This window comes from Apium graveolens, chromosome 5, assembly GCF_009905375.1.
Source record: "Apium graveolens cultivar Ventura chromosome 5, ASM990537v1, whole genome shotgun sequence".
NCBI classification, from domain to species: domain Eukaryota; kingdom Viridiplantae; phylum Streptophyta; class Magnoliopsida; order Apiales; family Apiaceae; genus Apium; species Apium graveolens.
In genome coordinates this window covers 86,618,660-86,690,748 of record NC_133651.1, presented here as the reverse complement: position 1 = coordinate 86,690,748, position 72,089 = coordinate 86,618,660, and the positions used below count along the sequence as shown (strand labels likewise).

The 72,089-nt window shown below is 34.5% G+C and overlaps 1 long non-coding RNA gene across 2 annotated transcripts; it reads right to left on the bottom strand.

Annotated features, from left to right (window-relative positions):
* Positions 1-14,553: 14,553 nt before the first annotated feature.
* On the bottom strand, positions 14,554-51,578 carry LOC141724233 (uncharacterized). Of its 2 annotated transcripts, XR_012576562.1 has the most exons (3): positions 51,324-51,575; positions 50,208-50,397; positions 14,554-14,676 (listed from the first exon to the last, which is right to left on the bottom strand). It is a non-coding gene; the product is annotated as an uncharacterized LOC141724233 (long non-coding RNA). The 2 variants fall into 2 exon arrangements; XR_012576561.1 differs by lacking the exon at positions 14,554-14,676 and having other exon boundaries at positions 50,146-50,397; positions 51,324-51,578.
* Positions 51,579-72,089: the final 20,511 nt, after the last annotated feature.

Sequence of the window (72,089 nt, the reverse complement as noted above, 5' to 3'; positions counted from 1 at the left end):
GCCATTGACTGTGGCTATGACATCTGTATCAATAACCCAACAGATGCCTACCCAAGCCATAAAATCCAAACCTTCAAAATCCAAATCAAAGAAATCACACTCTGGTGTCTCTCAAAAGATGCTAGTTTCAAAATCTACCAAAAACAAAGAGGGGAGTGTGAAGGGAGTGAGATTGGTGAGGGACAGAGTGAACATCAAAGAAACCCTAAGAATAAGGATGGTGAGGTAAGTGTACCCAAACCTAGCCACACCACAGTTTCCCAATAAACTGTGGTGCTTAATAAGGAAATTAGCACATCTCTAGTTTCATCCTCCAAAAAGGATGCTACTGTTGAAACAAGCTCCCAACTAGGAGCACAGGCCAAAACGGTTAGGGACACAAACTCACCCCAGACTTATACAAGAAAGAAGAAGTCTAGAAAACTTGGGGATGCACAGGGATCACACACAGTGCAAAATGTAGCTGAAGACTCAATCACTGCACCTTCTCAAACTCAGTTTGATGTGACTCCAATTAATGTGGAGTCACAGCCAAAATCTCTAACAATAAATATCTTACACACACTAGATACACAAAACTCTCCCACTAATTCTTTGGATGTGGATATTATTCAGGCAACAATTCCTGATTCTCCTTCTTTAACTCTGTTGGAGAAGCCAAAATTTAGTGCAAATGAGCATCATCTTCTAGATGATTTGTTAGCTCACTTGCCAATTCTTTCAGGAACTATTGACACTTCTATGCCTAAATTATCATCAATCTGCACAGAGTCCGTAACAGTTTCTACTCCAAACTCTATCATTTCCTCTATTCTGATGGATATTGTTCATCCATCGGCTAGTGATTGTATCCCGATGGATGTGCCTAACAGAGTCATCCGTCGGCTATACTAACTAATACCCCGATGGATGTTCCTCATCCATCGGTACTCACTACATAAGCTGAATTTTCAACAATTGTTACAAGTGTAGATGAGCTAGTAGTTGTGCAATCACTCCTAGGTTTGAAAGAAGGGAGTGAACAGAGTGAGAGGCTCAGTTGTTCTCAGGAAAAAGGAGAGGAAACGAGAGAAATTATGTAGGCTATTTTTTCCAGTTTGGTAAAAGTGAGTAAGGGGAGTTCCACCTTAGTAGGTGAAGGTGAGGGTGTGAGGGTGGTGAGCCAATGGGAGCCCTTGATGTAAGAATATAGAGAAAATGAGAGAAATGCAGGTACTGGAGTTTTGAAAGAGCCTATTGTTAGTGAGTTAATGGATGTCAATGAAGCTGACAAGAAACGACTATTTCAGCAAGATTATCAAGTTGTTTTAGATTCTATTTCTTTTGATGCTGAGGCATTTACTCATCCTGTTCCAGCTTATCAAATTCTAGCTGAACAGGACATTGAGGCAGCTGAGAGAACCTTGAATCTGGTGCACACAACTGCTTCTATGTAAATGGCCAAGGATACAGTCAATGCCTTGCCTACTACAACTGGTGTAGATTCTGATTCTCTCAGTGGTGAATTTGGAGACAGTGGTGGAGATGATGAAGAGGAGGAGCCCATGAATTTAGGGGGAGAAGCTAGTTCAAGCAGGAATGCAAACACTCCATCATGGATGTTTAGGAAAGAATACAGTGAGCATCATTTCAAGTCCACCCTGATCTCTCTCATCAAACAGACCAATATAGCTCTGTTAGGTCACACAACACTGTAGAAGGGGGTTGAATACAGTGTTTATACGATCAAATTGATTTAACACAAGTATGTAACAAAGATCAAGTATATTAAATAAACTCTGTTACAATCTGAACTGTTATTCTCTCTCAGTGATTAACAAATATCACTAAGAGCTGCTAGGTTACAATGTATAATCTTCTCGATAATGATAACACATATAGTGTAAACCCTAAGTCTGTGTTTATATAGTATACAGTTACAAGATAACTTCTAATTGATATGGAATATAATTTTGTCTCCTAAAATATATCAATCTAATATATTCTACAAGTCTTCTAGACTTCTAACTCTTTCCATGCATATCTTCTTTTATTTTAGTCTCGATCATCTACTATAAATCAACTTCCTTCATTATATGAAAGTCTTCCCGCACTTAAGTTCTGATATGACCTTAAGTTTTGATATTAAGTTCTGACTTCCAGTAAGTCCTGATTTCAGTAAGTCCTAATAAGTCCTAATATGTCTTGTTTGTTAAGATCTGAAAACTAAACATGAATCATATTAGACATTACATCTCAAATATATCTAACAATCTCCCCCAACTTGTAAATTAAGCAAAATATACAAGTTAATAGATTTGATGATGTCAAAAACATTTAAGTACAAATGCAATAAGAGTTTAACTAGATAACTAACTACAACTTACAGTCCTTGTAGCTTTTACCAATCTCACTGAGTCAATCTGAATCCAAAATGATTCTTGACAAAGCTTGATATCAGCTTTTCTTCTTTAATCCTCAGGACTTGAGAGAGTGTAGTTTTGACTTGCTTCATCTCTCTATTCTGACTTCCAATCTGGTAGATTGCAGTCCTTAAAGCAGAGATATGGTTTCTTTCTAAACCATCATTCAGTCTTATTACCCTAGGATGAGAAGAATCTCCATTGTAGCATAGACATTTCTCATTCAGTAACACTTCAAGCTTAGCAGAATTCTTCTTCATTGGAGTTTCACTTCCATCATTTTCAATAATATTAGGAATGAATTATGTAATCCTTGAACCAAAAATTCTTGCTTTATCTTTGATGGTCTTCAATATGAAGTTTGACCATCTCCTGGTAATATCAGACTTTACCTCTAAAAGGTAATGAAAGAATTGAAGTTCTTTCAATGATTTGTTCAGCACATCTGATTCTGACATCTGATATGTCCTTCCATCTTCAAGAAATAGAATCAGATTTTCCTTAACATTGTGCTTGTCATGAGCATCCAGTACCACTTGAACAGAGATAACCTTATCAAGATGTTTCTTTGTAACATCTTCAAGCGGTCTGTCAGTCAATAGAAATGGATCTCTAGTAGCAACTTCAACTCCTGTTTTAATTTGAGCTTCATCATAACCTAGTTCAGCCCTGTCTCTTGGTTCTCTAGTATTTAACCCAATAGTCATGAAAGTAGACAACAATTGGCTTTTCTTCGGATCTGATGGTTTGACATTTTTCCAGAGAAGTTACTTTTTATCAGCTACTTCCATCATGTCTAAATCAACTTGAGCACTGTTAGAGGTTGACTTGATGACTTTATCAGAACTTGCTATTTCCGTTGTAACTTGTTGTTCTTCACTCTGAACAACTTGAGCCTTGTTAGAGGTTATCTTTGATTCTTCAGAAATCTTCTTCCTTTTCAGAGTTTGAACATCTTCATCTTCAGCAAGATTATCATCAGTAACTTGACCATTTTGCACACAGGTTTTATCAGGATTTGAGAAATTTTCATCTCATATGGCTTGATTGGTTCATCAACTTTTCCTTTCCCTTTGTCTTTGGGATCAATCTCAAATTGTGATCTTGTTTTGGGCTTTGATGCCTCAGTATTTGACTTCTCCTTGTTCACAATGCTTTTTACCTTAGGCCTTGGAGGTTTCTTTGTAACAGAGGCTTTTGGGTTTAGATTTTTCTTTTCAGCTTTAAATCTAGCTTCTTTCTCCTTGAGATTTTCTAAATCCATTCCTGGATTATGCTTCAGAAACAATCTTCTAGCAATTTCCTCATCAAGTGTCTGAATCTTGGGATCATTGTAGTAGACAGTAGTCTGCTTTCCCTTGAGCTTCAGAGTTTGCATGAACTTTTGAGAATCTTGACTTCCACCTTATATCAGAACATCAGGCTTTGTCATCAGATTTTGCTCATCAGAACTTGATATCGGATTTTGAGTTTCAGTACTTGCTATCAGATTTTGAGTTTTAGCAGCTTCAGAACTTGTCTTCTTTTGAATAGAAGATTTGCTTGCTTCAGTAATTAGTTTCCTTGAAGAAACCTTGCTGCTCTTCCCTTTACTTTGAACTTGACCTCTACCCTTGCTCGGGTTTCCCTGGTCATCAACTTCATCATCTTTCTTCTTCAGTATTTGATCATTAGAGCATTTGGACTTAACTATCTTCTCCCCCTTTTTGGCATCATCTGATAGTAGGAGTGAGAGAAGAAGTTCCACCGAAGATTGAATATCATTCAATTGAGCATATTGAAAAGCTTGATTTGCCAGGACCTCAGAGATTTGGGCCTGTTGCTTCTCTTGAGCTTTCTCAATTGCTTCTACCTTTTCAAGTGTAACTCAGGATATGTCGATTCAAATTCAACATTTGTTTGTCAAATCAGCACAAATTATTAGTAACCACAATTTTAATCAAAATATTCATCAAGAAATACAGTTCAAGTAGATGAAGTAAAGATTAACAGGCTTCAATGAGAACAATTATATGCATATAATACGAGATAAACAAAGACTAAATCTTGCAATCAAAAGAAATTTCATTAAAATATCAAAAGAGTACATTTTATGAAATTTGTAGATTACATGCAAAAGATTATAAGATAATCCTCGTCTAAGATGGTGAACATTAATAGCCTTGGTCTAATAAGGAAAGCTACCAATTAGTTCCTCTTGCTGCTGACAAATAGCACTGCAAGACGGATGATCCGTTCTTGCTGAAGAAGAGCCTCTCTCCGTTGTTCTTCCAAGCGATCAAGATGGAGTTGATAGTCCATCTGAAAGAACAAGATATTTGTCCAAACCTCTTGTGGAACCAAGTTCCATATCTCATCAGGAATGGCAGTGAAGTGCCATTCATGTTCCCAGTCACCACAACTGAACTCGACGTTGAAGTTTTCATAGTTCATAAACATGTTTACAAGAACCATTTTTATGAAGGAAGAAAATGGTGAGAATTAAAAGAGAGAGAATGGTTTTGAGTGAGAATAGAAGATGATTTATCTGAGATGAAATATCAGTTAAATAGCCAATGGAATACCAAGGGACTAGAGGACTGATTAATGATTAAGTGTAGAGTGAACTTAATGAGCGTCTCCCTAGACCGATGTGTAATAATTAAGGCAATATGTGAACAGTCAATAGTTAAAGCAGGAGTTAATGGGCACGTGAAATAAGTAATAAATACTGTGCACATGCAGTTATTCAAGAAAAACACGTTTACCACTAACCCAAACGATTATGACTGTTTTTATCTCACCTAATTATATTCTGATTAAATATGACCGTTTCAGTATTTACCACAAATAAGTCAAGTAAAGAATAATGCCACGTAAGCATCAGAGTTTCCATCAGAATTTAATATCAGAACTTGACTATTATCAGATTTTAACAGTCATCAGAACATGGCTTCTGTACTCCAAAAGTGAATGTTTTTATCTGTGATTCTTCATACAAATACTGACTGGTTTCTTCAGAGTTTAATCATCAGAAGTTCCATCAGAACTTGTCGTCAGAATTTATGCAAATGACACTTAACTATTTTTTAAAAACAACTTAATCACCACAGTAATTTTCATCATTCATATGGAGTGAAAGTGTGTGTATTCAGCAAAATATCAGATAAAGATTAAAGTCTGATAAACTTCAGTACATCTAAGAAATAAGGCATAACTCAGAAAAGAGCTTAAAATCTGTCATCAATCATGAAGTCTACTATAGAACAAATTTATGCATGAGTCCACCTCAACTGTCTGTGCTCATTTTATGCATCTTTTGAAATTCCTTTTTACAGTGGCTTCTCAGTGTAAGTGAGTCACGACTGCTTATCAGAATTTATGCTGTTGTCAGAGTATTTCTCCAGTAATCAGAGATTGTAAAAAGTCACCAAAATTTGCTTTTCTAATACATATAACTTAATACCAGTAATGCACTTGGGTCTTCCCTTCCACATATTTACTCTAGATCTCAAAGGAGTACCTGACTTATATATATATATATATATTTCTTTTGATAAGTGAGGCTTATCAGCATATGGTTCATCCTTAAGATTTACTGACATCAGAATCTAACAGATAAGAAGCAATAATCTAGTTTGTGACTTAGTAATAAGATACACAAAGTAAACTTCACTAAGCTCAAAATCAGAATTTTCTTGTGTTAATGAGTTTCCATATAAACAACTAATTCAAACATCGGATTTCCTATATATTAAAGACTACTAGGTCAGCATCTAGCACAGTTATCCTCATTGGATTGAATAGTCACAGAACATTCAAAACACTTATCAGAGTATAAAGATCCACATCATATAACAATCAGCATTTAATGAATTTTCAACTTTTAAGCACAGATTACATAGAGATAATATAATCTGTAAACATTGATCATAAAGTCTGATGCATGAGAACAAAAACTAAGCAGATTTAGAGAAAGAACCTGAAACCATTCCAAGTTCATTTACCAATCTTATAAAAGTAGCTTCACATAGTGGTTTTGTGAAGATATCTGCTGGATGTTGATCTTTTGGAACAAAATGCAATTCTACTGTACCTTCTTCCACATGTTCCCTTATAAAATGGTACCTAATGCTGATGTGCTTCGTCATTGAGTGTTGAACTGGATTACCTGTCATGGCAATAGCACTTTGATTATCACAGTAAATAGGTATTTTAGAAAATTCTAACCCATAATCCAGTAACTGATTCTTCATCCAAAGAATCTGTGCACAACAGCTTCCTGCAGCAATATATTCTGCTTCTACAGTTGATGTGGAAATTGATTTCTGCTTCTTGCTAAACCAAGAAACTAATCTGCCTCCAAAAAATTGGCAGCTTCCACTTGTGCTTTTCCTGTCTATTTTGCATCCTCTGTAGTTAGTAATATCTACTGATGAACCCGTATCTTTATCTAACTTTGTTGCAGTGGCCATGGGAGTGGATGCTGTTGAAATGTCTTGCATTCCAAATTTCTTCAGTAAACTTCTGGTGTACTTGGATTGATTGATAAAAGTACCTTCTTCATTTTGCTTGACTTGAAGTCCCAGAAAAAAGCTAAGTTCTCCCATCATACTCATTTGATATCTTGACTGCATTAGCTTTGCAAATCTTTTACAGAGCTTGGCATTTGTAGAACCAAATATGATATCATCACCATATATTTGTAACAAAAGTAAGTCCTTTCCATGGTTGAGGTAGAACCGTTTTTTATCAATTGTACCTCTGTGAAATCCACTTTCCAGAAGGAATTGAGCTAAAGTCTCATACCATGCTCTTGGAGCTTGCTTAAGGCCATAAAGTGCTTTGTCTAATTTGTAGACATGATTTGGAAATTTTGGATTTTCAAATCCTGGAGGTTGTTCGACATATACCTCTTCTTCCAATTCTCCATTGAGAAAAGCACTTTTCACATCCATTTTAAAGACTTTAAACTTTTTATGAGCAGCATAAGCCAAAAAGATTCTTATGGCTTCCAATCTGGCAACTGGTGCAAATGTTTCATCATAATCAATACCCTCATGTTGAGAGTAGCCTTTAGCAACCAGCCTTGCTTTGTTCCTTGTAATTATGCCACACTATCAGTTTTATTTCTGAACACCCATTTTGTGCCAATAATAGATCTGTTCTTTGGTCTTGGCACTAGGGTCCAGACTTTATTCTTTCAAATTCATTTAACTCTTCCTGCATTGCTTGAACCCAATCAGCATCTTGAAGAGCTTCTTCCACTTTCTTTAGTTCATTCTGAGATAGAAAAGAATGATAGAGACATTCATTTGATGTTATAGTTCTATTTCTGACACCTGCTTCAGGATCTCCAATTATCAAGTCAGGTGTATGTGATTTTGTCCACTTCCTTGCAGATGGAAGTTGTTCTCTAGAACTTGATCCTCCCCCATGATCCATGTTATCTCCATCAGTATTTTCTGATGCTCCCCCTGTAGTAATGCTCTCTGAAACTTCAGAATTTGAGTTAAATTCTTCAGGATTTGAAGAATCTGAGTTTCCAGAATTATCAGAATTTGGCTCATCAGAACTTGATGAATCAGAATTTGAAGAGCCAGTGACAGAATCTGATGCTTCTTGAGAGTCTTGAGTTATGGTAGGATCTTCAGCTTGCTCCCCCTGGCCAGGTGCATTTTCCTTTGGAGTTGTTACCACAGTTTCAATGACATCAGAACTTAACCTGTCAGAACTTACATGATCAGAGTTTAAGTCATCAGAATTTAAATCTTCATTTTCAAATCTCAGTTGATCATGATCATTGAAATCTTCAAGTCTAGTAATCTTCTTATCGTCAAAAGATACATTGATAGATTCTATGACAACCCTTGTTCTTAAATTGTAGACTCTGAAGGCTTTTATGGAAAGTGGATATCCAATAAAAATTCCTTCATCAGCTTTTAGATCAAATTTTGACAGATGTTCAGGATGAGTCTTAAGAACAAAACACTTACATCCAAATACATGAAAGTATTTCATATTTGGCTTCTTTTTCTTCACCATCTCATATGGTGTTTTTCCATGTTTGTTTATGAGTGTAGCATTCTGTGTAAAACAAGCAGTCTGCACAGCTTCAGCCCAAAAGTAGGTTGGTAGCTTTGCTTCATCAAACATTGTTTGTGCAGCTTCAATGAGAGTCATGTTCTTTCTTTCTACAACTCCATTTTGCTGTGGAGTTCCAGGTGCAGAAAATTCCCGTTTGATTCCATGCTCTTTGTAGAACTCTTCCATAATTGAATTCTTGAACTCAGTGTCATTATCACTTCTTATAATCTTAACAGAATATTTGACCAATTTATCCAGATGTCTGACATGATCAGTTAGAGTAGATGCAGTTTCATTCTTCTTGTGCAAGAAGTACACCCAAGTGTACCCTGTGAACTCATCCACTATAACCATAGCATATTTCTTCTTTGCAATTGACATAACATTGACTAGACCAAATAGATCAACATGCAGTAGGTGATAAGGCTCAAGAATTGAAGATTCAGTTTTGCTCTTGAAAGAAGATTTTCTTTATTTTGCCTTTTGACATGAATCACAAAGGCCATCAGATACTGATTTTGGTAGTCCTCTCATAAGATCTTTCTTTACAAGCTCATTTATGTTGTTGATATTTAAATGAGAGAGTCTTTTGTGCCAATTCCAGTTTTCTTCAATTGATGCTCTACTCAACAGACAGATTGCAGAACCATCAGAACTTATTGAAAGCCTGGCTTCATAAATATTACCATGCCTGTAACCTTTCAGAACCACTTTGCCTGTAGAATTGCTTACAAATTTACAGTGTTTTTCAAAGAAATCCACATGATAACCTCTGTCACAGATTTGACTCACACTTAGCAGATTGTGTTTAAGTCCTGAGACAAGAGCTACTGATTCAACGATGACATTCCCAATATTTATATTGCCATATCCCAGAGTTTTTCCCATGTTGCCATCTCCATAAGAAACTCTTGGGCCAGCTTTCTCCACAAAGTCTGATAGCAGGGTTTTATTTCCAGTCATATGTCCTGAACATCCACTGTCAAGAACTAGGATGTTTTTCCTGTTGCCCTGCAATCACAAAGACCACTAATGGTTAGTTTTAACGACCCATACTTGCTTGGATCATTTGGCCTTTTTAAGTTTATTAGCATTTGCAGCGGATTTAATTTCAGAGTTTATGCTAACATGCTTTGTATCAGAATTTATATTAGACTTTGCGTCAGACTTTACACTAGAAGGAATAATACTAACTTTCTTCAAAGAAGGTTTTATTTGATAATAATCATAGTACAAACTATGATATTCCTTACAAGTATAAATGGAATGCCATAAACTACCACAATGAAAACAGGGATTTTGTGGTTTAAACCTAACATACTGATTCTTAACTCCTGTTCTAGGAGGTAAAGAGTTTATATCTTTATTCTTCTTGTAAAAAGAAGCAAGATGGTTAGAGTTTCCACAGTTATAACATTTCTTCCTAGGAGCATTAGGAACAGGCATATAATTATTGCTTTTATTCACACCTTCCTTTCCATTCCTATTTTTCCTAGCTTTCTTTACCTTGTTGACATTCCTAATCTCTTTCAGCTTATGCTTAAGCTGCTTCTTTATCATTAAGCCTATTTTGACTTCAGCTGGTTTACCCTATTTTAATTTGTCAGAAGTTGACTTATCATTAACTTCTGTCACAGACCCTTTCATCTTTTCAGAATCAGACTTTACAGTTTTTGCTACAAACTTAACAGGATTTACCTTTGGCTTAGTAGTCTGTTTAACAACAATTGGCTCAATTTGTTCAGTTCCTTTTTCACTTTTATCATCTCCATAACCTAAGCCCTCTTTCCAGTTTCCACTACTTAATAGATTGTGAGTTGTTCTGCCAGAGTTAGTCCAAGTTCTGATAATCTCTCTTTCTTTTTCTAAGTCAGCTTTTAGAGATTCATTCAATTTTAACACTTCATCTCAAACATATAAAGCATCATCTTTTTCTTTCTTATTTTGATGAAGAAAAACTAACCCCTTTTCTAAATAATCATTTCTCTTTTTATAAGCAACATTTTCAGATGTTAATCTTTCACATGTTAAAGTCTGATCTCTATAACTAATAAACATGGTTTTAAGATATAATCTCAAATCAGTAATATCATCAGTATGAAAGGCATAAGTTATTTGAGGTACCTTTAATTCAGCAGTTTCAGGACTGCCATCAGCATTTGCCATCAGGGCATAGTTCACCTCATGTTCAGAATCTGAAGTGTATGTCCAGCTTTTCTTCTTTATGATAAGTGTCTTGCCTTTGTCACTTTTTCCTTTCTTGCAGTCAGGAGATATGTGGCCTCTTTCACCACAGTTGTAGCATTTGACATTTGAGTTGTCTCCTCTGTCAGACTTTCCTTTACCTTCAGACTTTCGGAACCCTTTCTTATCAGAACTTCCACTTTTCCTGGAAAACTTCTTGCCTTTTCTGAATTTCCTTTAAGCTATCTTTGTGATACCCTTTACCATAAGAGCACACAATTTCATTATCTCTTCATCTGCATCTATTTCAGGTAAACTTTCAGTTTCTGAATCATCATCATCAGAATATGATGACTCTGAATCAGACTTTATGATGAGAGCCTTTCCTTTGCCCCTTTTTGAGGCAGCCAATATAGGAGATTCCTCCTCGGCCTTAAGAGCAAATGTCCTTGACTTTCTTCCATGCCTCTTGCTCCGTTGACCCATCTCAAGTTCATAAGTCTTGAGCATACCATAAATTTCATCAAGAGTACTTTCAGTAAGGTCATAGTTGTCTCTTATGGTAGTAGACTTCAAATCCCAATTTTCAGTAAGAGCTAAAAGGAATTTTAGATTTGAATCTTCAAGATCATATTCCTTATCCACCAGTGACAGATCATTCAAGAGTTTGACAAACCTGTCATATAAGTCAGTTGAAGACTCATCAGCTTTTGAGTCAAAGTGCTTATACTCTTGAGTGAGTATAGTCCTCTTTTTCTTCTTTATTGCATCAGTTCCCTGGCATCTTGTCTCTAAAGCATCCCATATCTCCTTTGCAGTCTTGCAATGAATTACCCTGTTTGACATGACATTATCAATGGCACTATGCAGCAAATACCTTACCCTTGCATCCATGGCAATAGATGAGATGTCTCCAGCTGTATACTCACCTTTCTCCTTTAGTATGGTCTTTGCTGGTTGATCATCAACTACAACAGAGAGCTTGGTAGGCTTATGTGGTCCTTCATTAATTCTGTCAAGGTATTCTGGATCTGTAGCTTCCAGAAACATAGCCATCTTCACTTTCCATATGGGATACTCAGAAGGTCTCAGTATGGGAACCCTAATAGTCTCATATCGACTGTGGGTTTGAGTCTATAAGTTTCTTCAGTTTTGGTGGGCTTGGTTGGAGTTTGTATTTTTTCAGACATAATTGTTTGGATATTTACTGTATGTGTGTTAACAAATAAGCTTTGATACCAATTGTTAGGTCACACAACACTATAGAAGGGGGTTGAATACAGTGTTTATACAATCAAATTGATTTAACACAAGTATGTAAGAAAGATCAAGTATATTGAATAAACTTTGTTACAATCTGAACTATTTTTCTCTCTCAGTGATGAACAAATATCACTAAGAGCTGCTAGGTTACAATGTATAATCTTCTCGATAATGATAACACATATAGTGTAAACCCTAAGTCTGTGTTTATATAGTACACATTTACAAGATAACTTCTAATTGATATGGAATATAATTCTGTCTCCTAAAATATATCAATCAGACATCTTCTACAAGTCTTCCAGTCTTCTAACTCTTTCCATGCATATCTTCTTTTGTTTTAGTCTCGATCTTCTACTATAAAGCAGCTTCCTTCATTATATGAAAGTCTTTCCGCACTTAAGTTCTGATATGACCTTAAGTTCTGATATTAAGTTCTGACTTCCAGTAAGTCCTGATTTCAGTAAATCCTGATATGTCCTGTTTGTTAAGATCTGAAAACTAAACATGAATTATATTAGACATGACATCTCAAATATATCTAACAAGCTCTTCAAGCCTCCACAGATGCTAAATCAAAAGTCTGCTACAAGCTCATCTTAACTCCCTTCAATTACATTAAATGTCAAATCTCAAACAGACTCAGGAGGTAGATGCACTCAAAGCCTCCATAGCTGATATCAAGAGTGATGTATCTGACAGACTGGAGTTTAAGCTTCCTGAAGCTACAATGAGAGATCTATATCAAAGACTTAGGAACGAGTCTGAAACAAACTCCAAAATTGATGTTGTTAGCAGAAGGGTGATTAACCTAGAGAGTGAGCTCATTAAAATCAGACTCAATCGAGCTCATTAAAATCAGACTCAATCAAGCTCATCAAACTATGCTTCTTCAACAGCTGGTGGCTGCACATACAAACCTAAAACTTCTCAACTTGATGCTAACAAAAAGGGGGAGAAAGGCTCAATTACCTCTATTAGTCAAGGTGCTGCAAGTGAGGGGGAGACAGTGCTCAAGATAAATGTCAGCAAGGTAATTGTTCCAGAAATCACCTTCACTAAGCCACCAGTGATGGACAGTATTAATTTGATCAATCTCAAGCCAGCTGAACTGAATGAAAAGTGGGAGGAATTTGACAAGAAGATTGAGCAAAAATTTAGTCAAATAGAGAAACCAGACAAGATCTTTCATCACTTCTCTCAAGTCAAGCAAATCTCAGTGAATGAAATGAGTCTGGGTAATATGGAAAAGGGACAACCTTCATGTATAAAGTCTCCAAAAGCTAAATTGGTTTTGAAACCCAAAAGAAATTATCCAAAGTCATCTGACAAGAACCCTTTGGATCTCATGTTTGAGACTCCAAGGCTAGATGAAAAGAAGCTGTTGGCAAGGTCCATTGCATTCTTCAAGGATCCAACTGACTCTGTACTAAAGAGAAGAATTGCTAAGATCTACAGGAATGGGAAAGAAATCTGTGTGATGGATGGACACCCTTAGTTTGCAGAAGCTAAAAAGGAAGAAAAAGAGAGAATCAAACAAGAAAAGAAGCAAGCTTCTTTAGATGTTAAGAAGCTCAAACAGAAGAAAAAGCAAGCTGCTATAGTAGCCAAGCTCCAAGCTGTAAAAATTGCAACTGAGATTTATGAGAAGCAACCTGTAATAGCTGAAGCTCAGGATCAGAAAATGCACAAGGAACCCCAACAGACAAAGAAGCCAAGATACAAAGTCAGGGTCAAAAGAAGATTGGACTTCAGTGATGATGAGATGGAAGATTACATTCCCAACCAGCCTACATCTACAACTCAAACATCCAAACCCTCAGTGGTGCAGGAGGAATTTAAGGTGGAACCTATAAGGAATTATCATGGTGAGCCAATAGTTCCCAAAGATGAGCTAGTAGACTGGGATAGCTTGCCTCTTCCTGAGCTCAATTTACAAATCTTCAACAAGTTAAAGAAGAAAAAGATAAGAGCAATCAAGAAGGTCAAGCCTGTGAGACTCAAAACCAAAACCTTAACCAAAACATAACCAATTATCAACAAGGGAGATCTTCTTTATATTAGTGACATCAAGGAATTTTCAGATATAAACCTATACATGGATGAGCTAGAAGAAGTCAGAGCAATTGATGCTCAAAGAAATCTCGCTGAAAGACTGGTGTTCAAATACAAGGGTGGGAAAGAGATCATATGGCCCCTTCATAGGATTCTTCAAGAGAGTTGTTCTATTTTGTTAAAGATCTTCTCATCTTTCAAGAAATATTTTGGGTTTAATGTGACTGCCAAGAGAATGATTCTAAAGAAGATAGAAGAACTATGGAGCAGAAAAGCCTCAGATGCACTCCCAAGGACTCTATCAATTCCTTTCACAGAAAACAGAGTGCACTTGAGGCCTTACTGGCTGATGGAATTCATGGATGAAAAAGGTGTTAGGAGATTCTTCAGACTAGATGACTGTGACGGCCTCAACCCCGGGGTCAGGAGTTGACGTCACCAACGATAATAATAATAAACATATTATAATCCAAATAATTAATAATATATATAACCACGACCCCTTTACCAAGACCTTTTCCAAGTTTAAGTATGACTTAGGTTACAACTATTACAAAACTGACTTACAGCAAACCATCCTGGCGCAACTAACTTAATACAACAACTCAATAGACCATCTTTGGTCTAACACAACTACCTCAGAGGAGCCCGAACCGAAAGAAACTGGAACTCTGCCTTAACTATCACGGAAGAATCCCCTAGGCATCTGCAATACATATATAAAATATTCTGCAAGGGTGAGCAATCAATTGCTCAGTAGTACCACTATATGAATAACAAGTAAAAATGATTTAAAGTAAAGTAGCTATAGGAACAGAATTCATAACTTGTTAGAAACATGTAAAATAAGTATAAACTGGATATCAAAACTAGCATGCTCTGTAAAATAAAATCAACAGTCGTGTGATGTGCATAAATACCAGAGTTCAATGTTAGCATGCTATTTTCATTTTCAAACCTTCCGTTCCATTACAGGAACCATAAAACCATTTGTCCCGTTACGGGGACCCAAAACATTTATTCCGTTACTGGAACCTCAATCACTTGTTCCATTACTGGAACCACAAAATCATATGTTCCGTTACGGGAACCACTAAATCACAATCAGATATGTATTGGATATTATCTAGGGACGGCGGATCAGGCCTCCACACAAATTATCTAGGATAGTTGGTCGGGCTATCACACAAAATATCTAGGAAAGCTAATCTAGCTTTCACACAAAATAACTGGATCCACAGAGACTAGCTAGGTCTCTGATTATCTATGCTGGACTAATCGGTTATGTAATGCGCGCAACCGAATTAGCCACTTACGCAATGTTATCCAATATCTGATTCATTTTATCTAGTTTTCAAATCCACTTTTACCTATCTCTTTTCAAAACAATTTTATCACAGCACACTATTCAAAACTTACTTTCATTTTAATCACATTTTAGAGCTAGGTACTTTCAAAAAGTTACTTTTCCCCAAAACACATATTTACAACATTTCAAACACAGGGGATACGTAACTTAAAACGTTTCTGTTCCTGTTTGAAAGTAAAACAACATTTCATTCATATATATTGAACTATAAAAGAATGGTCAGGGGTACTTGCCTTGCAAAGCTTTACAACTATTACTGATTGACTCTGAGCCGACTCGGATGCTCAGACTTTATCGTCTAACCACTTATTCACCTTGGATTCGACTTCAACACTCAGGTTCTTCCGTTAAAACCCTACTGAGCTCGTCGACAGTCCACTAGGTTATCCTTTGACTTCAATTCTTGAGTCCTTCGACTAGAACCTACAGAGTCGATTTACCCTAAGTTAGACGACCAATTAGGCTTGACAGTTCCTCACAACAGTTCTACCCAACGATAACAAAAACCGACTCGTAAATATATGTGTTATTATAGCTCACATAAAAATTAGGATTTATACATTCACAACTCGGTTTTATAACATTTGTCAGGAAATACATATATTCGTTGTTTTGTAAAGTAGGGTTGCTAACCATTTATAGAATATTTTATCACGACACACCAGGACATTTCGTAAAATATTTATAATTATAATTATACACGTCTAACTGGTAGTCCCGATAATCACAGGGTATATCCCGCATTTTTGAATTTAATTTCCAAAAATTCGGGCAGCACCTCCTCTGTTTATCGGCCTACCCGTCGTACAAATCGACGTCAAATCACAATCACAACCAATCAATCACACAATCCAAAATTCTACAAATTCCAACCGCCGACTTATATCAACTAATTACTATTATTCATATTTTAAATTTTTAAATCGTAGGACACGGAACAACGTCATCACCGTCCACCGTCGGCTCGTCGAGGCTCATCGCCGACGGCGGCAAAATTTATTGGTGCCCGAAAATATTCGGGTTTTCGAATAAATTTCGCCGATTAATTATGATTATTCTCCGCACAAAAATATAATTTATATCACGAACGTTATTCAATTATTTCCTACAGCAAAGAAATTAAATTAACCAATCCAAGCATAAACACGCACGAGAATGAGGGACATGCAGCATTTTATGCATTAAAAATTAAACACGTAGCCTTATCATCGATTGCAAATTCAAATTTGGTTCGAAATTTGCATTTTAACGAGCCAAGGTACGAATAAAAGTAATCCGTAAAATTATTGAAATAATTTTAAAATTTTATAAAAATTCTGAAACTAATAAAATAAAATTTTCATAATTTTTAAAGCATTTTTGAAATGCTACTGGTACCCGCATTTCACAATTAACGAACCGAGCTGCATTTAAAATAAATTCATAAAATCACAAAAATAGTCTCAAAATGTTACAAATATCCTGAAGTTTATAAAAACATAAATTTTTTAATTTTAAAATAATTTCTGAAACACAATTTATACCCGCTTTTATCAATTAAACGAATCAACGCGCGTGTGAAATTAATCCCGAAAATTTCCAAAATAATTTTAAAATTCTCAGAATATTCCAAACTTAAATAAATATGAGTTTCATAATTTTTGAAGAATTCTGAAATTAATTACAGATTTTACAAATAAATGCAATCAGAAAATCAAACAAAGCTAAATAATTGATGAAATACTGATTTCTAAACTTTATAAAATCCCAAAAATAATTATTGTAATTATAAAACCACAAAAAACAATTTTAGAGATATTCCAAATATTTATGAAAATAAATTTACATTAAATCCACTTTTAAAAGTGAAAACAATTCAGTACAACTCAATAATTAATTACGCGAACAACCCGGTACACCATAAATCACACATAGATAATAATAAAACAACACCGAGCTGACAAAAGTTATACACATATTTTATTTATTTAATAATCCCATAATTACGTATTTAAATCATACAAAAATACACGAGTCGTTATCTCCTTCCTCCCTTAAAAAGATTATGTCCTCAGAATCTGATCTAACTAAACAAGTGAGGATATATGTCAAGCATATCTGAGTCTAACTCTCAAGTTGACTCTTCTACTTGAGGATTTCTCCAAAGCATACTTACTATAGATATAAACTCATTCTTAAGGACTCGCTCTCAACTATCTAGGATTTGGATCGATTATTCTATGCAAAATAACTTTGAGTGAGAGTCTATTGGCTCCTAATCAGCGACTTGGTTCAAATTAGAAACATATCATTTTAACATTGACATATGAAACTCATTATATATATATATACTACAGCTGCGGCGGTGGCAACATCAACTCATAGGAAACTTTACCTATATTATTAATACCTCGAACAGTTCACTATATTTAGGACTTTACTTGTCCCTTCTATTCAAACTCAACCAATCTCTTTTAAAGTGAAACTTTTGTCAATACCAACGATCCTACTTCGATATCCACACTTTTTGATGCAAGTCCTGCTTTCTTTCTTTGTCTATCCTGAGCTACTTCAACTCTTTTCCAAATCAAATCACTATGAACTCGGTGTGCTGAATTATTTCAGAACCTGACAACATCTCTACTCCCACTTTCTCGTAATAGAGGGAAACCCACACTTATGTCCACACAGGGCTTCGCAAGGTAGTATTCCCCTACTAGCATGATAACTATTAACATCGAAAAGTTCAAACAATGGTAGGTAATTACCTCAGTTTCCTTTAAGATCCAAAATAGATACTCTTAACATAACTTATATCGTTTGAATCATCTTTTCACTTTGGCCCTTCGTCTACGGATGATAAATGGTACTCACTTTCAACTTAATTCCCAAATATTCAAACATTTTTTTTACTCATTTTCATCAAATAAAGCTGAAAAGTAATCTCATATATTCACTTCTTATCACCTTTAGGTATTTGAACTTCACACTCCACTATTTCCAATTCTTTTGTTAACTCTTCAATGGTCTTAGTTACATCCAATTCTTTCTTTCGGCACAAGGCATCTGTTACCATACCGGCTTTGCTTAGGTAGTTGTTAATGGATTAATCGGAATCTTTTGTTAACCTCGGTCAAAATTTCATACTTAAAAACTCAATGTATAGTTGCTTCCCTTCTAATCTTCAGAGGAAAATCCTTGGGCGTTCCACACAGACTTTCTTATTCTTTAAATAGCTGAGGATGTTATCAATAAATATAATTTGCTTATCCAAGTACTCCCCATACACCATGTTCTTTAAATCCTTAGAGACGACTCATACACTTGTTATTCCACATGATATCACCAAACTTGCAAAGCTCATAACTCGTTCGAATCACAATCTTTGGCATGTCCTCAAGCTGGATCTTAAGTAAATCCCCGAGAAATTACACATTCCTTGAATCAGGTAACATAAGTAATCAAATCTTAATAGAAGTTATTTATTCTTATTCGTCACTTTGTTAAACTCCCGATAATTAGTTCACAATCTCATAATTCCATCCCTTTTCTCCAACAATTTGGCACCCTCCGAACCCGGGTCAGAAGTTTGGGGTCCACAACACATACTCAATATATAAACCTGTATATAAAATATTATTTGCAATGACCCTGCTTTACATAACCACGGATCGCAATAGGTTAAAGTATGAAAAACAGGCCACAACCTTAACTTTAATTACAACATACCAAATCCCAACTAATTTAATTTAAAATTGATAAGAAATTATTCTTACAACCTTACTATCTTACTACTGCAATAAGCTCCTGCTAGCTCGATCAATCATAATCTGGAATCCTAGCTCGAACATTGAACTGGGAAACCTCACGGTCAACCGTATCCTTCTTAACTGCAGAATACATAAAAAGATTCATAAGAGTGAGCTAACTAGCTCAGCAAGTCATATTATCAATAACTGAGGTTAAACAATAATAAACAAGGTGATTCAAAGGAATCAAGTTTCTTGTTAAACAACCAATAGAATTGGATATTCATTTTAAGTTTTTAAAACCAAGGTTAGGTTGCTGATCAGTCACGCACTAACCCTGAGCAAAGCACACAGCATTACTCTAACTACTGGATCCAAGGCACACATTGGCCTAAATTGTCCATCGATATGGTCTGACCACGAATCTGGTCCACACAAAGAAAACTATCTAATTCTAAAGCAGTTCAATATGATAAATAATAGAAATTAATAAAACCAGATCATAATCAATAACAATAAAACATTTGTATAAAAGCATGGTAAAAATTCATGGTTACCGAAAGGGTATGTCAAAGTACATAAAAGAAGTGGCCTCCAGCCGGTAGGATAATCGGGTAATAGATGAATAGTGTTTTACAAGGTTTTGAGTACTTTGGTATCACAAGATATGGTTGAGTATAAAAGTTTCTGTATGTGTAAACAATTCCGTTACAGTGTTTGGTATATGGTGGATGTATATATTTGTGGAGTAGTATCGTATTTGTGTGGTTTAGTATTTGGTAAATCAACAAGAAATGGTTTATAAAGAATAAGGCTTACGGCTCAAAAATCAAATGATGTGGCTCAGGTTCAAGGCTGAAGGATTCAAGGTATTTACAGTATAAAACAGAGCTATTTTGAATATTAACAGTATGTCATAAGCGAATTTAGAAATATTTGCATTATATCTTGAGAAAGGTTTAGAAATACTTGCCTTATCATAATCAAATTTCAACTTCACTTGTACTTGTGTAATGACCCCATTCAACAATCACTCGTCTGCTTCTCCTATGCCTCGCTTCTATCCTCTGATCACTTGCTGTATTTTCTACATGTTAATTATATTTTCTGATCACCTGTTTTTCTTTCTTACGCCTTGCTTACTCTGCAAGGCATCATAAGTATCTATCAATATTCCACTCATACGATTCTGTTCAACACATACTTCTATCTACTCTTCGTTTCACCCAAATCCGATTAACGGATCGAAAGTTATGTTATAAACAAATAATCACCGAATATATAGACCGACAGTCAATCAACAAGTCACATATAACACATAGCACGTTACATAATCAATGATATATCATTTATAAATAAGTTCCGGGTCATAAATGGGCTTTCGGGAATTTAAAATGATTTTTAAAACATTTTTCGGAATTAAAACGGGTCGTTGGATCAATTTCGGAGTAATAAACAGGGTTCGGTTGACCAAAGCGGGCTTCAAAACAATTTTATAATAATTATCGAGCCTTGAAACCAATTTAAAATAATATTTTAAAGCTCGAAACTATTTTTCGGGATTTTTAAATCATTTTTAAATAATTAAATCTAATTAAATAATTAATTAAAATCAATTAATAATTAATTAAATCAATTAATCAATTAATTTTTGAATTAATTGACCAATTAATCAATTAATTATTAACTAAAATTAATTAACTAATTAATTCAGATTTATTTTTGAATTAAAAATAATTTTTGGAATTAAAATAAATAATTTTTAAAATTTTAAAATAATTAAAACTATTTTCAAAAATCATTTTATAAAAAGAAATCTTGTTTTTGAAAATATTTAAAATAGAAATCCTAATTCTGAAAGTTTTGTAAACAGAAATCGTATTTTTAAAACTTATAGAAAATACAGGGACTGAATTGTAAGGTTGATCAAACTACAGGGGTCAAACTGTAGTTTGACCACCTTCTTCACCAAGTCGCCGGCGTCGCCATTGCCAGCGACACCGAGCTCGTCGGAAACGAGGCAGAAGTCTCGAAAGGTCGTAAAACGCTCCAGAATTCAAGAATAAACAACATGCAACTCATTTAGATAATCACAATCTGCAACCACACCCGAAATTGATCAGAACGACTGAAACAAAACTCGCCGCCGGCGAGTTCTAGAAAAATTCGGCGACAATTTCAAAAGACAACTCCGTACTTTTCAGTAATCGTTTGTGAGATATAAATAAATAGTTCGATTGCAAATCTGATAAGGAACACAAAGAACCCATCCAGATCAACTGAAAACCCCTAACAAAGATTTCCCCAAATCGAATTGAAAACATTCAAAGTAACATAAACCCTAATTTCTAAATTCCGAGAATCAAACCCAAAATTAAACATGTTATTGAACTCCAAATTTGAAGTATAATATACCAAAATCACTAGGAAAACAAGCCCTACAACATGCAACCATCAAATCATACAAACAAGCTCTCGAACAAAAATTCATAATTTAAATAACAAGAAATTGGAATATAAATAATTAAATAGAAAATCACCTGATGTTTCTAGGTTGAAATTGATGAGAGATTTGGATTCTAGATTTCAGTAGCTTCGTTTTGAGTATATGTACGCCAAAATCGGATATCGATAATGCCTCCGAATTTGTGTTTGATTATGAAGAACATAATATAATTATAGTATTTTCTCTGTAAAAACTCTGTAAATACTGTTTACAAATGATTTCTGTTATCAAATAAAATACGGTAGAGGCTATTTATAATTACGGGAAATTAGTATCCTGTTGGATCATTCCGGATATAAAACGGTACGTTTATTTATAAAAGCTGATCCAAACGGTACCGGTTTTCGAGATAATTATCCAAATCAGTACAATTTGTATTGCGGTCTTGGTCTCAGCGCCTGGTTATACGTATTACGAGGTGATGATTATGATAGTTTAATAAAAAGCTCCCGTTTATCGAAAATACGAGTTTTATTAATTTACCGAAACGAATAATGTATCGAAAATGTTGCGTCGGGACCCACGCAGGACAAACTGTACGCCGGATCGAAAAAGTCGAAACACGGAAAATGCTCGGAATATTACAATTAGGTTAGGAAGGAGTTCTTGGAAGAGTTTCGGGTTCTAAAAACGTAAAAACGGATAACGGTGGTTGGTTCCCGTTTTTATAAAATAGATTTTAAATACCCGAAAAAAGATTTAATAAAATCCATATGATTCCAATAAATTCATAAATCAATATAAAAATATTAGGAAGATATGACAATTATCTATATTTTATTTGGAACATATAAAAATTGAAATACTTAATTAATAACATTTTTAAACATTCAAACACATTTAACACTTAACAAATAATTCACAGAATAGATACTGAATACATATAATAATTATCTATTAGCAAAAATAATTGCACAATATATCCCGGATATTACATCCTTCCCCCCTTAAAAGGATTATGTCCTTAGAATCTCCTAAGAAAACAAATGAGGGTACTTTTCTCTTATATCACTTTCTAACTCCCAGGTTGACTCCTCAACCTTTGGGTTTCTCCATAATACTCCTACTAACTTTACCACTTAATTTCTCAATACTTTATCTCCTTTCTCTAGAATCTCTATCGGACTCTCTACATATGACAAATCTGCTTGAAGCTCTATCGGCTCATATTCTATTACATACCTGAAGTCTGGATTATACTTCTTAAGCATCGATACATGAAAAATATTATGAATGTGCTCCATGTGCGGAGGTAACGCTAACTCGAAAGCTATTTTGCCAACGTGCTTTTAAATTCCAAAAGGTCCGACATATCTTGGACGCGGTTTTCCTTTCTTTCCAAACCTCGTTAATCCCTTCCGCGGTGATACTTTTAGTGATACCAAATTCCCTTCTTCGAATTCCATATCTTTCCTTGATTAGTCTGCATATTTCCTTTGACTATCTTGTGCTGCTATCAATCTTTTCTGGATAACTTTAATAGCTTCCTTTGTCTGCTGCACTAATTTAGGTCCAAGTAATTTGCGTTCTCCTACTTTGTTTCAATATACTGGAGATCTGTATTTGCGTCCTTAAAGGGCTTCATAGGATGGCATCCCAATACTGGCGTGATAACTGTTGATGTAAGCAAATTCTATCGGGGGTAAATGCTCGTCCTAATTTTCTTTAGAGTCAATAGTACACACGTATAACATGTCCTCGATTATCTGGATCGTTCCTTCACTCTAGCTGTCCGTCTGCGGGTGGTAAGCCGTACTCATATTCAGTCTCGTTCCCAAACATTCTTGAAAACTCTCCCAAAATCTTGAATTAAACCTCGGATCTCGATCGGATACGATGGACACAGGAATTCCATGACGAACTACAACTTCTTTTAAGTACATATGAACTGACTTGTCCTAGTGAAAATCTTCCATTTATAGACAGAAAATGAGCTAACTTGGTAAATCTATCCATTATAATTCAAATGGTATCATGATTAGCTTTTGTGCTTGGTTACCCAACTATGAAACCCATGGCGATATGCTCCCACTTCCACTCTGGAACCTCCACTGGCTGTAGCAATCCACTTGGTCTCTAATGTTCTACTTTAACTCTTTGACGTATGTAACATCTGCTAATGCAATTTCCCTCTTCGTATCTGGCCACCAATAATTTTCCTTTAAATCTCTATACATCTTGGTACTCTCTGAATGGATTGAATACCTTGAATTATGAGCTTTCTGTAAAATTTCATTCTTCAATTTCGTCACTGGTGGAATCCAAATTCTAGAAGAAAACCTAAGAATACCTTGATCGTCCTTTTTACGTGCACAATTCTTCACCTAGTAAATGATTTATATCCTGATCCATTACCTCTTCCTGACACTTCTTTATCTTCTCTAACAATTCCAACTGAAAAGTTATACTTATACATTCTTACTCCTTTTTGGATTATGAACCCTGACTTCAAATTCCAACTTCTAGAATTCCATAGATAATTCTTCTGGTATAGTCTCTATGTTCATTCTCTCTTCTTCTTACTCATCTCTTGCCACTATATTTGCTTTTTCTCGGAAGTTCATACTTCAAACTCTTATGGTCTGTATATATCTCACATCTTTCTCTATACTTATAATATTTCCCAATCTTTCAAAACGAATATTATTGTTGTTTTTAATTCCCAGTTATGAGTAGGGTACTTCTGCTCATAAGGTGTCGGTTGTCTGGATGCATATGCAATAACTTTATTGTTTTGCGTCAACACACATCCTATTCCCTTACGAGAAGTATCACTATAAACTACCAAATTTCCTTGATACTTTCAAAATGATAAAATAGGTGTTGTAACCATTCTTTCATTTAACTCCGCAAAACTTTCTTCACCCTTCTCCATTTCATATAACCTTCTTGCTTTTCCTAGTCAGCTTCATCCAAAGTATTGCAACTTTCAAGAAATCTTGCACAATTTCTAATAATAACTGGTCCACGATAAAACTTCTTACTTTTGTTGATGCTTCTGGTCTTTCTTCATTCATACTATCTTTAAAGGTTTCTGTTGAATTCCCTTTTTGTCTCCTCCTTACTGACTGTCTATACTGAAAATTATACTTCCTACCATTGAAGTTTTCACCTGGTAAACTTTTCATACCGTTTCTTTCTTCTTTGACTCCTCAGCTATCATTGTATAGGTTGCATGGTATATCTTATCCAGATTCTTCCTTCAAGATTCTACTCATCAAATTTAAATATCACCAGTATATTAGTTCATCCAACTAACATTTCTAGAGTTTTATAACAATAGTACTGAGTTCAGAAATTATCTTTGGTATGTCCATAAGTTCAATCTTCACTTGGTAATATACTCAGTCTTAAATCAATCTTATAAAAATATCTTGCTTCATTCTTTTAATTAAACAAATCATTGGTTCGAGGTAGCAGATATCTGCTCTTGAGAGTAAACTTGTTGAGCTTTCGCTAACATATAATCTCACACTTCCATATTTCTTATTAACACATCGTACCGGTGCACTTTAGGGAGTATGCTAGGTTCAGTTGCTTTTTCTTCTAATTATCTCCTGCGTTTGCTCTGGTAACTTCTTTATTTTATCTGGTGCCATTATGTGCGGGGCTTTGGACACTGACTTCATTTCAGGTGCTAAATCAATCATAAACGCATTTTCTTTATCTAAAGGAAATATTGGTAACTCGTCTGGAAACATATCTTGAGACTATAAAATCTTCAAGTTCGGTTTGCTCCTAACTCTTATTAATAATCGCCATAGCACTTATATTTTGGTCACTGTAATCTTAAATCATTTTTAACAAGTTCTTTACTTTCCTTTGTCCTTTAAACTTTTTCATGTTCTCATTTGGCGTCGTCAGAAATATCTTCCATCACGATGGTCTATCTGGACATCACACTTGAATAGTTAGTCCACTCCTTAGAATAATGTCAAATCCTCTTATCTCAATTGATATCAATTCTTCACAGCATATTGCCAAAAATATCGATTCCGCCATTGGTACTTACTTATTCAATAACTACACGTTCTTAACTTGCAAGTCCTTTAGTCATAAACTTATTGATTCGACAGGATAATTCATCTTATCAATAAAACCTTGAGAGATATACGATCAAATTGCTCCCACATCTTTCAATACTTTAATGCATAAGGTATCCGCAATCATCTTCTACGTCATCACATCCATATTCTAAATAACATATTGCAATTCTCATTCTCGGAGACGTATCCCTTATTGAAGTAGATTCCCTTGACTGTTAATGCATCCCTCGCTAGGGCCAGTGATTTGCAATTTTCACCATATACCCTTGTTTCTTTTCCATGCATGAGAGTTAGATGAAACTTTTCCCGCTGAGTGTATAATATATTGACTTTTGTTTGAAAAGCTCTCGCACGGAACAACGGTACAACGAAAGAACTAGAAGGATTCACAGTTTTAATAAACTTAGAGTTGAAAAGAAAGAAGAAGTACTGATTTGAATATAAATGAGACAACCACATTGGTATTTAAGATGGCCAATCTTTCATACCGTATGGCATACAGCACATGATTAGGTGGCGTCCCACCCGACTCTCCGTCACTCCGACAAAGTGTTTTATCATAACACTGTTTGTCCCAATCAGAAAGCAAAACTTGAGGGGAACAATTAAATCTAAAAGGAATGCGAAATCCTCCATTTTGATATCATCAGAAAGAATTTATTAAGAAAAGGAGTTCATACGCTTTTAGGAATTAAAAAGGAATATACGCTGTAATGTTGAGGACGAGAATGATACCATTGGTCACCATCCACATTGCACTTGTATTCATTTTTTGAGTTTGCTCGATCATTTCCCAATTGTATCACATAACAACTTTAGAAGTATGCTAAAATGCTTTCGCAACTAAGCATTATGGTAGATTCTTACTTGTTAAGTCTCGCGTCTGTAACGTCGCACCTATACATATAATACTTTAACAATTCGATCATAATAACGTTCTTATCAGATAACCTTGAGTTTCCTCTTTTTTATTTGGAATAACCATGAATCATTCAACATAGTGATCTTTTTATTAATAATATTCTTCTTTTTAGAAAAGTCTGGAAATCTTCCCAATCTTTTTTGGTCATGCTCGGGCTTCCGTTTAATCAATGAATTCTTCGAACTCTGATAATCCCAATAATTGAATGAATAGTTACTCCGTACGCTGGTTCTGTTGTTAATCCTATCAGACAATACTTGCACCTTGATGTTAGGAATAATTAACTTCTTCATAATCGCAGGTTACCTCGTTCTCCGAATTAACAACGCTGAGTCTGAAACAGCATCCCTCCAGGTAATTCGGGTCTTTTAACAAACATGAAACTCAAGTAGTAACTTGACAACCAAGGTTTAAAACTTATTTTATTCAAAAAGGCTTTTAGAAATATTGTGAGGAAAAATCTTTTTCGAAAAATTGTTAAAATTTTGAAAATTTTGAAAATCACACCTCCGGTTGTCCTTACTGTATGAGTTGATTGTTGTCCTTCTTATGACCAGATACCAAGTTAAAGAAATGATCACTCAAAGGTCCATTCACTTCCATTTATCTCCTCTCCTTCATTGGGTCTATTACTTTCCTTAATCGATGTAAACTTCAACTGTCGTTGCATGTTATCTTATTCGTAGCTTCACATTAAGGCTCCCATACTAGTAGTACTCCCGTTAACCACTTTGCAATCATTAAGTGGAACAGACTATCCAATAGTCAATTAGTCGGCTAATGTCACATCATCTTATTAAAATATATATCACATCATTAAATGACCATTAATTTCAAGAAATCTTCAGATCCCTAATCTCCTCTAACTCTCTCTCTCCAACACTTATCTACTCCATTCCACAAGTTGGTCATGAGTGGCCTAATTACTAATAGCTTCTTGTAACCAGATAACAGCCATCCTCCAGAACACTTGAATCTTCTTTCTAAACTCCTTCTCACCTTAATTTGTATTTCAATACTCACCATTTACTGCAGTTATCATGTCCCGTCTCGCAAATGTTGTTGTTTCATTGGAAAAGTTTTTAAACTGAGGATATAGAATATGGTGTATAGTAAACGGAAAAGATACATCCATAGTTGAATGTTCAAAAGAACAAGAATAAGCAAATAAAGGTTCTTGAATAGGTAGTCTCATATCGAGAGATGATAGAATACCGTTGAATAACTTGGAGAGGCACAACTGTCATACTAAAAGGTGATACTATTAATACTGATGGAGGAACAAGGCGTAAATCGAATCTGAGAGAAGATGACGATCCTTAAACGGAAAGCTTCCAAACGATCAGGTGATGCAGGGAAATAAGGATCTGCCATTGCCATTGCCTGAATATCACGTCGCTAGTTAAGAATCTCGAATCGCAACACGAACCGTGCCGGAGACCTACTATACAGTAGCACGCAACCTCACGATGACCTATCTTTCTATTTCCTATTCTTAATCCTAACCCTCTACCCAATCCCGACAATCTAGGCTTATTTCAGTGACTTATAACCTGTAGCTCTGATACCAACCTGTGGCGCCCTCCAAACCCGGGTCAGAAGTTTGGGGTCCATACACATACTCAATATATAAACCTGTATATAAAATATTATTTGCAATGACCCTGCTTTACATAACCACGGATCGCAACAGGTTAAAGTATGAAAAACAAGCCACAACCTTAACTTTTATAACAACATACCAAATCCCAACTAATTTAATCTACAACTGATAAGAAATTATTCTTACAACCTTACTATCTTACTACTGCAATAAGCTCCTGCTAGCTCGATCAATCATAATCTGGAATCTTAGCTTGAACATTGAACTGGGAAACGTCACTGTCAACCGTATCCTTCTTAACTGTAGAATACATAAAAAGATTCGCAAGAGTGAGCTAACTAGCCCAGCAAGTCATATTATCAATAATTGAGGTTAAACAATAATAAACGAGGTGATTCAAAGGAATCAAGTTTCTTGTTAAACAACTAATAGAATTGGATATTCATTTTAAGTTTTTAAAACCAAGGTTAGGCTGCTGATCAGTCACGCACTAACCCCGAGCAAAGCACACAACATTGCTCTAACTACTGGATCCAAGGCACACATTGGCCTAAATTGACCATCGATATGGTCTGACCACGAATCTGGTCCACACAAAGAAAACTATCCAATTCTAAAGCAGTTCAATATGATAAACAATAGAAATTAATAAAACCATATCATAATCAATAACAATACAAACATTTGTATAAAAGCATGGTAAAAATTCATGGTTACCGAAAGGGTATGTCAAAGTACATAAAAGAAGTGGCCTCCAGCCGGTACGATAATCGGGTAATAGATGAATAGTGTTTTTACAAGGTTTTGAGTACTTTGGTATCACAAGGTATGGTTGAGTATAAAAGTTTCTGTATGTGTAAACAATTCCGTTACAGTGTTTGGTATATGGTGGATGTATATATTTGTGGAGTAATATCGTATTTGTGTGGTTTAGTATTTGGTAAATCAACAAGAAATGGTTTACAAAGAATAAGGCTTACGGCTCAAAAATCAAATGATGTGGCTCAGGTTCAAGGCTGAAGGATTCAAGATATTTACAGTATAAAACAAAGCTATTTTGAATATTAACAGTATGTCACAAGCGAATTTAGAAATATCTGCATTATATCTTGAGAGGGGTTTAGAAATACTTGCCATATCATAATCAATTTCAACTTCACTTGTACTTGTCTAATGACCCCATTCAACAATCACTCATCTGCTTCTCCTATGCCTCGCTTCTATCCTCTGATCTCTTGTTGTATTTTCTACACGTCAATTCTATTTTCTGATCACCTGCTCTTCTTTCTTACACCTTGCTTACTCTTCTAGGCATCATAAGTATCTATCAATATTCCACTCATACGATTATGTTCAACACAAACTTCTATCTACCCTTCGTTTCACCCAAATCCGATTAACGGATCGAAAGTTATGTTATAAACAAATAATCACTGAATATATAGACCGACAGTCAATCAACAAGTCACATATAACACATAGCACGTTACATAATCAATGATATTTCATTTATAAATAAGTTTCGGGTCATAAATGGGCTTTCAGGTATTTAAAATGATTTTTAAAATATTTTTCAGAATTAAAACGGGTTGTTGGATCAATTTCGGAGTAATAAACAGGGTTCGGTTGACCAAAGCGGGCTTCAAAACAATTTTATAATAATTATCGAGCCTTGAAACCAATTTAAAATAATATTTTAAAGCTCGAAACTATTTTTCGGGATTTTTAAATCATTTTTAAATAATTAAATCTAATTAAATAATTAATTAAAATCAATTAATATTTAATTGAATTAATTAATCAATTAATTTTCGAATTAATTGACCAATTAATCAATTAATTATTAACTAAAATTAATTACTAATTAATTCAGATTTATTTTTGAATTAAAAATAATTTTTGGAATTAAAATAAATAATTTTTAAAATTTTAAAATAATTAAAACTATTTTCAAAAATCATTTTATAAAAAGAAATCTTGTTTTTGAAAATATTTAAAACAGAAATCCTAATTCTGAAAGTTTTGTAAACAGAAATCGTATTTTTAAAACTTATAAAAAATACAGGGACTGAATTGTAAGGTTGATCAAACTACAGGGGTCAAACTGTAGTTTGACCACCTTCTTCACCAAGTCGCCGACGTCGCCATTGCCGGCGACACCGAGCTCGTCGGAAACGAGGCAGAAGTCTCGAATGGCCGTAAAACGCTCCAGAATTCAAGAATAAACAACATGCAACTCATTTAGATAATCACAATCTGCAACCACACCCGAAATTGATCAGAACGACTGAAACAAAACTCGCCGCCGGCGAGTTCTAGAAAAATCCGGCGACAGTTTCAAAAGACAACTCCTAACTTTTCAGTAATCGTTTGTGAGATATAAATACATGGTTTGATTGCAAATCTGATAAGGAACACAAAGAACCCATCCAGATCAACTGAAAACCCCTAACAAAGATTTCCCCAAATCGAATTGAAAACATTCAAAGTAACATAAACCCTAATTTCTAAATTCCGAGAATCAAACCCAAAATTAAGCATGTTATTGAACTCCAAATTTGAAGTATAATATACCAAAATCACCAGGAAAACAAGCCCTACAACATGCTACCATCAAATCATACAAACAAGCTCTCGAACAAAAATTCATAATTTTAATACCAAGAAATTCGAATATAAATATTTAAATAGAAAATCACCTGATGTTTCTGGGTTAAAATTGATGAGAGATTTGGATTCTAGATTTCAGTAGCTTCGTTTTGAGTATATGTACGCCAAAATCGGATATCGATAACGCCTCCGAATTTGTGTTTGATTATGAAGAACATAATATAATTATAGTATTTTCTCTGTAAAAACTTTATAAATACTGTTTGCAAATGATTTCTGGTATCAAATAAAATACGGTAGAGGCTATTTATAATTACGGGAAATTAGTATCCTGTTGGATCATTCCGTTTATAAAACGGTACGTTTATTTATAAAAGTTGATCCAAACGGTACCGGTTTTTGAGATAATTATCCAAATCAGTACAATTTGTACTGCGGTCTTGGTCTCAGCGCCTGGTTACACGTATTACGAGGTGATAATTATGATAGTTTAATAAAATGCTCACGTTTATCGAAAATACGAGTTTTATTGATTTACCGAAACGAATAATGTATCGAAAATATTGCGCCGGGACCCGCGCAGGACAAACCGTACGCCGAATCGAAAAAGTCGAAACACGGAAAATGCTTGGAATATTGCGATTAGGTTAGGAAGGTGTTCTCGGAAGAGTTTCGGGTTCTAAAAACGTAAAAACGGATAACGGTGGTTGGTTCCCGTTTTTATAAAATAGATTTTAAATACCCGGAAAAAGATTTAATAAAATCCATATGATTCCTATAAATTCATAAATTAACATAAAAATAGTTAGGAAGATATGACAATTATCTATATTTTATTTGGAACATATAAAAATTGAAATACTTAATTAATAATATTTTTAAACATTCAAACACATTTAACACTTAACAAATAATTCACAGAATAGATACTGAATACATATAATAATTATCTATTAGCAAAAATAATTGCACGATATATCCTGGATATTACAAACAACATCCTTAGATTATTTCTCCTTTTTCTCACATGATTGAAAGAATTTCTTATATTGCTTCTGCACCTAGAAACTTACCTTACTATTGGCTTCTATACACTTACAATTTGCTTCTTCTAAAAAAAACCACTCATTTCCTTACTACAGGACAACCAACCCGATCCTAAAATCACATCGAACTCTTCTAGCTCGAAGGGTGTAACACCCCCAAATCCGGAGTCGGGGATCCGGGTTGTCACGAGTTCCATTTCCCTTAATAACACCCAATCTTAATAAATAATCAACTACTCTGTACTGTGATCCCACAATAAACACACACACCACAAGTTATAGTCTCAGAGATGAATATCCAAAAATAATCACAAGTTGTTTTATTCCACAATTATATGCCAATACACCTTAAACGGGTTTCTGAATAAATTTACATTTCTTTGCCATTATTACAATTGATAAAGATACATAAGTCTGGTACATCAAAAGTTGAAAGCCTAGCCTATTGGTAGTTCCTACCTCAGCTATAGCGACATCAACGCCTATAGGAAACTGCAGAATGTTTCCTAATCGCTTGCGAATCGGGAGCTTGGTCATGTTCATCTTTTCTATCTGTTGTTGTGTGATGAAAGAAGAAAGCAAGGGTGAGCAGCAAGCCCACCAAAATAATATGTATAATGATTAACAATATATGAGCCTTCTCATAGTACTCATGAAAGTCTTGGTCAAAAGAAATGAACCAAGTTTGATATCTTAGTGCGATGAAGTCGCAAAATATTCAGTATACATACATATATACTTTTCAAAATCTTGGAAGTCCTCTTCCATGCATAATATACACAGAGTTCCAGTTTATAACTGTATAAAAATAAATATCGTTGCAAGGTGATCTCATATATCTAACCTTGTCTCAACGTTTTTCTGAAAGTCTTTGATATGCATAAGATAATCATTTACTAGGTATAAGTTTAAAAGATGAAGTTACAAGATACTCCAATATACTTATATCTTTTCCGAATACTACTTGAACTACCACCGTTCAAGTTATAATTAGTTTCAAAAGTTCATCACACTGATGAGACTACAAGATAAGACTTGAATAGATTCAATCTTTGAAATATTTTGAAGGAAATGAAGTTATGATATACTTCATTTGATGCAAACATCATTTTGAAAACTTGACCCTGCCAACACTCAACAATCGCCCAACCATAGCCTTTCTATCGAAGTGCTCTAGGTAGTGTTGCAGAAATATCCAATTGGATGATGAACTCATTACGGGAGTTTTCCGTGCCAGGAAGACCACTTACGATGATCAGTCATAGTAGTGCAACCCCACCATTTTCTACATGTAGAGGAGAACCTGTCGGATTTACTTGTCAACCGAACACTGAACTCCTAAGGAATGGACCGCCTTAGCGGAACTTCCAGGCCATTTGGGCCAATATAATAAGGTTGGGCCGGCGCTACTCGACCACTTACGCCACTCCTAGTTCAGATGAAATCCATGACTCTGAAATGTAAAGCTCGTTCCCCCTTTCCCCAAGTAGAAACTTGTTGATACGGCTCCACCAAGAAGTCGTATCTAGTTGGAAAGGAGAACTCACCGATATTTCCCAGGCGATGCCTGTTAATAGATTAACTTGTTCCAAGAATTTTACTTCCCGAGTATTGGGTAAGTAATCAAAAACTCTTTTATCAAGACAGCAACCTTGTTGCGAATATAAAACACACCACAGAGCCGGATCCCTCAGGTTTTGAGCGAGTATTTAAATCCCCTTCGAAAGGAAGATCTTAAATATAAAAATGAGTTTTGGGATTCGCTCTAACTTTTAAAAATCATTTTGAAGACTCGCAAAACATTTTTAAGAATGTTTGGAGTGATGCTGATTTAACAAAATAAATCAGTCCCAATATATTAGAAAATATCTGAATATTATTATTTAAATAATATTCCCATAAAGAATAATCTTTATAAAATAATTAAAGTAGGAGTTTTAAACTTATACTTGAAATGAATATTAAATAACCAAAGATATACCTATACGAAAGTACTATCTTTATTTGAATAATCAAAAGTAAGTTTGATTATCGACACCTTATTGTTTAATAAAAATAAAGAATATATCTCAGCAAATAATCGGAGTCATAGATCCTCAAATGAATATTCAAATAATATTCAATAAATAAAATAAGCTGAGTCATAAGCCCTCGAATGAATATTCGAAATAATATTCAATAAATAAATAAGCTGAGTCATAAGCCCTCGAATGAATATTCGAAATAATATTCAATAAATAAATAAGCTGAGTCATAAGCCCTCGAATGAATATTCGAAATAATATTTATTAAATAATATAAAGTTATCGAATAAACCTTATTCGATTAATAGTTTTGAAAACTATAACCATATATATATAAATATATATATATATAAAATCAACTCGGGATCCTCGACTCCCGGTTTTAGAAAATGTTTTCACCTTTGGGTCCCTATACTAAGGGTATATGCAAATTACCGCTATTCTCTAGCATAGGTATTATCAACTGAACCAACAGATATATATGGCAAGAATACGAAACAGGCATGCATATATATACCATATCAGCATGCTTCAATATATCGCAAAATTTGCTAATTAACCAACATGCATCTATCACAAGATAATGCATATACAAGTTTATACATCACAACAACAGTATAACGGATAGAAAACTTGCCTGAACGACTGGGGGTTACGAATGGCTCAGGACGAGTTTGGTAACCTATAAACAACAAGTAAGTTGGAATTAAACCAAAGTCACTTGTAAATCTATACTCTAACCAACTCAGACTTTAACGCTCGTTTTGCGCTTACTGATTCTCTCAAGTCACTCGAGTACCCTCGGCTCCACCATTTTTAATAATTTAACCATTACGAGTTTTAAGGCGATTCCTTCGTGAGTGTCTTACCAACTTCCTAACACACTTAACATAATTGTTTCATACATTAATTAACCCTTTAAGGTCTTTAACCTATGTTTCAAAGTAAGAGGAGGGGTAATGGTTCGTTCACGAAACGTTGTTACTTAAAACGGCCGTTTCTCCTAAACCGTACATCAGAATCAAACGAACCACATATCAAAACGAAGCTCGTAACATGAACTATCTAAACATGGCAATGGTCAAAATCTAGCAGGGGGTTCTCGGGTGCTAATGTTATGAACAAAAGCAGTCTAAAGTAAATCGGACAGTACGACGGCTATATTTACGCGATTTCCCAATTTTATACCATTCCAAAACCACCACAATTAAACCCCAATCCATTCTTACAACCAAAGCCCATCCATAACACACTACATCAGCCCCAAATCAACTCATTATAATCAATTTACTTAATCCTAAAACTTGAATTTAAACTATACTACATTCTTTAACCAAATCATAAGATTTCAACAATTCATTCACCACCATTCCAACCCAACTCTAAACCAACAATCATTAAGCTACTCTAATATCATAACAACCAAAATCATCCTAATATACAAAGTAAAGCTAGGGTTTGGAGATGATATACCTTCCTTGAAGTGGTGTGAGTAGCTAGGAAGCCTTAGGAAGCCTTGAGGAGTCTTAGGGATGCTTGGATCTTAAAGGAAAAACAAGAAAAATCAAGTTAAAAACCTTGAAATCACTATTCATTGTCTTCTTCATTGATTTCTTGGAGAAAATAGAGACTGAATTGGTGGATTAAACTCATAATATAGCCATAACTATGCATAAGGAATACTAGGGAATTATCTTACCAATTTAGGAAGCTTGAATCTTGGATTTTGAAAATTTTTCCCTTTGAAAATGTAAAAAGCCGAGAGCAATGTTCTTGGTGATGAGAAATAGAATTTTTTTTTTGATAAAAATGATTTGTTTTGGCTTGGTGGATGTAGTTTTGTTTTTGTTTTGGTTAATTACCTTTTTAGCCTTGAACTTTGTGTGGTTCTAATTCAACCACACCTCCTTCCTCCCTATGTCATGCTTATGTCATGCTCATGATGTCATCCTCCCCTCTTTGTCCTCTTCTCATTGGTTGGGTGACATCATCCCCTCTAATCTCTTTGATTAACTTCCTAATTGTTTGCCTAATGACCGCTGATCTGTTATACGGTTCACTTAACTTTCGCTTTCGTTTATCGTTTGAGGGATCATACCCGGGATCTTATTACTTAGGTTCCCTTAACCTTTCTCAATATATTATATTCCTTTTATGATCCTCTCCTATAATCCTTTAATTTAAATCCTTTTTATCCTGTTACCTTATACTCAATTCTTTTGGTATCTAGGGGATTTCCGGGAAAAATCAAAGTGTTCGGAATTGGATTCTGACGATCTTTACATACACTTATATACCATGTAGAGTACTAATAAAATCTCAGAATATCCATAACAGAACCCCTACATAGTGTGGCATGAAAAGTTTTCTCATTCAGCAAAAACACTATTCATAAGGGTTTCAAAAAATTTCCAAAAATTGGGGTTATTACAGTCTCCCCTCCTTAAAAGGATTCCGTCCCGGAATCAGATAGAAAATGAATAGGGATACTCTCTTAGCATTACACTTTCTAACTCTTAAGTAAATTTTCCCACATTGTGGTCCTACCACCAAACTCCGCCTAGTTTGATAACCCTTCTCTTAAGCACTTGTTCCTTTTCACTCTATAACCCTTCCTGGTTGCTCCATATAGGTTACGTCTGGTTGCATGTCTATGCGCTCATATGCCCCTATTTATCTGGCATCCGAATTACACTTCCTTAATATTGATACGTGAAACACGTTATGACTTGCTACATGTTCTGGGGTAAGGCTAGCTCATATGCTAACTTCCCAATACTTCTTAATATATCCAAGGGTCCGACAAATTGTGGACTTAGCTTTCCTTTCTTTCCGAATCTCATCAATCCTTTCCAAGGGTTTCCAAGGGGATACCTTTAACAACACTAGGTCCCCTACTTCCTATTCTTTGTCCTTTCGTGTCAAATCAACATACTTCTTATGTCCATCTTGGGTTACTACCAGCCGTCCTCTGATTAGATCTATTATATCCCTGGTCCTTTGGACTACTGCGGGTCCGAGCATCTTGCGCTCTACAACTTCATCCTAACATAAGGGAGATCGACATTGTCTTCCCTCAAGGATCTCATAAGGCGATACCTCAATACTGACATATGATCTATTGTCGTAAGAAAACTCAATCCATGTTAAGTGATCATTCCAATTTCTTTCAAGTCTAGTGCACAGACTCTCATCATAGCTTCTAGCATTATAGCTTTTGCTTCTCAATACCCATTCTTTTCCAGTTCGTAATCGCTACTACCTTCCGTTCCTAATATTATACTGGTTATACTTTTGCTCGTTAGCGCTCTATAACCTTTTAATAACCACGTCAACCTTAGTATCACGAATGTGCTTCCATTCTGACTACCACCATAACTTTACTACTCCTTTCTCAGTTGTTTCCATTTTCCAAGGTTTGATCAATCATATAGAAGTAAAAGAACTTATTGAGAGATCACTATGATCATGAACACTTGTTATATCGCATAGTTAGTACAGAAGGTGGCCAGCCTTTAGTACTTGATAAGCAATTAAACAATAGCTGGTATCCTACTCGGCTTCTATCACACAGATAGATAGTCATTCGGCAATACCTCCCCTTCTGGAAGGGTTGTTCTTCTCAGTTTATATGAAATGAAAAGAAGAGAAAAGAACGAATTGAAGAGAATTGTATATATGAAAAAATATACTGCCACAAAACATCTGGCTTGGAACCTACCTCTGAACTATAGAGGTTTGTCATAGGAGAACAAAACATATTGTGTATATAAATCCACATCAAGTATTATAGCATCGCATTTCACATGCTTAAATATTTACTATTCCATCCATCATTCTATGGACCCATGCTCTTCCTCGAGCTTATACACAATCACCTTTGAAACTCCCTCGACATTGAAAATCGAATCTGGGATCTCATTCTAGACATCATCGTTACTAGAATTCTATGCTTGCATCACAACCTTCCTCGTATAGTCATACGACCCTCTATTGATAAGGAGGAATAAATATTCAATAGGTAGATACTCTACTTAATTAGTCTGTCAATGATAACTTATACCCTACCACTACCTGATTAGTGGTACTCAATCTCAACATCCATTCCAATACAACTCTCACGGTTGTAATCAGCTTATTACTTGCAGAATCATTGCTGCATTACTATGGTCCACCACTGACCTACTGTCATCATTCACTTTCTATGAAATCTTAATATCTAACCATACGGAGTCCATACATGTCGTATCAAATCCTTCTACGGAGTTAACATAACCACCAATCACAATTCATGAAGAACACTCTAAACTCTGACGTACTTTCATGACATGAAGTAGATAAAATTGCAGAAGAGTTTCAGTCAAAGCAACGATAGCAGGTTAATACCATTCTTAATCGTATACCTTAAATAGAAGACTTAACTCAAGGGTTCGTCTAGTCCTTTTTGAAATATGGTCCTGGATTATTCTCAAGATAGTACCTTCTGAGATAGATAGCCTGCTCATGGCGATTACACGAATTAAACCTTTACCAACTACTATTACGGTTGGGTATTACACAGTCATCAGAAGGAATGTCAATCTTCCAAACCATAATACCATCTTCACGGCTTTAACCATTATCATTGTATTCTTCTGGAACGAGCGCCGATAATTATCCTTTTACCTTTAAGTGTCGGCCACCTCTTTGGCCTTTCCTGATAGTAAAATTTCCTTACAGTCAATGTCATTTTAACCACCTCCAAATAATTTTCTATCTCATTTCAATCACAACTTATGTGAAGATGTTTTCCTTAAAGTCTGATGAGTAAAAATAAAAATAAAAATTATCATCATTTTTCCATAAGTTATTGCCTCAGTCTTTAGAGGTTAATCACTGTCACGACTGACTTTTAATCATACTTAGAACATCTTTTATCTTAGGTCCTAATTGCCTTGAACAATTTCGACCTTTACTGGTTCGATCCATATTCTCTCGTGGTTTAACACGTGCCCCACTTGGCATCATTATAATTACGTCATATTTCCTTTATCAACATTTTTACTCTTGGGAATTTTGAATATTACCTTTCTCCTTGTAAAACCTCTAAGGTTATCCTTGAATCGTTCCTCCTGTATTCCCTAGATGCAAGGCATATCGAAATACCCTTTACTAATACTAGAACCATTGTCTATATATTTCTGAAAAATTTCCCCACTGATACTTAAAGGTTGTTATTACCTTAATCCTTTCCAATTTATACTGTCAAAACTCATACTGTCCCTATTAAAGGTGAAATGCCAACCTTTATGCATTCCCCTATGATTCATTTTAAGTTACCGATGTTCTATCCTTAATTCCACCTTTAAAAAGGTACATGCATTTTTCCATGGATAAATCAAGTCATATATCCTTGATAGATTATCTTATTCAATCATTCCCACCTCGATAGTCTATACCCATTTCACAATAGCTTCCTTATTCAAACTAAGGTCAACCCATATGGCCTTCAAAAGATAGCAACGGTTATCCGCTTGTCTTGCCTAATTTGGTAACGATAACAAGGATGTTCTGGAAGATATTGGTCGTGTTCAACGTGAACCTCTTCTTAATAATTCCTTATTTACTTTTGTTGTTTATCTCAACAGTCACCTCAATACTGGGATACCTTTCATACCCGGCGTCTCCCTTTCTGGGTATCAAGCCACCGGTCTTACACTTCACATTCTTGAAGGTCACTTCCTTCATCCAATTTTCCTAATTTCCTACTTCCTTTTCTCCTCAGTCTATCCGCGTCTCATTATTTATCCTTCGAACTATCTCAAGGTTTCCTCGAATCCTCCCAACTTACAGGGGATAAAATATATGTATCTCTTATGCCTTCAACCATCAATTTTAACTCATGGTGAATCACCCTTATCCTGACGATTACACACTTTTCTATTGCTACGAGTCATTAGGGTTTCCTTATACCCAACTCCCTTATCATTCCTCAAACTCTATTGCCTTTATATTCCTTTCCACTTCAATTTCTTTTTATTTTCCTTTCTCTTATCATTATTTCATGAACCAACACAACATAAGCATTGATTTCAAACATCCCGTCATTCTGGATTCGTGTCCTCAGAACGAATCTTGACAACTTTTACAACTTAGATTCATAATTCATCATACTTATCCGCTTTTGTTCTAGCTTCAAAGCTTTTACATTATCTCCATAACCTTGGGAAGTACTTTCCTGAAAACAATTGACTGAACTTAAATCAGTTTATTATAATCTCTTGCTCCGTGCCTTCCTTGGCCTTTCACCAGCGGGTGATCTCTCTCTTAGGAGGGTAAGTGACAAAAACAGTCTTTTGTGATTCGTCAATCATTCAGAATCTCAAATGATTCCTCTATTTCCTTTATCCAGGCTCTTGCCTCGGCTGGGTCAGCTCGTCCCTTGGAACTCTGAGAGCTTAGTGACTTAAAGGTCCTGAAAGAATTTCCCACTACATTGTTTCCCTCAAGGTGGTGGTTGGGAATAAAGTATAAGTTCTGTTTAGACAGGTCCATGAATTTCCGTATAGGAGTACCGTCTCGGGTCTCCCTATCTCGCTCGACTTATGTTTTCTCAGTCTAAATATTTCTTCCTACTCCCCATAATTGGGGTCATCTTTAAATTTAAAATCCTCATTTTCCACTTTATTATATTCTGGTTCCTTATATCTTAATTGTGACCTCCCTGATTATCACATTCAAGGTTTTCCCCTAATCTTATTCCTTGTGGGGGCATATTACTTGGGAAAAAAAATATTTTGAGAATCTCTGGATATTTGTCTTACTTACTTTGCTTAAGTCTTTCCCTCGTTCAGCCCTTGCACGATTGCAAATTATGAATTCTCAAGTTCGATAAACTTCATGACACTCTCTTAAATGTTACTAGAGCAATTAACAATGTGATCTTATCACAAACAAACTGATCTGAACTGAAATTAACGAATATATACATAACCATTTGTTCGAGGGTACAACAACTGAACACATTAAAGAGAATTATATCATGTGATCTGATTGCTTCTATCCCAAAAGTACTACCATAGATAATCATCTAGTCATTAAAACTAATCATTCATAACTTAGGCTAATCCTCCAAAAGCGGTGCTACATGAAACCCTTGTCTGATTGCTCTGGCTCTGCACACTACCATGGATCAAGAAATGTGGGCACGCACGACATCCCTAACCTGCTCCATCACAGAGGTGATGAGGTCTAAGATAGTTGCAAGTAGAGCTGGATCAATCTGACCCTCAAGATGGCCTCTAGCTGTAACACGGGTGGTAGCCTCAATCCTTTCCATGCTATGAGCTAATCCTGCCGGAAGTACCCCGCCCTCAATCCTTGGTGCAGTAAGTCGATCCAACAGATCACTCCTAACATTACGGGCCTCGGACAGGCCACCCAAAGTCATGTGATAATTGGCGATAAGAGAAGCCTGAGTGGTAGCATCTAGCAGTCCATGGGGTGCAGGTGGCGCAGACCCAGGAGATCCAAATGGATAACCAAACACGGTATCAGGTGACAATGGTGCAGGAGATAAAGGTGGCATTTCCTCAGTAGGTGATGGGCTCTGTACAGGGGAGGGAACAGGAATTGGTGGAACCTCATGGATGTCTACAGGAACCTCTGGAAGAGGGTCTGATACTGGTATAATTGGGGTCGTGGAAGGCCCCACTCCTTCTGCCCTCATTAACCTTTGTGCCCTTGGTAACTCTTCATCTTCTAGTGCCACCCTCGCGGCCATTCTTGCTCTGGTAGTCGCCCTGACTACGGTCATCAATTCCTCAACGGTCCTCTCTTCATTCTCATCAGGATCCTCCATGAGATCCTCCTCAGCCACAATCCTTTCCGGAATAACATCCTCAACCGCAACATTCTTAATATGAATCTCATCCGGTCCCTCATTAGGGTACTCCATCGGATTCACAATTTGATCTCCAACTTGTAATAAAACATCCTCATACTGATGCTCCTGAACCTCAAGGTTCGGTGCCCCGCTGCCCTATACGAGAACGAACTATGTTACTATCACGATATTTATAAGGGTTCCCGTAAGGGTTTTAACTGTCAGTACTACATTAGGTAGCCCGACTATGAACTTGGCAAGAGTTCTTATTATCTTAGTGAACTTATTATCTTTACGTCACATCATCTCTGAGGTTTATAACGCTTAGCTCTGATACCACTTCTGTAACACCCCCAAATCCGGGGTCGGGGATCCGGGTTGTCACGAGTTCCATTTCCCTTAATAACACTCAATCTTAATAAATAATCAACTACTCTGTACTGTGACCCCACAATAAACACACACACCACAAGTTATAGTCTCAGAGATGAATATCCAAAAATAATCACAAGTCGTTTTATTCCACAATTATATGCCAATACACCTTAAACGGGTTTCTGAATAAATTTACATTTCTTTGCCATTATTACAATTCATAAAGATACATAAGTCTGGTACATCAAAAGTTGAAAGCCTAGCCTATTGGTAGTTCCTACCTCAGCTACAATGACATCAACGCCTATAGGAAACTGCGGAACGTTTCCTAATCGCTTGCGAATCGGGAGCTTGGTACTGTTCATCTTTTCTATCTGTTGTTGTGTGATGAAAGAAGAAAGCAAGGGTGAGCAGCAAGCCCACCAAAATAATATGTATAATGATTAACAATATATGAGCCTTCTCATAGTACTCATGAAAGTCTTGGTCAAAAGAAATGAACCAAGTTTGATATCTTAATGCGATGAAGTCGCAAAATATTCAGTATACATACATATATACTTTTTAAAATCTTGGAAGTCCTCTTCCATGCATAATATACACAGAGTTCCAGTTTATAACTGTATAAAAATAAATATCGTTGCAAGGTGATCTCATATATCTAACCTTGTCTCAACGTTTTTCAGAAAGTCTTTGATATGCATAAGATAATCATTTACTAGGTATAAGTTTAAAAGATGAAGTTACAAGATACTCCAATATACTTATATCTTTTCCGAATACTACTTGAACTACCACCGTTCAAGTTATAATTAGTTTCAAAAGTTCATCACACTGATGAGACTACAAGATAAGACTTGAATAGATTCAATCTTTGAAATATTTTGAAGGAAATGAAGTTATGATATACTTCATTTGATGCAAACATCATTTTGAAAACTTGACCCTGCCAACACTCAATAATCGCCCAACCGTAGCCTTTCTATCGAAGTGCTCTGGGTAGTGTTGCAGAAATATCCAATTGGATGATGAACTCATTACGGGAGTTTGTCGTGCCAGGAAGACCACTTACGATGATCAGTCGTAGTAGTGCAACCCCACCATTTTCTACATGTAGAGGAGAACCTGTCGGATTTACTTGTCAACCGAACACTGAACTCCTAAGGAATGGACCGCCTTAGCGGAACTTCCAGGCCATTTGGGCCAATATAATAAGGCTGGGCCGGCGCTACTCGACCACTTACGCCACTCCTAGTTCAGATGAAATCCATGACTCTGAAACGTAAATCTCGTTCCCCAAGTAGAAACTTGTTGATACGGCTCCACCAAGAAGTCGTATCTAGTTGGAAAGGAGAACTCACCGATATTTCCCACGCGATGCCTGTTAATGGATTAACTTGTTCCAAGAATTTTACTTCCCGAGTATTGGGTAAGTAATCAAAAACTCTTTTATCAAGACAGCAACCTTGTTGCGAATATAAAACACACCACAGAGCCGGATCCCTCAGGTTTTGAGCGAGTATTTAAATCCCCTTCGAAAGGAGGATCTTAAATATAAAAATGAGTTTTGGGATCCGCTCTAACTTTTAAAAATCATTTTGAAGACTCGCAAAACATTTTTAAGAATGTTTGGAGTAAAGCTGATTTAACAAAATAAATCAGTCCCAATATATTAGAAAATATCTGAATATTATTATTTAAATAATATTCCCATAAAGAATAATCTTTATAAAATAATTGAAGTAGAAGTTTTAAACTTATACTTGAAATTAATATTAAATAACCAAAGATATACCTATACGAAAGTACTATCTTTATTTGAATAATCAAAAGTGAGTTTGATTATCGACACCTTATTCTTTAATAAAAATAAAGAATATATCTCAGCAAATAATCGGAGTCATAGATCCTCAAATGAATATTCAAATAATATTCAATAAATAAAATAAGCTGAGTCATAAGCCCTCGAATGAATATTCGAAATAATATTCAATAAATAAATAAGCTGAGTCATAAGCCCTCGAATGAATATTCAAAATAATATTCAATAAATAAATAAGCTGAGTCATAAGCCCTCGAATGAATATTCGAAATAATATTCATTAAATAATATAAAGTTATCGAATAAACCTTATTCGATTAATAGTTTTGAAAACTATAACCATATATATATAAATATATATATATAAAATTAACTCGGGATCCTCGACTCCCGGTTTTAGAAAATGTTTTCACCTTTAGGTCCCTATACTAAGGATATATGCAAATTACCGCTATTTTCTAGTATAGGTATTATCAACTGAACCAACAAATATATATGGCAAGAATACGAAACAGGCATGCATATATATACCATATCAGCATGCTTCAATATATCGCAAAATTTGCTAATTAACCAACATGCATCTATCACAAGATAATGCATATACAAGTGTATACATCACAACAATAGTATAACGGATAGAAAACTTGCATGAGCGACTGGGGGTTACGAATGGCTCGGGACGAGTTTGGTAACCTATAAACAACAAGTAAGTTGGAATTAAACCAAAGTCACTTGTAAATCTATACTCTAACCAACTCAGACTCTAACGCTCGTTTTGCGCTTACTGATTCTCTCAAGTCACTCGAGTACCCTCGGTTCCACCATTTTTAATAATTTAACCATTACGAGTTTTAAGGCGATTCCTTCGTGAGTGTCTTACCAACTGCCTAACACACTTAACATAATTGTTTCATACATTAATTAACCTTTTAAGGTCTTTAACCTATGTTTCAAAGTAAAGCGAGGGGTAATGGTTCGTTCGCGAAACGTCGTTACTTAAAACGGCCGTTTCTCCTAAACCGTACATCGGAATCAAACGAACCACATATCAAAACGAAGCTCGTAACATGAACTATCTAAACATTGCAATGGTCAAAATCTAGCAGGGGGTTATCGGGTCCTAATGTTATGAACAAAAGCAGGCTAAAGTAAATCGGACATTACGACGGCTATGTTTACGCGATTTCCCAATTTTATACCATTCCAAATCCACCACAATTCAACCCCAATCCATTATTACAACCAAATCCCATCCATAACACACTACATCAGCCCCAAATCAACTCATTATAATCAATTTACTTAATCCTAAAACTTGAATTTAAACTATACTACATTCTTTAACCAAATCATAAGATTTCAACAATTCATTCACCACCATTCCAACCCAACTCTAAACCAACCATCATTAAGCTACTCTAATATCATAACAACCAAAATCATCCTAATATACAAAGTAAAGCTAGGGTTTGGAGATGATATACCTTCCTTAAAGTGGTGTGAGTAGCTAGGAAGCCTTAGGAAGCCTTGAGGAGTCTTAGGGATGCTTGGATCTTAAAGGAAAAACAAGAAAAATCAAGTTAAAAACCTTGAAATCACTATTCATTGTCTTCTTCATTGATTTCTTGGAGAAGATAGAGAATGAATTGGTGGCTTAAACTCATAATATAGCCATAACTATGCATAAGGAATACTAGGGAATTATCTTACCAATTTAGGAAGCTTGAATCTTGGATTTTGAAAATTTTTCCCTTTGAAAATGTAAAAAGCCGAGAGCAATGTTCTTGGTGATGAGAAATAGAATTTTTGTTTTGATGAAAATGATTTGTTTTGGCTTGGTCGATGTAGTTTTGTTTTTGTTTTGGTTAATTACCTTTTTAGCCTTGAACTTTGTGTGGTTCTAATTCAACCACACCTCCTTCCTCCCTATGTCATGCTTATGTCATGCTCATGATGTCATCCTCCCCTCTTTGTCCTCTTCTCATTGGTTGGGTGACATCATCCCCTCTAATCTCTTTGATTAACTTCCTAATTGTTTGCCTAATGACCGCTGAACTGTTATACAGTTCGCTTAACTTTCGCTTTCATTTATCGTTTGAGGGATCATACCCGGGATCTTATTACTTAGGTTCCCTTAACCTTTCTCAATATATTATATTCCTTTTATGATCCTCTCTTATAATCCTTTAATTTAAATCCTTTTTATCCTGTTACCTTATACTCAATTCTTTCCGTATCTAGTGGATTTCCGAGAAAAATCAAAGTGTTCGGAATTGGATTCTGACGATCTTTACATACACTTATATACCATGTAGAGTACTAATAAAATCTCAGAATATCCATAACAGAACCCCTACATAGTGTGGCATGAAAAGTTTTCTCATTCAGCAAAAACACTATTCATAAGGGTTTCAAAAATTTTCCAAAAATTGGGGTTATTACAAAGGGTGTCAAATCAGATGCAACTACGTCCAAATTCTAAACGCTCGATCTCTTGGTCCTTTTTAAAGTTCTGCCTCTAGCTGTGCTGGATGTTGGCCCTTGGGATGTAGTATCTTGAGTAACCGTTCTACAACTCCTTGCAATATGCCCAACTTTTCCAAAATTGTAACACGTAACTCCTGGATTTTCTGAATTACATTCCGATGCATAATGACCCTTATGTCCACACTTGAAATATTGCACATTCTTTTTGCACGAACCACTGTGTCTCCTATCACAGGACTTACAATCCACTGCTGACTTGACTGACTGGGCTGGAGTGGAAGCAACTGAAGTAACACTAGACCTAACCTGAAATAAACTCTATCTCCGGAATCCCTTACTCCTGTTTCGGCCAAACCGATTCTCAAATCCTTGACTGGATTCTCCTTGGTCAGCCCTGACCATAACACCTTCCAACTTCCTTTTCCTATCACTTTCTTCCTTAACAACCAACTTCTGGTCACTTTCCATTACCAGGATGGCCTGAACCATAGAGGAGTATGTCTTGAGTTGCAATGCCACAACTCCTCTACGAATCTCAGGCTTCGACCCTTGCTGAAATCTCCTTGCTTTCTGAATCTCCGTATTTACATACTCAGGAACTAATCGGGCCAATTCTGTAAACTTGGCCTCATACTCCAACACACTTCTTTCACCTTGTTTCAGTTCTAGAAAATCGACTTCCAACTGATTCCTTAAACCAACGGGAAAATACTTTTCCAAGAATAATTCTATAAATCTTGTCCAAGAAACAGGGCCTTCTCCTTCCAATTCTCGAGTGGATTCCCATCAATAATTTACTTCATTCTTAATAAAGTAACTCGTATAATCGGTCTTAAGATCATCACTTACTTGCGTGAGGGTAAATGCCTTCTCTGTTTCCTTCAGCCAATTTCTGGCAACAACAGGATCCACTTCGCCCTTGAACTCTGGGGGCTTAACAGACTAAAAGGATTTAAAACTGGTAGTTTGGTTTAGCTCTCCTTGTTGATGTTGTTGTTGTTGAATCTGTTGGATTAACTACAACTGTTGTTGCTGTTGCTGGCGCAACAAGTCTAGAATTTCATTTATAACTGGACCCTCCGCCAAACTACTTCTATTTTCTTTAGACTGGGTAGCTTTCTTGGGTGACATTTTCCTAAAATATAGCAGGGAATTTATTTAAAAACATAACGAGATTATATAACAAAAGTGTCACCGTTCAAACGGTGCACCTGTGTCAGAAAAATGTTGCCCAATCAATATACCCATGTCTTTATTCTTAGGATCCATTTATAAAAGATATCTAGATTAGAAACACTAGCAACGGTAACAGTCGCAGAATCAACAACAGCGCAGAAAACTGGAATATAAAGGTACTAAACATTATGGTATGCCCTCTCAATACAACAACAACCGAGCAACCTTCTAGCACCATTAAAATACAACATTAACAGATTTCATATACTTCAAAGCTAAACGGGCTATACTAGGCACCACCCAAAAAGGGTAAACTGGTAACTCAAGTTAATCTTAAGAATCACAGACTTGGCTAACACACTAGTCCGAGTTTCAATCAACCATCCTTCCCAAGGCGACTTCTTATCTCTTACAATTGATCCATCTTCCACGGGATTAAGTTTTCTAAAGCTACAACCCGATGTAAAACTTCTATTCCTCCAGACAGTCAACTCTTGTTTACTTTCAATAACCAGGACTGTCTAATTACAAAAACTACGGACAATTCATTGCCTCGGGACTTCAAATGAAATTTCAAAGTCAAAGAATTAATAATACAAGGAGGACAAGAGAAGAAGACATAGGTATGACTGAGAGCAACCATACAAGTATATAAGATGGCCATTCTTAGTACCGCATAGCTCAAAACACATACTTCGGTGGCGTCCCACCAGACCCTTTTGTCACACAGACAAATGGTCAACTCATATGCATTGTTTGCCCCAATCAACCGATAGAATCTCTAAGAAAAGAAACAATGTTTAAATAGTGATTTATAAATAAGGAGGGAGAAAATCTGATTTATAACTGAACCAACAGAACCCTAAGTGGCTTACTCCGAGTTCTCAACTTTCTCACATGAAAAGTAAGCAACTTATAGGATAAGAAACAATGACTCTGGAAACAAAATACGTTTCAAGAAAGAAGTATAAGGGTTCAAAGATACCACCTCCCATTCTGATCCACATTCACTATAAAACTTGGCCGTCATAGCAGCCACTGACTGTTATCATACTATCCAAACTCACCAAGGTCACACAATCGGTCCAATAACATTCCTTGACATAGAAAATGTAATATTTAGAAATAACGTTGGTGACTCTTAGCTGACACATCAAAGGTCTGCTCAGAAGCTGAATTCTCTCAATCAGACTCGAATTCTCGAGAAGGAAACTAGAAATCTCTATCGGACATTACAAAAAATACATATACGAAGGAAACGTATTCTAGGTTAGGGCAGTTCCAGCCAATCCTCAATAGACGTCAGGGTTACGTCTCCGAAACCCTTGACTAAACTTATAGACTCGCTTCTCTTATTGAGTTGCTGACTCACATCTACACATGAACCTTCTTGCACTCTTTTAACTCTACTCTTAACCTAAATCAGGAACTCAAACCTGTAGCTCTGATACTAACTGTGACGGCCTCAACCCCGGGGTCAGGAGTTGACGTCACCAACGATAATAATAATAAACATATTATAATCTAAATCATTAATAATATATATAACCACGACCACTTTACCAAGACCTTTTCCAGGTTTAAGTATGACTTAGGTTACAACTATTATAAAACTGACTTACAGCAAACCATCGTGATGCAACTAACTTAATACAGCAACTCAATAGACCATCTTTGGTCCAACACAACTACCTCAGAGGAGCCCGACGCGAAAGAAACTGGAACTCTGCCCTGACTATCACGGAAGAATCCCCTAGACATCTGCAATACATATATAAAATATTCTGCAAGGGTGAGCAATCAATTGTTTAGCGGTACCACTAGATGAATAACAAGTAAAAATGATTTAAAGTAAAGCAGTTATAGGAACATAATTCATAACTTGTTAGAAACATGTAAAACAAGTATAAACTGGATATCAAAACTAGCATGCTCTGTAAAACAAAATCAACAGTCGTGTGTTGTGCATAAATACCAGAGTTAATGTTAGCATGCTATTTTCATTTTCAAACCTTCTGTTCCATTACAGGAACCATAAAACCATTTGTCCCGTTACACGGACCCAAAACCATTTGTTCCGTTACTGGAACCTCAATCACTTGTTCCATTACTGGAACCACAAAATCATTTGTTACGTTACGGGAACCACTAAATCACAATCAGATATGTATTGGGTGTTATATAGGGACGGCTGATCAGGCCTCCACACAAATTATCTAGGATAGTTGGCCGGGCTATCACACAAAATGTCTAGGAAAGCTGATCGGGCTTTCACACAAAATAACCGGATCCGCAGAGACTAGCTAGATCTCTGATTATCTATGCTGGACTAATCGGTTATGTAATGCGCGCAACCAAATTAGCCACTTACGTAACTTTATCCAATATCTGATTCATTTTATCCAGTTTTCAAATCCACTTTACCTATCTCTTTTCAAAACAATTTTATCACAGCATACTATTCAAAACTTACTTTCATTTTAATCACATTTTAGAGATAGGTACTTTCAGAAGTTACTTTTCCCCAAAACACATATTTACAACATTTTCAAACACAGGGGCTACGTAACTTAAAACGTTTATGTTCCTGTTCGAAATTAAAACAACATTTCATTCATATATACTGAACCATAAAAGAATGGTCAGGGGTATTTGCCTTGCAGAGCTTTACAACTATTACTGATCGACTCTAAGCCGACTCGGACGCTCAGACTTTATCGTCTAACCACTAGATCACCTTGGATTCGACTTTAACACGCAGGTTCTTCAGTTAAAACCCTACTGAGCTCGTCGACAATCCACTAGGTTATCCTTCGACTTCAATTATTGAGTCCTTCGACTAGAACCTACAGAGTCGATTTACCCTAAGTCAGACAACCAATTACGCTTGACAAATCCTCACAACAGTTCTACCCAACGATAACAAAAACCGACTCGTAAATATACGTGTTATTATAGCTCACATAACAATTAGGGTTTATACATTCACAGCTCGGTTTTATAACATTTGTCAGGAAATACATATATTCGTTATTTTGTAAAGTAGGGTTGTTAACCATTTATAGAATGTTTTATCACAACACACCAGAACATTTTGTAAAGTATTTATAATTATAATTATACACGTCTAACTGCTAGTCCCGATAATCACAGGGTATGTCCCGCATTTTCAAATTTAATTTCCAAAAATTCGGGCAGCACCTCCTCTGTTTATTGGCCTACCCGTCGTACAACTCGACGTCAAATCACAATCACAACAAATCAATCACACAATCCAAAATTCCACAAATTCCAACCGCCGACTTATATCAACTAATTATTATTATTCATATTTTATATTTTTAATTCGTAGGACTCAGAACAACGTCATCACCGTCCACCGTCGGCTCGCCGAAACTCATCGCCGACGGCGGCAAAATTTATTCGTGCCCGGAAATATTCGGGTTTTCGAATAAATTTTGCCGATTAATTACGATTATTCCCCGCACGAAAATATAATTTATATCACGAACATTATTCAATTATCTCCTACAGCAAAGTAATTAAAATTAATAAAATCTCGAACCCAGAAAAAGCACGCATACAATACGTGCCTCAGCCGGAAAAATTAACCGGAAAAGGAAAGGTACAATCGGAAGCACAACACGGCTACCCAACAACACAGATTACACACGCAAATTACACACACATACACAAACTTCACATACACACAGATCATATATACATATAAATACACATCTGGAAATCGAGAACAAGGCGGCAACGGTGGTACCAACGAAGTCACGGCGAAACACCGAGAAAACAACAGCGGCAACTCAGAGAATAGGGAAACACGAAGGGGAGAAGAGGAGTAGCCCAGAAAGGGAGAAAGAAATAGAAAAGAAAAGGGAGAGAGAGGCAAAAGCGAGATAGAGGAATACAGAGATTGAGAGAGAGAGCCGTGGGTGGGGGAAAAGAATTGGGGTAGGATAGGATTTTGTTGTATATTTTTTTTTCTGTAACCAATCCAGCACAAACACGCACGAGAATGAGGGATACGCGGCATTGTATGCATTAAAAATTAAACACGTGGCCTTATCATCGATTGCAAATTCAAATTTGGTTCGAAATTTGTATTTTAACGAGCCAAGGTATGAATAAAAGTACTCCGTAAAATTATCGAAATAATTTTAAAATTTTATAAAAATCCCGAAACTAATAAAATAAAATTTTCATAATTTTTAAAGCATTTTTGAAACGCAACTAGTACCCGCATTTCACAATTAACGAACTGAGCTGCTCTTAAAATAAATTCATAAAATCACGAAAATAGTCTCAAAATGTTACAAATATCCCGAATTTTATAAAAACATAAATTTCTTAATTTTAAAATAATTTCTGAAACACAATTTATACTCGCTTTTATCAATTAAATGAATCAACGCGCGGGTGAAATTAATCCCGGAAATTTCCAAAATAATTTTAAAATTCTCAGAATATTCCAAACTTAAATAAATATGAGTTTCATAATTTTTGAAGAATTTTGGAATTAAGTACAGATTTTATAAATAAATGCAATCAGAAAATCATACAAAGCTAAATTATTGATGAAATACTGATTTCTAAATTTTATAAAATCCCAAAAAAAATTATTGTAATTATAAAACCACAAAAAAACAATTTTAGAGACATTCCAAATATTTATGAAAATAAATTTACATTAAATCGACTTTTAAAAGTGAAAACAATTCTGTACAACTCAATAATTAATTACGCGAGCAACCCGGTATACCATAAATCACACATAGATAATAATAAAACAACACCAAGCTGACAGAAGTTATACACATATTTTATTTATTTAATAATCCTATAATTACGTATTTAAATCATACAAAAATACACGAGTCGTTATAATGACCAATTGAGCATCTCAAGCAATGAGTCTCTATTGGAAATGCAAGAAAAGCTGGATCTTTCAAATGCTAAAGAACTTGAATTTCACAGACAACTCAAAAATTAAATAGAAAAAAATAACATGAAGCTTGGGAAGAAATCAAGACAATCAAGGAGATAGATCACATCTGCTCAGACTAGAGGAGCACCTCGAAAATGATTGTGAGAACTCTTTGTACACTTTACTTTGTTCAATTATTAAATAAATCATAGCACTTACTAGTTTTATCTACCATAATTCAATCTGTACATTTAGGGTGTTTTGTTATCATCAAGTTTCTCTTAATTTATGGCTACAATTTCAGTAGACATAAATTGGGGGAGATTGTTAGGAATATGTTATGAACTTAATGATAAGTTGAACAAACACCTCAGTAGATTTAATTTAGTATTTATGTAGCTCTCGACGGATGTTCTACAATAGTCCCCACGGATGAACTTTATAGTCCCGACGGATGATCACTGAATATCCATCTAGAGTGTAGCTTATGTAATAATAAGTCTTGTAGCACATGTCTGCAAACTACAATGTATTAGTTGAGTAGAAGCTGTAGGATTCTTTAAGTCATGTTGACTACTAGATTAATATGCAGAATAGGTTGGCTAATTATAAATATAAGATGTCTTGTAATTCTGTATAAGTGAAATAGAGTCAAGTGGCAGAAAAGCTCCCGACGGATGATCTACAAAGGCTCCCGACAAATAATTAACAAGGATTCTGACGGATGACCAACATAGTCCCGACGGATGATCATATTCAAAAGAGCAGGTGACAATGACAACACAGTCACATGCGTCGGGTGTTTGCAAATGGAATGTGGTAGCCTAATTGCGGGATTTAGAGAACAAAGAAGCATTACTATTTACATGCAATTATGAAGAAATTCAAAGATGCTGAATAGTGTAATGAAGTAGCATGAAATTAGACTTGAAACAATTTTTGTTTTACTTGTTTGTCTTTTTATCATGTAACTTGGTAGTATATAAACCAAGTGTAGCAAGTAGAACAAATAATCAAGTTAGAAAGCATTATTTTCAGAGAGATAGAAAACGCTGTATCTGTTAAGTATCTCTTTGTAATTTTGCAAGTTTACTTGTAAGTAGTTGTGTGTTATTCAAGTATCACAGAGTTCTCATGTTAATATATATATATATATATATATATAGTGGATAAAGTTCAAATTCACCAGAAAGTTTTAAAGCCATGTGTTTTATTTCTTTGTGTTTTATTTTCATATATTTATCATTCTGCAATATAGAGAAATCTGCATAGTTATATTTTCTGTAATTCTTGTTGCATTGTTTGGGAATAACATCTCACGATCCGTGTCTCTCTTGTCATAATCGTCATCGTGATGCACTTCATGCAAGCCCTCTTCAGTGTTTTTGTCCTACAAAAGTCATCTTCATTCTCATCGACCACTATCACATCATCTGCTTCTTTTTCTCTATTCCCTCATCCTATGTCCTCATCCATATCCAAACGTCGTATCACACTTGGTATGTGCTTTTTGCTTGTCGTCTTTGTCCTAGATTTTGTCGTGGTTATCTCTATTTTTAATGTTGCATTTTCAGATTTCAACACTTCCATTTCTGTTTGTAATTTTTTCAGTGCCACAGCCATCTCCGAATTGGCAGTTGATTCTTCTCTTTGGTTAGTTGTTTCAGCCTCGTTCGCCATTATGTAACCGATTAAATTATTAACTAGTTTCTCACAAACGGCGCCAATTGTTTTTTGCAAATAAAATGCAGGTTAAAAGCTAAATCTAATTTGGTTTATTTATGATGCAAGATGCAATACAAAAAATAGCAAGACACGAAATTGGTGAAGCGAAAAATCCAAGAGGGCAAAAACCGCGGATGGGATCGTTACCCAACCGAATAAATTTCACTATAATCTCTTAATACAAAATGTTATTTTTCAGTCTAAGTGTTATGATGTTTTCATTGTGTGTTTTTTACAAAGTAGAATGTTTTTATATAATACATCTCACTAAATTCAAACTAGCACTATCCCCCCTTTGTTGTTATTTCTTCTCCATGATCTGGTTGTTGGTTGAGACTTAATCTCATGCTTATTTCCTATTTTGCTGCTCCAACTGTTGACTCCTTCCTGCTCCCGTCTTTAGCTTCAATCACATCCTGATAACATCCTCCCCCATCTCGTCGTCGCTGCTAGCCGTAATATTATCCTTCATGTCCATGTGTTGGTGAATCTGACACTTAACAATACCAAGGGAAATTAGTTACTCTTGTATATCCTGTACAAGTTCTCCTCTGAGCGCAACCATTAAGTCCAAACTTTTAAAATTTGTGAATTTTAATGAGCCCAATATCAGTATAGGATATCTGGTCTTGTAGGTTGTCAAAAGCCCAAGGAAATGTTTGTTTTATATTAAACTTGTTTAATAAGCCCCACTTCGGTGCTTTATAATACTTTTCCAAATTTTTTAAAAAATATATGACTTTAATTTAAGGAACTTATATTATTATATAAATGAATAATATGACATTCAAGGAAATTTTAGAATTTTAAGTATAGGAGAATCTTAAAATAATACTTTCACTTGAAGAGAAAATTTAAGATAATATTAATATGATAATTTTATTTGAAGAAAAATTTTAGAAAAATATTAAAATAGTAATGTGAGTTAAGGAGAAGGTCTAAAAAGATATTAGGTAATTGTAAATTTTAATATTTATTAATTCAAAATTTTGAAAAGTTTAAAAAAATCGAGATAACTTAAGAATCGATCACTGTCCTCGGAGAATCTTTGTATAAATATATTTGGGAAGTTCTCGATGGTATCCTCATAGAATTGGCTTTTCCAAATGGTACACAAAATATTTTTGGCTTCCAGATGGTACTATTCTACTATTATGTCATTTTATACGGTACCTCTACTGTTAACGTCCGTTAGTCAAACATTATATTTTGGATATTAGTTGGAAAAAAACAATTATAGGATGATACCATTATTAATTTCTCTTAAATATTATTATGATTTTTTTAATCCTATTATTTTGAAATTTTAAACATACAAATTCGGCTAAATATCAGTTGTTAAAGTCGGGGTTAGGTTAAAATGAATGATAACTGTTCGAATAAAATTGGAGACAATCAAATTGAGTGTATTCAGATATGATATTTTTCCCTTTTTCCGATAAGATATTTTCCCTTATTCGGTAACCAAATTATAGTTCAGTCCGGTTATTGAATAACCGAATACCTAGTACATATTTGTGATCTTTAATTTTTATTCGTTAATAACTAATTATTTATATCACATTAGTGACACAATCCCAGTTGCAGGGGAATTCGAAATCATCCTAAGCTTATAGTTTCCACTTTAAATTGGTTTATAATGGATCATCACCCTTTATATATACACGCACACACACACATTATATAATAATAAAAGCATATTGAAATGATATTTTCAGAATAATAGAATTAAAAAAAATCTGAAACATATTTAAGAGAAATTATCAATGGTCCCCTTTTAGAATTGATTTTTTCGAATAATACCAAAACTATAACATTTGACTAACAGAAGTTAACGATAGGGGTACAACATAGAATGGCATTCCAGAATCTAAAACTATTTTATATACGGTGTACCATTTGGAAAAGCCAATACTAGGAGGGTAGCATTGAGAAATACATTTTGATGAAATATATAGTAAGGGTCTATAGGGTGAACATGTGTTGAGTTAGGGGGTTAGAGGTCAGAAGTCAAAAATCAATCCAACCAAAGTTTTTCATTTTACAAAATAAATTCTTTAATCCAAAATATATATCCAACCCAGCCTTATATCATTTATATGTTGGGTTGAATTGGATCGAAGTGGTTTTATTTTTGAACCATACCTACGGTCACATTTTCAACCATCCAAACTTTCAACTAAATACAACCGATTTAAAATCGGTTGTTCGTTCAAGTCATATTTAGTAAATCGGTTGTATTTAGTACTAAATACGACCGGCTAAATACAATTTCCAGTTAAATTATATTTTTCGGCTAAATTTCAAAAATCCCGCCCAAACAATTAAATTTTCCGAAAAATTTTAAACAACCCGCCCAAAAATTAAATTCGATCGAAAATGGTCAAAACTATGACTTTAAATTCGACCGCATGCGGTCGAAAAAATGAAAAACCAATTTAAAAAAAATGGCCGGAATCCGAAAATTTTCCAGAATATGAGGAATTACAGTTGCACCATCTTCATCTTAGCCGCTTCCTTAATAAACTCAGCTTCCTCTGACCCCCCTTGCGCCAACAAATCCTCAAACACAAGCTCACAGCTTATTTTCCAAGTTTGTTCAGAGAAGGGACTTGACAGTTGGGAAACCAAGCTGTAGCTTGCTTCGTGTACTCTGCATCCTTTTGTACTATGCGTCCTTTGAAAGATTTCTTCACTAAAGTTTCAAAATTTAAAACAAATTCAAAGGCACCTGCAGCAGTCCTCAGAAATTTGATTGGGACGAGATGAGATGTTGAAGTTGGTGGCTGTTAATGACTCAATTTTGAGTTGGGGAATATCATTCATATATCTTGCACCAATTAGAGCCGGTATTGTGACCACGGCTACAATTACTCCTGCAAAAATAACATCCTCACCAAACTTACTAACATCCACCCTTTTGGAACAAAAATTAAAAGATATATCCGCAACCAAAACATCCTCATTATTTTCATGAGTTTACACCACCACATCTGAAGCATATAATAGAGAATGAGAAAAGGAGTTGGCCGGAATATTAATTTAGGCTCGATTTTGATAAAATAAAAGTGACTAGGTGATAGATCGGGGGAGATGAGTGCGAATCGGAAAAGAGTTTTCGAGTAAGGGGCTCACCGGAGTATGACCAGACGGTGGCCGGACGGCTGCCTCCGGTGGCGGTGTCGTGGGGGGATGTAGTCAAGGAGGAAGATGGGGGGGAGAGAGAGAAAGAGAGAGAGTGAGAGAGAGAGAGAGAGAGAGAGAGAGAGAGAGAGAGGCCGGAAAAAAAAACAAGTGCTGGCTGAGGGTTAAAAAGGGGCGCAGGTCAGGGGGTGGGGGGTTGTTTTATTTTTGTATATAAATATTTATTATAAAATGTAACTCCAATCAGATTATTTTGATAGTAGTTGAATTTGGTCCGTTAGATATAATTCACGCGGATCGCTGACATGGCACTAAATACAACCGTATTTGGTAAAATTTAGGAGTGTCAATTTAAATATTATTATTATATAATTTGTTACCTTTTATAGAACATATAATATTAATTAATATTTTCCTTACAAATATTATAATACTCTAAAATATAACATTTATTTTTGAGAACTCGTTATTTTAAGAAAAATTTGAATTCATGATTTTGATCGATTTTATAATAAATACCACAAATAGACATGCGGTGAAATTTTCTTTTATGTGAAATTAATTTTTTTGATAAAAAAATAAAGGAATAATAATTAAAAATTATTGAAATTATGCATATAACATTTTTTTTAACCGTTTTAACATTTATACAACTGGATCGTTCGATATTTATTCAATATTTGAGATTTAATATGGTACAATATACTAATAAGAAGTACATGTCAAACTACTAGTTAACTATTAAAATAGCAAACCAAATTATTTATTTATTTTTTAACTTTTTATCATATCACTAAAATTTATAGATCTTGACTTCTGTAAATTTGGATCATTTATAAACATTTTTTTAAAAATCGAAATATGAGCTTGGGACAAAACACTAGTAGGAAGTACAAGTGAAACTACTAGTTGACTATTAAAATAACCAACCAAATATATTTATTTTTTTCTAAATTTTTTATATTATGACTAAAATATGTAGATCCTGACATCCTTAAGGTTGGATCATGCATAAACATTTTTTAAAAAATTAAAACATTAGTATGGAATTAAACACTAATAAGAAGTACTGGTCAAACTACTAGTTGATTGTTAAAATTACAAACCAAATACATTTATTGTTTTCTAAAACTTTTATCATATCACTAATATATATAGATCTTCACATCCTTTTGTTTGGATCATTCATAAATTATTTTTAAAAAATCAAAACATCAATATGTGACTAAACACTAATTACAAATACATGTCAAACTATTAGTTGGCTGTTTAAATAGCAAACCAAATAAATTTATTTTTTTAAATTTTTTTATCATATCACTTATATATATAGATATTCAAATCTTACAGTTAGATCATTCATAAATTATTTTGAAAAAATCAAAACATTAATACGAGACTAAACACTATTAAGAAGTACTTGTCAAACTACTAGTCGACTATTAAAATAGAAAACCAAATAAAATTATTTTTTCTAAATTTTTTATCATATCACTAATATATATAGATCTTCACATCGTTACGGTCATTCATAAATTATTTTGAAAAAATCATAACATCAATATGAGACTAAACAGTATTAAAAAGTACTGGTCAAACTACTAGTTAACTGTTAAAATAGCAAACCAAATAAATTTATTTTTTTCTAAAACCTTAATCATATCAATAATATATAGGTCTTCACATCCTTATATTTGGATCATTCATAAATTATTTTCAAAAAATCAAAACATTAATATGCGACTAAACACTATTAAGAAATACAGGTCAAACTACTAGTTGACTGTTCAAATAGCAAATCAAATAAATTTATTTTTTCCTAAAATTTTTATTATATTACTAATATATATAGATCTTCAAATTCTTATGGGTAGATAATTCATAAACTGTTTTGAAAAAATTAAAACATTAATATGAGACTAAACACTAGTAAGAAGTACTGGTCGAACTACTTTAGGGTTAGGATCTCACCCCCTAAATTCAATTTGTAAAAATAGTTAAAATTTAAATATTCAAACTACTTATACTTTTTTGTAAACTTTTATTTTTGACAATTTTCATATCCGTATGGTTGGATTATAATTTAAAACAAATACAAAATAAATTGAAACTCAAACTATAATTATTAATTGAACCATAAATATCTAACTACCATAACAATCTTTTTTGCAAGAACTAAAATATAAATTTCGTGTAAATTTATTTCTATTTTTTTCAGAAATTTTCCGCCATTTTTAAAACTAATTCGACCGAAATCAGTTGAATTTAGTACAAAATTCGTTGGCGGGAAAATTCCCTCCATTTTTTGGCAAGGCTAAATTCGCCCGAATGCGGTTGAATTTAGGAGCACGGCTAAACTCAACCGTATACTGTTGCATATAAATACGGTTGTATTTATTCGGTTGTAATTAGTAAGGCTAAATTCGACCGAATGCGGTTAAATTTAGGATTCATGGCTAAACTCAACCGTATACGGTTATATATAAATACGGTTGTATTTATTCGGTTGTAATTAGTACTAAATTCGACCGCGTAAGTACGACCGTATATAAATACGACCGCATGCGGTTGAGTTTAGCCGTACTCCTAAATTCAACCAAAAACGGTTGAATTTGATGTCGGTTGCATTTGTGCGATTGTATTTAATCTTGTTTTCTTGTAGTGTCTGTAACTTGTAGATTGACATTTTTGTCGAGTTGTTCTTGGCTACAGTTGTATTTAGTTCATAACAATTGCAACTACACCCTCTCAATTCTATACTTCATAGATATATGCTGGGTGCAGTGGAAAAAATTAGTTATAAATTTTATTTATTTCAACGTCATATTTTATCTTTTATGTATATATATTTTTTTAAAACTCATTTATCAAACCCTCAAGATTTTTTGTTCATATTTTTTTTCATAAAACCATTTCTCAAATTTTCAAAATTTGAGTTTTTCATACCTAACGGGGATGGACAGGGAGATGGGCATGAGGAATTGAATATTATTTATCTTATTTAAGCACTAAATTATAAATGTCTAAAACAAAAATAATCAATCAACCAAAATTATATTAAATTAAACATATTCATTTCAGCACCCAAACAAACACATAATATTAGAAAGAGAAATTACCAAAAAACTAACTTTTCTATTTTTTTTTGCGATTTTACTGTATTCTGAATTTTTTTGCAAAAATACGGAATTAACCAAAATCAATCAGATATGCAACTAGTTGAATCGAGTTATTTTAGTTACATTTAAAGTTGCATGAGTTTGCATGTATTTGCAGAAACTCGTCCAAAATTGCATTCAGTTGATTCGAATCATATTTTTGCAAAAAAAAATTAAAAATAGCATTTTTACAAATAAAAATGTAATTTTACAAATTTTTTAAAAAAATGATAGCATTTATGCAGTAAAAAATTAACCTTAGATATTTTTCAAAAAAGCCCTATCAAAAATTATATTTAAACCTTATACCCTCATACCTGTAACAGCCCGCACTTCCGGACCATTAAATCTAAATCAAAACTAAAACAAAATACAATTTACTAATCGAAAATTCAATTACAAAGGAGACTATTACAAAAGCGCAGCTAACGGAAGTCCAAAAGTCAATCTACTCCAAAACTAAGGTCCTCGAACTCCAATGCTATACAACTCGAACTCTTAGGACGAAACCTGAAATTGTAAGTAATGAGCTATACAGCCCAGCAAGAAAATAATCGATCCAACTAGTAGGCCAAGTAACACATACACATATTAAAAAAATACGATAATTAATATGATACGATATAAGAAACAAACACTTTTGATACATATTCTTATTCTTATTCGATACACATAGCACATAAACAACAATAATTCAAAACCCATAACCCATGCCACGACCACTACAACCCGGTGATAACGGTCCTAAATTTTCACAAAACTGTCACTACAATCCGGTGACTGCGGTCCTAAGTTCTTATTCGATATTTTCACAAACCATGGCACAAATCAGAGATCCAAAATTATCGTCTCGACACAACATATATACAACAATACGTATACTATAACACATAACACTTTCAAATATATCATCACTTAGCCCATATTTTGATAATCAAATATACACGCATAATAAATAATTTTGAAAACACTAGTAAGATCGATCGAAAACTTACCTCAAAAAATGACCAGATCTAAAATTACTCGATTTTGACCCTCTAAACGATGTTATCTTGAAAAACACGAAACACGAAAGTTGTAGAGAACGAAAAGACCTCTCCGAAAAGTCCAGAATCACTGAATTCCGACTTACGATGAATTTTCTACGAATTTTACAAGACTGCTGATTTTTGCTGAGAAGAGCCCTACGAATTCTTATATAAAAAACGAGAAAGACGAATATGGTGTATTTATAACGATACAAAACCCCATATCTTAACCTACAAGTTATCCATATTAGAATCTGATCCAAATTTTAGGCCCAATATTCTAACCCAATTTTAAATCCTAGTCCTTATCTAATTTTAATCTTTTTTATTCTATTATTCTTTTATTAATCGAATTCTAAAAAAATTACGGGATATTACATACTACCCTCCTTAAAAAGAATTTGGTCCCCAAATTCACAACAATCCTAAAGTTCGAGACACATCTACCCCCTGATCTACCAAAGGTCAAACTATGGTCCACAAGATCGAATCCTAGGGAATGTACTAGTCCCATACCTAATACACTCCGAAAGACAGCCTGCTCTGAATACCAACTGTAACGACCCGCACTTCCGGACTATTAAATTCTAAATCGAAAACTAAAAATAAAATATATTATTACTCGATAATTCTAATAGATCACGAAATTCAAAGCAGCGGTCAAACTCAATAATCAAAATCATAAAAATAGAGACGCAGCTCCACAAATCCGATAATAATTGTCTAACAGATAATTAAATTTATTCTCTAAAAACAAAATCTTTATTCTAATTCAAATAGCACAAACGAAGCAGCACAGATCTCCACATAGTTCTCATTCCTTAATCTTAATATGCTCCAAATTCCGAACCTGAAATGTTAAAAGGGGTGAGCTACACAGCTCAGCAAGTACAAATTGACTAACTTTTAAACAGAAAAACAATGGGTGTTTTGATAAAACGATTTTTCTTAAAACAATAATAATTTTGTAAAACATTTTCTAAAATAAATCCAACCCAAAGTTTTATATTTTAAAATTCAGAATTTAAAACAGAACAGAGCAGAATTTATAACAGTACAGATTTTATAACAGATCTGAGCAGAATAAAACAGAACGAAACGATAATTCTTATAAATACCACAGTCTTGATCTACGGCCACACTTTGCCAGTAGCCGGCATCTAATTCTTATTCTTATTCTTTATACCACACTTTGCCAGTGGTCGGCATCTAAAGTTCAATAATTACGCGCCCTTAATAGGTATCTAAAGTTGCACACTTGTGCGCCTACTAAGGGTATCTAAGGCTAGTTCCGGAACTATAGCGTAAATTACGAACGGTTCGAAAACGTAGAGACTGGGTTCTAAAATTCACAAATACTTATATCTTATAATTTCGAAATCAAAGTTTTTATATCTTATATGAAATTAAAAACAGAACTGAAATATCTTTTCGGAAATTTAAAAGTAAGTCAAAAGGTACTTACCTCAAAAAATGACCAGATCTAAAATTACTCGATTTTGACCCTCTAAACGATGTTATCTTGAAAAACACAAAACACGAAAGTTGTAGAGAACGAAAAGACCTCTCCGAAAAGTCCAGAATCACTGAATTCCGACTTACGATGAATTTTCTACGAATTTTACAAGACTGCTGATTTTTGCTGAGAAGAGCCCTACGAATTCTTATATAAAAAACGAGAAAGACGAATATGGTGTATTTATAACGATACAAAACCCCATATCTTAACCTACAAGTTATCCATATTAGAATCTGATCCAAATTTTAGGCCCAATATTCTAACCCAATTTTAAATCCTAGTCCTTATCTAATTTTAATCTTTTTTATTCTATTATTCTTTTATTAATCGAATTCTAAAAAAATTACGGGATATTACAATACCATTTTAAGTAGATTCATGTTAACCTCGTGCCGGTGTAACCCAATATCACTATTCCGGCCAAACGAGCTCAAGTATTGTGATTTCGTTATTAAGGGATCCTCTCCCATTTCAAAAAAAATCTAACGTCTATAATATTTTTATAAGCAACTAGCATAATAACCCGTGCGAGGCACATGTCATTTTATAGAATTTTTTTATATATACAATTATAATGTTTTTAGTTATATTCTTATTTATAAATGTTGTATAATGTCTAATGTATTTATCTGTGTATCATTTTCATACAAGACATTACTAAATTACACAACGTTTCCAATATAGCTTATTAAGAAAAATATATGTATTTTTGTTTGTGTTGTATAATTGTATTTAATGAATCTATATATTATAAATTGCTGAATAACCCTTTCCTAAGGTTTGATATCCATATTTTAGCTCAGATATAATTTTTAACTTTAATTTGACCCAATGGACTATCCATTTTTATGTTTGGTATCCATATTAGGTTTATAAAAGATCCATATATTTATTATGACCCATTTTAATTATAGAAACTTTGCAATACAATTATAAATATGAATTGTGTTACTTATGGTAAGTTTTTAATACAAATTTGAAGTAAATTTTAAATTTTGACATATCTATTTATAGAAATAATCTCATAGAATATATAACATAAAAATAACTTATGTAATGAAAGTAGTTCTTAAATAAATTTATCATAATATGTAGATGCAATACACTTATTGTATAGATAACTTAATATTTCAGAATTATATTATTCAATTTTAATTATAAATTTATTTATTTATTTTATTAAATAATTTTTGAAATACCCGTGTGCAAAGCACAGGCTATAAACTAGTGAATATAAATAAGGTAGTTAGTGTACGTTTAAAATGAAACAAATAAACTTAATATGTAGAATGTCGTTGGTATGTTTATAAAGAAAAAGTTAAAAACAAACATATATGTTCAATACAGAGTTGACCAAAAATTTTGAATTTCATTTAAATAAACTATATAACTCATCTATATTATTACTGAGTTCTCTACTAACTTACAGTTAACTTACTCAATTTAAAAAGTTAAAAAATGAATAACTGAATTCAGAATTACTTGCAATCATAATATAAAATAATATAAAATTTACATTACTGTTAATATAAAAGTCGATTTTAATGAAAAATGTTAGTTTTTTAAATTTAACGTATGTATGTTTGGAAAAATGTTAGTTTTTTTACACTACTCTTAACAAAATAAGATTAGGTTATATGTGTCTATGTTAGCATGTGAATTATCGTATGTTGCATTTCTTAGAAAATTATGATGATTTCAATTATTTATATGATAAATATCTGATTTATGTATATGTATAATCATTATTAATATCTAGTGAGACAATTGATTACTTAAATAACATGTATTTATAATTATTAAAAAATTAAAATTATGTAATAAATAAATTGCTATAATTTATATATGGTATTCATATTATCACTGACAAACAATTCATATCAGTTTTTTACGCGACCGAGTATCAATCATGTAACATAAAAATAAATTATATATTGTAAGACTTATTATTGAAATCACTAATTTACAAATTGAAATTCACTAAATATATATATATAAAAAAAGATTAACAATTTATTAGCAATCATTAAATTACACAAAAATAATTATTAAATTATTGAGAATCACTGAATTATATAATACTGATCAGTAAATGAGTGGTGTCAACGTCATAAATATATATATAAGTGCATAATTTTATATTCACAAATTATACCTATATCAATCACTAATTGATTATTGATTTCTAGTTTATTTTATAATATTAGTTTGTATTTGGTCACTAGCTTATATATACATTTATAGTTATATATTGATTAAAGAGAACAAAATGAGGTTTATATTGTAGTGATTGAACTAATGATGATGACTACCGCCTTTAAAGAAACATCGCTGCTTAGAAATATGAAATGAGATAAAATCCTATTTTTGGAAATAAAAAGTTAGAATTTCGTAAGGCTGAAACAAAAGACACCGTGTTTTCACAATTAGAATATGAAAATATAGTATTTTATAAAATTTCCCAAATGATGATAATGATGACGGGGATGATGATGATGATGATGATATACAACAATTATTTGTAAGAAATTTGATCATAAAACCTAGTTGTTTCATGGGTGAAGATATTATATAACTAAAATAAAAAAGAAAAGACGATTCAAATTGCTAAATCCAGGATGGAAGTGATCAAAACTTCCGAGCGAAAATGACCAAGTGTTGTATTAACTAAATATGTCACGCCAATTAGCGACCAGTACACATACTATTTATTATGTTGCATCTAGCGTCATTTCCAAGAAAAATGATTATCTGCGAAAGTGCATGTTAAAGCATATAAAAAAGCTAATGCATAGAAGGATTGTTGCACGGTATAATTTTGATACATTAGAGGTAACGACATACACGTAAAATGCAGAGTAATTACTTCAGGAAGGGGTAATCGTAGGTAAGATATGACATGACAAACCAAGTGTCATACCAACTTGTTGTGCATATGTTGTGTACTTGATGATTTCATAAACAAAACATCTAAGTAGATTTTACTTAGTGAAATTATGTAACACTCGACGGATAAGAATTATAGTCCCGACGGATGATTAACTTATTATCCATCGAGTGAGTAACTTATGTAATAATAAGTTTGTAGCACAGTTATGTATGCACCTTTGTATAGAATTTGTAGTAGCATATATGTCATGTTGACTTTAACTAGATATACAGAATAGGTTGATTAATTGTACATAATTGATATCTTGTAATTCTGCATAAGTGATATAGAGTCAAGTGCCAAAATAGCTACCGACGGATGATTAACAAAGCCATCGACGGATGATCAAATGACTATCAACGAATGTTTAATATAGCATTCGACGGATGATCAATTAAACCATCAACGGATGTTCTGAAAGTCGACGGATGATCATATGAAGAATTCAAACAGCAGTTGAACAGTGAAAGCTGACACACAGCCGTCGAAGATGTATACAAACACACTATGGAAGCCCATTAACTGGGTAATAGAGGATGAAAAGCAGGAAAGCTTAAGACTGTTAGATTTTATATTTGTTCAGTCTTTTTGACTTTGTAATCTTGGTATTATATAAACCAAGAGAGTAACAAATAGAAAAATAACTGAAATAGCTGAGAAACACAAAAACAGAGAAATCTTTGTAAGCATAATCTTTAGCATTTCCTGTATTCTCAATAGTTCCATTTGTAAGCAGCTGTGAGCATTTCTGCATACAGAGTCCTCTCGATATATTATATATATCTCTGGTGGAATTGTTTAAATCCACCAGAAAGTTTTTTAAAGACTCTTGTTTTTAATAACTTATGTTTTGATTCATTTAAGTTTACATTCTGCATTGTGCTAATCAAAACAAATATATCTATAATCGAGTTGAATATTTTTATTTCAAGAAAAAGGTTCAAAAATTCCATTCAACCCCCCTTCTGTAATTCTTGCTACATTGTTAAGGGACTAACAATTGGTATCAGAGCAAGCTCTTAATTTACAAAGAGTTTAAAGATCAAACCAATTCAGCAAGATGAACAAGAAAGATGTTGGAGTCAAGATTCCTTTTCTTGATAAAGATAATTACCATCATTGGAAGGTAAAGATGCATCTTCATATGCTTTCTTAAGATGAGGCCTATGTGGACTGCATAGAAAGAGGCCCTCATGTTCCAACGAGAGCTGCAACAGGAAACAAGCCATCTGTTTCAAAGCCAAGGCATGAATGGTCTGATCCTGACATTGAACAAGTCAGGAAAGATAAAAAGGCCATGAACATTCTGTTCAATGGTGTTGATGCAGATATGTTTGATAACATCATCAACTGCAAAACTGCCAAGGAAGTTTGGGACACAATACAGATAATTTGTGATGGCACTGAGCAAGTAAGAGAAAATAAAATGCAGCTCCTGATTCAGCAATATGAGCACTTTCACAATGAAGAAAGTGAGTCACTCACTGACATTTTTAATAGATTCCAAAAACTACTAAATGCTCTTAAGTTGCATGGAAGAGTCTATCAGACTAAAGACTCTAATCTGAAATTTCTCAGATCTCTTCCAAAGGAATGGAAACCAATGACAGTCTTATTGAGAAACTCACAGGATTATAAGGAGTTTACTTTGGAGAGACTATATGACATTCTTAAGACCTATGAGCTTGAGATAGAGCAGGATGAAAGAATGGAGAGAGGAAAGAAGAAAGAAGGATCCATTGCACTAGTTGCTGATCTGGAAAAGGAGAAGGAAGTGAAGATGGAAGCTGTAGAATCAACTTCAAAGGTCTGTGAGAATAAGGGTAAGGGGCTAGCTGAAAGTGAAGATTCATTGAGCCAAGATGACATGGAGGACATTGATGAGCACCTAGCATTTCTTTCAAGAAGATTTGCCAAGCTCAAGTTCAAGAAGAACTTTGGAGCAGCCAAGCCAAATAGAAACATGGTGGATAAGTCAAAATTCAAATATTTCAAATGTAGCTTGGCAGGGCATTTTGCAAATGAGTGTAGAAAGTCAGATTCCAGTAAGAAAAGGTTTGAGTCTGTGGATTATAAGCAAAAATACTTTGATCTACTCAAACAAAAGGAAAGGGCTTTCATTACACAAGAGAATGACTAGGCAGCAGATGGTTTGGATGAAGATGAAGATGTCAGCTATGTCAATCTAGCCCTAATGGCCAAGTCTGATGAAACAGAGACAAGTTCCTCAAGCAATCAGGTAATCACTACAAACCTTGCACATTTATCTAAAGCTGAGTGTAATGATGCCATAAATGACATGTCTACAGAATTGTATCATTTGCGTGTTACACTTAAGTCTCTCACTAAAGAAAATGCTAAAATCAAAGAAAATAACTTGTTTTTAAGTGAGAGGAATAATGTGCTTGAGTCTCAGTTTGTTGAGTTTGAGAAACTAAAAATTGAGTGTAAGATTGCCAAGGAGGAATTAACTGAGTCCTTGAAAAAGGAAGAAATTTTGAAGAATCAGCTCGAGCGTGAACAAGAGGTGATTAAAGCATGGAAAACATCCAGGGATGTTCATGCTCAAATCACCAAAGTTCAAGGAATTGAGTCTTTTTGTGATGAAGCCTGGAAAAAGAATAAAGAGAAACTAGAACCTATTTTGGTAGATGGGTTGCTGACAGATGTAGACTCGACGGATGATGAGGACTATCCGTCGGATAACAAAAAGTGTTATCCGTCGAATGATAAAAATCCTCATCCGTCGGCTGTAAGCAAACCCATTAGCAAAGCCAAATTAATCAAGCTAAATGATAAGTATGGGTCTGTTTCCAAGAACTTTGTTTCAGGAGAGTCAAGTCAAGCTAAGAAAGGGAAAAAGGCTAATGTTGGTCACATGACTGTCAAACAGTTAAGTGACAGACTTGAGAAAATGGAGGTAAAAACAGAGACTAAAAAGAAAAACAATAGGAATGGTAAAGTAGGGATTAACAAACACAATAACTACACACCTGATAAATATGCTCCTAGAAAAATCTGTGTCAAGTGTGGTAGTGTAAATCATTTGTCTGTTAATTGCAAATCTGCCATGCCTACTCCCATGTCTGTTCAGCCTCAATTTCCTAACATGAATGCCATGCCTCCCATGCCTGTTAATGCTATGCCTACACAGAACATGAATGCATAGTTTGCTAATATACCATTTGCACCTAATCCATATTATGCTGCATACAATATGCCTCAAATGCCATTTAGCATGCCTTACTGGAATAACATGTTTGCACCAAGCATGTCATTTCCTGTTAGCCATAACATGCATGATAATTCTGTTGCATTTAGTGGTTTCAAAGGTACAACCCAATTGACTAAGGAAGAATCTGGAATTCCTAAGTCAAATTAGATAAAACCTAAGAAACAGAAGAAGAAAGCTAACAAGGCAGGACCCAAGGAAACTTGGGTACCAAAATCAACTTGATTTGATTTTGATGTGTGTAGGGAAACAGAAAGAATCTTTGGTACTTGGATAGTGGCTGTTCAAGACACATGACTGGTGATTCTACCCTGCTCACAGAGTTTAAGGAGAGAGCTGGCCCAAGTATTACTTTTGGAGATGACAGCAAAGGTTATACTGTGGGATATGGCTTGATTTCAAAGGACAATGTCATCATTAAAGAGGTTGCCTTAGTGGATGGTCTCAAACACAATCTGTTGAGTATCAGCCAGCTTTGTAACAAAGGCAACTTAGTAACCTTCAACAAAGAAGCCTGTGTTGTGACTAACAATCAAAACAACAAAGTGATTCTCACTGGTGTGAGAAGAGGAAATGTGTACCTAGCTGACTTCAACTCAATGAAAGCAGTATCTGTAACTTGTCTTCTCAGTAAAGCAAGTCAAGATGAAAGTTGGCTATGGCACAAGAAGCTATCCCATTTAAACTTCAAGACCATGAATGAGCTGGTAAAGAAAGAACTAGTAAGAGGCATCCCTCTAGTGGAGTTTACAAAGGATGGACTGTGTGATGCTTTCCAAAAAGGGAAGCAGATCAAAGCATCATTCAGGAAGAAACTTGATTCAGCAATTGAAGAGCCTCTGCAATTGCTTCACATGGATTTGTTTGGACCAGTCAATGTATTGCCAATTTCAAAGAAAAGATTTTGCCTAGTAATTGTAGATGATTTCTCAAAGTTCTCTTGGACATATTTCCTAAAGTCTAAAGATGAGTCTAGTGAAATCATCATCAATCATATAAGGCAAGTTAACAATCATCCTGATTTCAAAGTTAGAAGAATCAGGAGTGACAATGGAACTGAGTTCAAGAACTATGTCATGAGAGCATTTTGTGAGGAAAATGGGATCTTGCATGAGTTTTCAGCAGCAAGGACTCCACAACAGAATGGAGTAGTGGAAAGAAAGAACAGATCTCTTATTGAAGCTGCAATGACAATGCTTGAAGAATCAAAATTACCAACTTATTTCTGGGCTGAAGCTGTAAACACTGCATGCTACACTCAGAACATCTCTCTGATTAACCAAGCAAGATGCATGACTCCTTATCAATTGTTCAAGAACAAGAAGCCAACTCTAAATTTTCTTCATGTCTTTGGCTGTAAATGCTATATTCTGAGAAATCAAACTGATCAAAATGGGAAGTTTGATGCTAAAGCAGATGAAGGAATTTTTGTTGGATATGTTGTTGGTAAAGCATATAGAGTCTACAATCTAAGAACCAACATTGTTGTGGAATCTATACATGTTGTGTTTGATGATAAAAAGATTGAAGGACTGAAAGATGGAGATTACCATGAGAGCCTCAAATTCGACAATGTTGAGATGGTTAGTGATGAAAGTGATGATGAGAGTGATCAAGAAACAGTGTCTAAGGATAATGCGGACAAATCTACCACCAATGAAGCATAAAACTCAACATCCGTCGAGTTGCAAAATATTTCATCCATCGGAAGGCAATCTGTGTTATCCGTCGGTAGACAACCTGCCTCATCCGTCGATACTCAAAATTCACCATCCGTCGGGTTATCAAAAGGAGCAGGAAGTCAAGGCAGATCACCCATAGAAAGTACCCCTTTCTCAAATCAAAGATCCACAAACTCAGGGGGAGTTTCTAGCAATCATAACTCAATCACACATCAAGACAACATTGAGGTCTCTTAATCTAGAGCTAATCTACCTCAACCAAGGAAATGGACAAAAGATCACCCCTTTGAACTAATTATTGGTGATGTTTCTTCTAGAGTTCAAACCAGGAGAGCAACTCAAGAAGAATGTCTATACAGCAGCTTTTTGTCAAAGGAAGAACCAAAGAAGGTAGAAGAAGCCCTGTTAGATCCTGATTGGATTTTAGCTATGCAGGAGGAGCTAAACCAATTTGAAAGGAATAAAGTATGGAAGCTGGTACCCAAGCCTAAAGGAAATAATCCAATAGACACCAAATGGGTATTCAAAAACAAGATGGATGAAAATGGCATAGTAGTAAAGAACAAAGCAAGATTGGTTGCTAAAGGCTATTTCCAGCAAGAAGGAATAGATTTTGATGAAACATTTGCTCCTGTTGCAAGACTTGAAGCCATCAGAATCTTCTTGGCCTATGCAGCCCATGCCAATTTCAAGGTCTATCAAATGGATGTCAAAAGTGCCTTTCTGAATGGATATTTGGAGGAAGAAGTGTATATTAGTCAACCTCCTGGCTTTGAAGATCCAAATTTTCCAGAGTATGTCTATTATCTACTGAAAGCACTTTATGGACTGAAGCAAGCACGTAGAGCCTGGTATGACACTTTATCAAAGTTCCTTTTGGAAAATCCATTCACAAGAGGTACTGTAGATAAAACTTTATTTTTCAGAAATGTTAATAGCTCTAGCATACTTGTTCAAATTTATGTAGATGATATTATCTTTGGCTCTACAGATGGGAAACTTTGTAAAAAGTTTGCCAAACTGATGGAAAGTAAGTATGAAATGAGTATGATGGGAGAACTAACTTACTTTCTTGGTTTACAAGTTAAGCAAGTTAGTGATGGAATATTCATTAGTCAAACTAAATATATTTTTGATCTTTTAAAGAAGTTTGATCTAATGGATTGCACATCTGCAAAAACTCCC